Source organism: Microtus oregoni, unplaced genomic scaffold (assembly GCF_018167655.1).
Source record: "Microtus oregoni isolate MIOR12 unplaced genomic scaffold, Mior012 000081F_ref0000091, whole genome shotgun sequence".
Lineage (NCBI taxonomy): Eukaryota > Metazoa > Chordata > Mammalia > Rodentia > Cricetidae > Microtus > Microtus oregoni.
Window position 1 is genome coordinate 5414712 of NW_024544541.1, and position 68076 is coordinate 5482787.

Below are 68076 nucleotides of genomic sequence, written 5' to 3' on the forward strand. Positions count from 1 at the left end.
ATGCCTTTAATCCAAGCACTTAGGAGGCAGAGGCAGGTGGATCTCTGTGAGTTTGAAGCCAGCTTTCCAGAGTTCTAGGACAGCCAGGTTTACAGAGAAACCCTGTCTCTAAAAATATAAATACTCTTCCTATTTTCAACTCATAAATAGAAAGTATGAATCTATACCCAGGCTCCGGGAATGCTCACCTTCCCTGACGCCTATGCTCAGACACCCTGGGGTCTGCTGGCAAACAATGCTGCAGGCTGAGAACTCCTTACTGCAATGACATCAGCATTCTAAAATGCAACCACCGCATCCACACTGGAATTTCCGTGTCAGCATCAGAATTTTGGCTTCTGTGTTGAGACAAGGTCTTCCTATGCAGCCTTGGCTGGCCTCAACTCACTATTTAGGCTGGATAGCTGGCTCAGTGGTGAAGAGACCATGTTGTTCTACTAAAGGGTTTGGGCTCAGTTTCCCAGTACCCACCTGGTGCCTCACACCATCCTTAATTCCAGTTATGAAGCTCTAATGCCTACCTCAGAGCACCGAACACGCATGTGCTGCATATAAACACACACATGCAGGCAAAACACTCACACATAAAATGAATATCTTTTAAAAAAAATTTAATGTGTAGACCAGGCTGGCCTCCAATTCACACAGATCTACCTGGCTCTCTGCCTGAGTGCCGAGATTAAAGGTGTATTCCACCAAGCCTGGGCAACAAGTTTTTGGGTTGTTTGTTTGTTTATTTTTGATATTTGTTTTTTGAGACAGGGTTTCTCTGTAGCATTGGAGACTGTTCTGGATCTAGCTCTTATAGACCAGGTTGGTCTCGAATGCACAGAGATCTGCCTGCCTCTGCCTCCCGAGTGCTTGGATAAAGGCGCATGCCACCACTGTCTGGCTTGTTTTGATTTTTAAGACAGGGTTTTTCTGTGAAACAGTCCTGGTTGTCCTGGAACTCACTCTGTAGACCAGGCTGGCCTCAAACTCAGCCCCTCTCCAACCTTCTAGGAGGGAACCTGCACCAAAAAGCCTGTCTAGTGAGGATCTTAAAACTAAAATGGTAATGGTTGTGAGTCTAAGAAGCCAAAGTTCAAAACAAGCAATCTTTGATTGCTGTAGCAGTTTGGTTGGTTGAGGGCACGCCTTAAGGCTCAGCATAAAGAGGAAATAGCAACTAGGAAGTGGAAGCTAGGGAATCAGAAGTTCAATTCATTCCTCATTTAAATAGGTTCAATGACTCAGCATTTAATCCTAGGACTCTTGAGAATTACAAGTGTTTGGATAATCAAGTCTCCATTGGGCATCTAGATTAATATGGAATGATTCCGGTTCAACGATCCTATGGCCTTGACCTCAGTGACTAGGTAAAATCATGGTCTGCTACCACTAAGTACTTTTTTTTCCTCTTTAGTGTTTTATTATTATTTTTATTTATTTATTTAGGTTCTTCGAGACTGGGTTTCTCTGTAGCTTTGGAGCCTGTCCTGGAACTAGCTCTTGTAGACCAGGATTGCCTCGAACTCAGAGATCCGCCTGGCTCTTCCTCCCAAGTGCTGGGATTAAAGGCGTGCGCCACCACTGCCCACAGGCTTTTCAGTTTTCAAGACAGCGTTTTTCCTGTGACCGCCACAGCTGTCCTGGAACCTGTGTACCAGGCTGGCCTCAAACTCAAAAGATTTGCCTGCCTCTGCCTCCCGAGTTCTGGGATTAAAGGCACGACTGCCACTGCTGGGCTAAAGTGACTTACCAGAGTTGGACAGAAGAGAGAGGTCCGCAGTAGGGCCAAGAAGTGGCTCCGGTCTCCAGGACTGTCTTCTTCGGTTCCTCTGTTGACCTGGCTGGCTGGAAACTCAGTACATGGTCAAGACTAACTTCAAACTCACAGCGACCACCCCACCAGGCTAGTGCACTCCAAGGGCTGCCGAAGTTTCCACAGAACGTTCTACTTCCACTACCCCTAAGGAAGCCCAGACCCCACTACAAACCGCCACCTGATTGGCTGTTTCAGGCTCCACCTACTTCATTGGGATTTTTGATTTTCTCTAGCGTCTACAGGTGACTATGGCAGAACACCTTCTTAACAGTAGCTCACGAGGCTGAGGCAGATGGGTCTCTGCGACTTTGACCCCAGTGTGGTCTAACTAAATATTAACTTCCAGGCTCCAGCCGGGCGGTGGTGGCGCACGCCTTTAATCCCAGCACTTGGGAGGCAGAGGCAGGCGGATCTCTGTGAGTTCGAGACCAGCCTGGTCTACAAGAGGTAGTTCCAGGACAGGCTCCAAAACCACAGAGAAACCCTGTCTCGAAAAACAAAAACAAAACAAAACAAAAAAAAACTTCCAGGCTCCAACCAGGCGGACTTGATGAAACCCTGTCGTTAAAAAAATGGTGGGTTAGGACAGTGCCCATCTTTAATCTCTGGGCTCAGGAAGCAGAGGCAGTAGGATCTCCGTGAGCAAGCGTGTGCCCGTGTGTGTATGCGCGCACACGCACACACAGTGTTTGAATCTGATCGGTATTCCCCAAAGATAAAGAATTAAGATGAAAGCTGGGCAGTGGTGGTGGAGGCAAGCAGATCTCTGTGAGTTCCAGGCCGGCCTGGTCTACAAGAGCTAGTTCCAGGACAGGAACCAAAAAGCTATGGAGAAACCCTGTCTCGAAAATAAAAAAAAAAAAAAAAACACACAACAACAACAACAACAAAGATACTCCACAGTGAGGCAGCCTAAGGAGGACAGCCTGATCCTGTCCACAGAAAACATTAGCAAGGCTTTACCAGTGCCATTGCGGTTTTTCTCTTTATTTGTGTTACTGACACAAGGCTTTGGTATGAGCAATCCAGGTTGGTGTGGGACTTGCTATGTAGACCAGGCTGGCCCTGAGAGGTGAGTTTCAGCCTGTCCAGTGCTGGCTAACAGAGCAGAAACACCACAGCTGGCAACCTAGATTTTAGGAGCCATGCTTTATCACCCCAGGTTTGTTTGTTTTATGTTGTTGTTTTGTTTGTTTGTTTTGGGTTTTACAAGACAGGGTTTCTCTGTAGCTTTGGAAGCCTGTCCTGGAACTAGCTCTTTTTTTGTTTTGTTTTGTTTTGTTTTGTTTTGTTTTGAGACAGGGTTTCTCTGTGGCTTTGGAGCCTGTCCTGGAACTAGCTCTTGTAGACCAGGTTGGCCTCCAACTCACAAAGATCCACCTGCCTCTGCTGGGATTAAAGGCGTGAACCACCACCGCCCAGTCACACCAGTTTTTGTAGAAGCTGGGTGTCAAATTGGAACTCATTCTGTAACCTAGACTGGCCTTGAACTCACTGAGAACCAAGTGTGTCAGCTTCCTGAGTGCCCGGATTAAAGGTTTGCACCACCACCTCCAGGATACATTCCCTTTTAAAAGGTAGGCCTTGTCCACCTCCTATTTCTCTCTCTCTCTCTCTCTCTCTCTTTCTCTCTCTCTCTCTCTCTCTTTCTCTCTCTCTCTCTCTCTCTTTCTCTCTCTCTCTCTCTCCCTCCCTCCCCCCCCTTTCCTTCCTTCCTTCCATTTCCTCCTCTTCCCCATACTCCCCACATTGTATCTCTGGTTCTACATCTTGTCAAGTTGATAGTCAGCATTAACCATTACATCTGTGATATTGAATAAGAAAAGAATGGATGTTGGGTAATTGCCTACATTTGTAGACACTGTCCTGTTCTACCAACAAGTGATAGAAACTGCAGGGGCTGGACTTGTGGACAGTGCAGCAGACTTTATGGAATGTACTAGCAGGAGGTGTTGTCAAGAATCCCAACAGTCTTGATGCTGAGGCAGTAGAATTGAGAGTTAGAGGCAAGTCTAGGCTAGATAGTGAAACCCAATTTCAAAAACAATAAAAAATAAAAAACCAAGACCTTACTACCCAATCTTTAATCCCAGCACTTGGGAGGCAGAGGCCGGTATATCTCTGTAAATTTGAGGCCAGCCTGGTCTAAAAAGTGAGTTCCTTGACAGCCAGGAAAGTTACACAGAGAAACCCTGTCTCAACAAACAAACAACAAAACAAAACCAAAAACAAACAAAACAAAAAAACAAAAATAAATATTTAAAACAAACAAATCAACAAAAAACCAAGACTCAAAAATGCCATGAAAATGGAAGGAATGGAGGGAAGGAGGGAAGAAGGGATTGAAGAAGGAAGGAAGGAAGGAAGGAAGGAGGTGGTGAAAGAAAGGTTGGCTTCTGAAATGTATAATCCAGAGCTATGGACTGAGTGACAGATCGTGAGACAGTGGAGAACTGTTTGGGCCCAGGGTGAGGCAGCCTTGCAAGGTGTGGGTGAAGCTTGGCCTCGGGTGTAACCTACTGGACGGGTTCCACGTCTGCTTCCTTCCGAGGGTCCGGCAGAAATAGTGCCGCATCTGTACTACAAATTGATGCCTTGCCCATTCCCTGGATCAGGCATGTCCAGGAAGCACTGCAAGTGCTGGGCACCCAGGAGCATGCAGTGAACCTTAACTGAGTCTGTTGGCTCTGGAACCGTGTGCTCTTTAACTGGCTACTAAGACTGAGGACCTGGGCTTCATTCCTGGAACCCACATGGTAGAAGGACAGATCCGACTCCTGTAAGGTGTCCTCTAACCTCCACAAACATGTCTGTGAATGAATTTTTATCCCTGGGCTATAGGTAGTTTAGTCTGTAGAGTGCTTCCTACACAAGCATAGGACCTGAGTTCAGATCCCAGGCACCTACGAAAAAGCCAGGCTTGGTGTCTCTTTATCCCTGGACAGGTAGCAATGAGCAGATCCCTGAAGCTTATGACCAATCAGCTTTCCAGTGGGGTCTAGACTCTCTGTCAAAAAAAAAACAAAAAAAAACCAAAAACAAGGGACAGAAGATCAAGGGAAATCACACACCCATGCACATATACACAGACTACACATATATACATACATGCATACACACATGTACACACAGAGAGAGACTACATACACATAAAGACATGCATACACAGACTACACACTACATACACTCACACACATGCACCTATGTACACACATTCACACATATACACACATGTGCACACACAAACTACACGCACACACATATGCACAGACTACACCCACATTCACACATGCACATATGTACACACACACACACACATACTCACTCTATCCTTTAAGTTACAACCTTGCAGTTTGACCCATATAAAAGACAATGAGACGACGTTCATTTAGGGCTTCACATACAGTGAGAGTTCGCTAGCGCAACTTCTTTTTCCTGGCAGAGGTCCACACATTCTCCATCCTCTATACCCAATAACAGGGAAGAGAGCAGATATACAGGCACAGGAGGAATCAGCTTCAATGTTCTCCATGTAATCATCTTTCACCCACAAAGCCAGGCTTCACCAGCCCTAAGAGGGCTCAACTCGGCACTCACCTCCAGCAAGGCCAAGATAAACATTCTAAGCTGTAGGCTTTGCTCGCCACCTGCTGGACATTCAGAGTACAGGGCCTGGGTTTTTACGGGCACCAATATTTTGAGTGGTAGTTTTTGCTTTGTTTGGGGGTTGAGTTTTTAAGCTCAGAGACAGTTTTCTTAGTGTTTTAAAGAAAAACCCAAAGGCAGATAAGCTGTAAAAACCTCAGCAGCTTCCTGGAGAAGAAGAGTGGCAGGGAGAAGAGAGAAACCCATGCCATATGAATTCAGCCACAGGACAACAGGCCTCTGTATGGTGGGAAGAGGGGCTTTAGGAAAAGGTAAGGAAACCTGTGGAAAGCATGCTTAGAACAGAGGTGACATAAGAGAAGTCAGTCTGTGCTGGGTAAACCAGCAAAACAAGCCTACTTGTGAAGCTGCCACGCTGAGACCTGTGACTACCGCTGCAGGACAGATTGTTTTGTTTGTTTCTTTAAGAAGGAATCTTGCCAGGCGTGGTGGTGCACACCTTTAATCCCAGCACCCCAGAGGCAGAGGCAGGTGGAGCTCTGTGAGTTTGAGGCCAGCCTGGTCTATAGAAAGAGTTCCAGGACATATTCCAAAGCTACACAGAGAAACCCTGTCTCAAAAAGAAGAGGAGGAGGAGGAGGAAGAGGAAGGAGGAAGAGGAAGAGGAGGCGGAGGAAAGGGAAGGAAGGAAGGAAGGGGAAGGGAAGGAAAAGGGGGAGAAAGGGAGGGGAGAGGGAGAGAGAGGGAAGGAGGAAGGGAGGGAGGGAGACAGGGAGAGAGGGAGGGAGGGAGGAAGGAAGGAAGGAAGGAAGGAAGGAAGGAAGGAACGCTCGCTTTGCGTAGTCCTGGCTGGCCTGGAACACGCTATGTATACTTGAACTCACAGAGATCCATCTGCCTCAGCCTCCCAAATGCTGAGATTAAAGGCGTGTGCCTCCACATTCAGTTTTTTTGTTGCTGTTGCTGTTGTTTTTGTTGTTGTTTTTTTGAGACAGGGTTTCTCTGTGCAGCCTTGATTGTCCAGGAACTCAGTCTGTAGACCAGGCTGGCCTCAAACTCACAGAGATCCACCTGCCTCCCAAGTGCTGGGATCAAAGGCATACACCACCACAGCCCGACTTCACATCCAGTTTTTAACAATCACTATTAGGAAATGTTTGAACATATTTATTCGGAAAACCAGCCAGGGCCCTTGGGAGGCCAGCCACACCTGCTTAAAGAAGGTTCTCACAGACGGGCCTAACTGGGACCTTCCCAGTAGGTGAGAAGAAAGCCAGCCTGGGTCCTTGGTCCTTGAGTGGTGAGAAGACAGACAGGAGCCCCTCATTTTAAGTAAATAAGAGGGGAGAGAATTGGGAGGGTTAGAAAAGTGGAATGGTTCATATGCCATGGGAAGACACAGAGAGGAAGAAAGGCAGACAGAGAGGATTGGGCAGATGTTGGAAACCAGCTTGCCACCTGGGTCCATGGTGATGGTGGTGAGGAGCAGACAGAGGAGGGAGGTCTGCTTGCCACCCAGGACCACGGTGATGTCCAGATCAGGTGACCACCAAGGGCTGTGTGCAGGTCCTATAGGAACCAGGGTCTGTGTTGAGATCCATGACCTCTGTTGCCGTTGAGTGCCATGGTGACTCCAGTGGGCTGGGCTGCCTCCTGGGACCGAGTTTGGGTTCATGAGCCATGCCACCACTGGGGCCATGGGTGGTTTGAGCTGTCACCTGGGGCCATGGTGAGAGCCAGGCCCAGGATGCTGCTGAGGACCATGTCCATGCCCATGATCCTACAGCTGAGATTTATGTTGATGCCCATGTCCTCATGGTGCCACCAAAGGCCACATGAAGTCTGGGGTCTAGCCCACATCCTGAGGCCTTGTTGGTGTACAGGGGCCATGCTGCCCAGAGCTTTTATAATTTAGGAAAAAAGCAGCAGAAGAGAGAAAGGCACCATACAACAGAGTTCACAGGAAGGGTTTTTTTTTTTTTGCTAAGTATAATGTGTTTTTTATTATTTATTTATTAAAGATTTCTGTCTCCTCCCCATCACTGCCTCCCATTTCCCTCCCCCTCCCCCAATCAACTCCCCCTCTCTCATCAGCCCGAAGAGCAGTCAGGGTTCCCTGCCCTGTGGGAAGTCCAAGGACCTCCCACCTCCTTCCAGGTCTAGTAAGGTGAGCATCCAAACAGCAGGGAGGGGTTTTTATGAAGGAAAAGGGAACATAAAAAGAGGGAAGGGGAGAGAGAGACTGGCCTCTGGAGATAGGAGCAGCATAAGAGAAGAAAGAGACAGAGATGCAGGCAGAGAGAGAGAGAGAGAGAGAGAGAGAGAGAGAGAGAGAGAAACAAACAGAGAAACAGAGAGAAAGAGAAATGAGAAGTAGGCAAGGCCCTTTTAAAAGGGAACGTAGTGAATGTGCGCAGGAGATGCTCTTAGTGGCTGCAGCTGAGGGCGAATCCTGTCAAGCCCCAAGGTCAGGCCAGTATAGATGTATAGATGCCTGGAAAATAACATTCCTCCCTTTCATTTATTATAAAAAGGTGAGGAGATAGAAAGAGATAGCAGGTGAGGTGGGGATGAGGACGCTGTGTTCTCAAGAGTACTTCCTGCGGACCTGGGGAGTGTCATTCATCTTTGAGGGCCTGAGAATGCTGGTCACGTCCTGGAGTAACTGGCTGTTTCACTTCACTGTCCAGGCTCTGTGGAACCATCCATCAGGTGCCACTTGGACCTGGCAAAATGCTGTTCGGGGTGGATCCAAGTCGACTCCCTAGGGCTTAGAGCACCTGATCCTTTTCTATCACCACAGCATTGCCCAGGTATGTTTGATGGTCTTGCAACTCCAGCTCTGTGGCCGACAGCTGGTAGTCCTGCCAGGAGAACCTTTCCTGATCAGGGAACCAATGTTTTGTTTTTTGGTTTTTGTTGTTTTGGTTTGGTTTTGGTTTTTCGAGACAGAGTTTCTCTGTAGCTTTGGAGTCTGTCCTGGAACTAGCTCTGTAGACCAGGCTGGACTCGAACTCACAGAGATCTGCCTGTCTCTGCCTCTTGAGTCCTGGGATTAAAGGTGTGTGCCACCACCGCCTAGCTGCCAATGTTATAATTTAGAAAAGGCAGCAAGAGGGCTGGAGAGATGGCTCAGAGGTTAAGAGCACTGGCTGTTCTTCCAGAGGTCCTGAGTTCAATTCCCAGCAACCACATGGTGGCTGACAACCATCTGTACTGAGATCTGGCGCCCTCCTCTGGCGTGTGGGCATACATTGAGGCAGAATGTTGTATACATAATAAATAAATAAATCTTTTTAAAAAAAAAGGCAGCGAGAGAGAGAGAAAGACACCATACAACAGAGTTCACATGAGGGTTTTTATGAAGGAAAAGGGAACGTAAAAAGAGGGGAGGGAAGGAGAGGGAAGACCTTGAGACAGAAGCAGCAGAAGAGAAGAGAGGCAGAGAGACAGATAGACAGACAGAGAGATGGAGGTAGGCAAGGCCCTTTTAAACGAAAGGGAACATAGTGAATGTTCACAGGAGGTGCTCTTAGTGGCTACAGCTGAGAAGCTGAGAATGTAGCCTGTCAGAGTTCCAAGATCAGGCCAGTACAGATAGCTGAATACTAACAAGAGCCATCCTGATCTGAGTACCAGGAGCTACCTCTGAGAACAGGAAGTCAGCCAGGCTAAGCTGCTGCCTGAGGCCATGTCTGGGTCCCTGGCCCAGCTGCAGCCGGGGTCTGCGTTGAACTCTGCTGCACAGGTTGCCACTGGAGTCCATATAGAAGCCTGGGATCTGAGCTGGAGCCTGTGGCTTGGGTGGAGTCAGTGGGCCACGCCACAGCAGGGGCTACCACCTGGGGCCAGGATGTCCTCTGGACTTAGGGCCATGTCTGGGTTCATGGCTTTGTAGAGGCCAGGGTCCAGATTGACATATGTAGCTCCCTCCGGTTGCCACCGAGCACCATGAAGAAGCTCTGGGTCAAACCAGCCACCTGAGATGGGTTGGTGTCCGAGGACCAGATACATCCATGTCTGAGTGGCCTGCACTGCTACTCAATGACATGGCAATGTCTGGACCCAAGTTGCAGCTAAGGGCCATGTCAGGGTCCATGGCCTCAATGCAGCCAGGATCTGTGCTAATGTCCGTCAAAGACTGCACAGACATCCAAGATCAAGGTCCAAGTTAGTGTCTCAGGGACAAACCACCACTGGGGACAGTGGAGACATCCAGACCCAGCTGCTGATAAGGACCTCGTTGGGGGTCCATTGTCTGACTGCAGCTTGAGGTCTCACCTGAAGTCCGGGTCCTGCATTGCCACTAATGGTCACCTAGAGGCCCAAGGTTGGGGCCACAACTTGAGGTCTTGGTGGTGTGGCTGCCGGACCCATTGCCACCTGAGCGGCCATTCCCTCCATCCAGAGCCAGGATGTCATTTGGGCCTAAGTTGTTGCCAAGGGCCATGTCTGCGTCAGTGGTCTACTGTGGGATTGTGCTCTTGAACACTGGAAAGATTTGTCATTCATGTTGATTGATTCTCCAGTAGCCAGGCAGGAAGTATAGGCAGGGAAGAGGAAAGGCAGAGACACAGTCACAAGCAAGATGCAGAGGAAGCAAGATGAGAATGCCTTACTGAAAAAAGGTAACAAGCCACATGGCAAAAAACATAGATAAAAATTATGGGTTAATTTAAGTTGTAAGAGCTAGTTAATAATAAGCCTGAGGTAATAGGTCAAACAGTTTATAATTAATATAAGCCTCTGTATGTGTCTTTGGGACTAAATAGCCAAAGGACCAGGTGGGATAGAAACTTCCTTCTATAATGGTCCAACCACAAATGGGGTCTGTGTTGACGTCTGTGGCCAGTGTCACCTCAGGAGACCTTCAAATCGTGCAAGATGAAAACAGAGGGATATACTGAGTCAGTCCCACCCTTTCTTGCCCTGGGAAAGCTGGCCTTGCCTCTTGCTGGCCACTATAGCAAGAGAGCTGCCCCCTGCACTCAGGAGAGAGGGCCCTCACCCCTCACAACAGGCGAGAATGAACCTAGCCCAGGGGAAAGCATGATAGGACAAAGGGGTACACTATATGGCACACCGGAGCCCCCAGTGCCATCAGCATAGATGAAAGAGGTGATGGAGAGTCAGGAGAGGAGAAGCAGAGATTTTTCTTGTGTGGTTTTTGTTCTATTCTGATTTATTAGGATTTTGTTGTTGTTGTTGCTTTTGTTTGTTTGCTTGCTTGCTTGCTTTTTTGTTTCCTTCCATGGGGGGATGCAACAGGGATGAGGGAAGATCTGGGGGGCCAGGAGGTGAACAGAATTGGGGTACATGATGTGAAACTCCAGCGATTCAAAAATGAAGTTTAAAAATAAATATTCATGCTGCCGTTTTTTAGGAGTAAGAAAGATATGAATTGCCAAGTGCATTCAATGTGTCCCTGCATCCCTTGGTTCCATCTACATGACCACAAATACATAATAAACAAAAAATAATTTAAAAGGTAATTTTTTTTCCCCCTTTGGTCTTTTGAGACAGTAGTTTTGGTGCCCGTCCAGGAACTTGCTCTGTAGAGCAGGCTGGCCTCGAACTCACACAGACCCACCTGCCTCTGCCTCCCAAGCACTGGAATTTAAAGCATGCTTCACCACCACCCAGCTAAAAGGTAATTTTTAAAATGTATTTTTATATTATTATGTATGAGTGTTTTGCTGACGGGCATGTTAAGTGCACCATGGTCATGCAGTGCCTACTGCAGCCAGATGAGGGCACCAGATCCCTGGGATCAGCAGTTAGAGGTGGCTGTGAGCAGCTAAGTGGATTCTGGAAACTGAACTCTGTAACAGTGTTCTAGTCCTGGAAGATGAGAGCCCTGGAAAGAGCCCAATCATAAGAAGCCCCAGCAGAATACAGCCAGCTTCCGCCAGATCCACAGCAATCTTTGGAGCATGAACCCTGCTATCAAAATCTGTTTTACAGCAGGCCACATCAGCGCTGTTGTGTTCCTGAATAGGAATCAGGGCAGCGCCATGACTTGGACAGGTAGTCCTCTGCCTGCTGGGGCTGCTCCTCTTCCCTAGAAGTGAGAAAAATTGAGACGGAGGCCCGCGGCTCGGTGGTAGAGCTCTTGTCCAGCGCCCGTGAGGCTGTGAGTTGCTCCTCAGCAGCCACACTAGCCCGATGCGCACAATGAGGATTTCCATGAGACCATGGCAGTCCAGTGAATTCATCAAAACGCGGGGAAGGTTCTGTGGGTCCTGCAGCATAACCAGAATGCCAGACCTTCAGGGCAAAGACGGAAGTGCTAAGAGACTAGGCGACTCCAGATGTAGGGCCTGGGTACCTGTCTCAAGGAACAAAGCTCTGAAGTACGACTGTGGGGCTGACATTTGTGCTGGGCCCGCAGCCCGACTGGCAGAGGTATCGCCTAGTATGCAGTGTAAGTCCGGGGTTCAGTCCCCAGAAGAAACTCCACTGTGTGTCTGTCATCCTAGGATGGGGAGGTAGAAACCGAAAGATCAGGATTCAAAGGTCATCTATAGCTACACACTAGGTTTGAGCTCTTTCTGAGATATTGGGGAAGAAAAAACAAAACTAGGGACTGACTGGAGAGATGGCCCAGAACCAAAGAGCACTTGCTCCTCTTGCAGAAGACTTGGGTTCAGTTCTCAGCACCTATGTTGGGTAGCTCACAATCTCTTGCAACTCCAGTCCCGGGGAATCCGCCACCATCTTATGTCTTCTGAAGTGATCACATGTAGATCACAGAGAAACAGGCACACACACATATACATAAATAAAATCAACTAATTTAAAAACCGAAACACTAAAGATGACTTTTGAGGCTGAGACTGTAGCTCAGCTGTAGAACACTTGCCAAGTGTGCACAAGGCCCCAGCTTCCATCCCTCCCCCGCCCCCCCACCACCACCAGAAAGAGCCACATAAAGAAAGCTGTGCCCTGTGCAGTAATCGCTTTTCAAAGTAACCCATCTTTCAACATATACATATTCATGAGACGACACCCGCGAGTTTGTCTGAAAGTTAAATTGCTGTCAAAACAGGGTATTTTCCCCCTGCCACTTAACATTGTGATCTGACTCCCCGTCCCCTGCATGTCCACACAGTCCAAAGGCTTCTGGGTGAGAAATAATCTATTAACTTCCCATCAAGGGCTGGGCTGGGCGCCAGCTCCCTTTCTGACAGGGAAATCTGTGGGGGCAGATTCATGACCTACTTTGATGTGGCCGGAGAAAGAAAGCTCAACCTGGTTGGAAATTCAAATCTGTCTTTCGTCTGGAGAGAGAACATAGATGCTGCCCTGGTGCGGTGGTTCTCGCCCACTTTGTTATCCTGAATAGTTCTCAGCATCTCACTGCCCAGAAAGAAGGAAAAAGAAAGGAAAAAAAGGAGGGAAAAAAGGAAGGAAAAGAAAGACTAAACAAAGAGACTTTGGGGATAGGGATAAGAGCAGTTGCAAGCTCCTGGACTCTATCCCTAGTTCCACAAAATAAAAAATAAAATTAGTTGGGTTTTTATTCTATGGAAAAAAGGGGGAATGAAGGAAGAAAGGAGGAGGCATGAGGGAAGAGGGAGACTAATTACAAAGAAGGGGGATTGGCAGCGGTCTCCATGGGCACCCATGCATATACGTATGGCACACACTCCCATAGACATACACATGTACATGGAAAAAGATTTTTTTTGGGAGGCGGGGGTTTCAAGACAGGGTTTCTCTGTAGCTTTAGAGCCTGTCCTGGAACTCACTCTGCAGACCAGGCTGGCCTCAAAACTCACAGAGATCCACCTGTCTCTGCCTCCTGAGTGCTGGGATTAAAGGCGTGCGCCGCCGCCACCACCACCTGGCTAAAAAAGTAAATCTTAATTATTTTAATTTTATGTGTGTGGGCATTTTTCCTGCATGTATGTATGTACCCATGTGTCCACCGAGGGCTTAAGAGAACACTGAATCCCCTAGAACTGGAGTCACGGACAGTCGTGAGCTGCCATGTGGACCCAGGACCTCTAGAAGAGCAGCCAGTGCTCTTAACCAATGAGCCACCTGTCCAGTCCAATTAAAACAAATCTTCAAAACTTAAAGCCTTGTTTTTTCCCTGTATTCCTTCTGTCAGCAAAGGAAGCATGCATTATCATTCACCCCGGAGAAGCAGGCAGCATAATCTGCGCATCTATCCACCCTGTCGGCTCTGAATCCTTTGAGGTGGCACAGGGAGACTCCAGGGTGACCTTGAGTTCCATCCTCATTTGCCCATCTTCTTCTCCCCGGTGCTGGGGCTATAGGCATAGGCCAGGTTTGAGGGCAGGCTGTTTGTTTGTTTGGTTGGTTGGTTGGTTGGTTAGTTGTGACAGGGGCTTACTGGCTCAGAGCTCTCTATGAAAATAAGACTGGCTTCAATTCACTGGCCTCGGCCTTCTGAGAACTGGGATCAAAGGTGTGTGCCACCACCTCCAGGCAAACAGGGTGGGTTTTTGTTTGCTTGCTTGCTTGCTTTTATTATTTTTGTTGTTGTTATCATTTTATTACTATATTGTATGTGTGTGCATGCACACACACAGTAGGTGTGAAAACAGAGGACCACTTTCCCAGTTATTCTGGAGTCTCCTTCCACCTTGTAGGTCTCAGGGATCAATCTCAGGTCATCAGGCTTTGTGGCTCCAACCTTTACCTACTAAGCATATCTTCCCTGCCAACCTCGCCAGGTTTTCTGCACTGCTGGGGATGGAACACAGGGCCTCATGCATGTTAAGCAAGCATTCTGCCAGCTGAGCTATCTCACTGTCTTAGGTTTTTGTTTGACATGATTCTCACTATCTTAGGTTTTTGTTTGACATGATTTTAACAAGCCTGAGAGCCCAAGACAGTCATGGCAGACAGAATAGGATGGTCTCACTTGCTGGGCATGTGTGGGGGAAACAGAAAGTAAAAGCTAATTCTGAAAAACAATCAAACAAACAAAAAACCATTTCCAAGGTCAGACCCCTCAGAATTCAGTGCTCTATACAGCCACACGTGGGCGCTCTCGCTCTCTCTCGCCCTCTCTCTCCTTAACATTATTATTATTATTATTATTATTATTATTATTATATGTGTTTTTGTGAGTCCTGGTGCCCACAGAGGTCAGAGGAAGATGTCAGTACTGGAACTGGAGTTACAGGCAGCTCTCAGCCACCTGTCATGGGTGCTAGGAACTGAACTTGGATCCTCTGAGAGAGCAATAAACCCTTTAACCTCTGAGCCATTTCTCCAGCCCCCTCACTCCTTAACTTTCTTTGGCTTTCTTCAGATGCCCTTGGAAGTTGAAATCTACACTGTGGCTTCAACAAGGAGCATGATCTAAAAGTTTGGTTTTTGTTCTGGAGACCTCAAACTGAATTCTCCAGGATGTCCACGTGCCCTTGACTGCCTTGAGACTGTCTGGTCAGAGCGATAAGCAAGTTCATTATTCAGGCAGCTCCCCTCCCCCCAGCACCCCGATGCTGTTCTAACTCTTTCAGCAGCTCAGCCATTCTTTTCTGGTATCAACAGCTCTTGCCTCTCTGAGTAGCTTCTGTCTCCTGAATGAATTCTGTTTCGTTCCAGTGCGCTCCCGGTCTATTGAAGCTGCAGCATCCTAGCCGACTGGGAGGAATGTCAGGGATAGATAAATCCCAGCTGCACGTTGCAGGGGACATTGAGTTGCCTCCAGGCCAGATAGAGGGGGCGTCCGGATTGAAAGTCACTTACTGCTCCGGCTTGAGTAGCAACTGATTCTGGAAACAGCAGCTAGCTGCCTTGAGTTTGGCTCTGGGTGGATGGGGAGACAAGCAAAGGTCCTGGGGTGGGTGGGGACATGGAAAGGTTCCTCTCTGTTGTGCCGTGGCCACCTCCCCTGTGACTAGGTCTCCACCTGGTCTTATTTCCTCAGAAGCCCTTCCACACCGGTGACCTTGGAATGCCTGACCACTGTTCCCCTCACTCATGATGTGGGTTTCATCTGCAGCAGAGGGTCAAAGAATCACACTGAATGGTCTGGTTTCTTGGCAGGTGGCCAGCTCCAGGAGGCAGAGCCCAATCACCTTCATCTGAGCAGGCGCTAAAGTGGCTCTGTGGCCAGGGCTTCTGTCTTTGTGCCACAGTGAGCACTGACTGTCACTGTGTTGTAAGGAAACAGGGGTCCAGCAAGGGTAGATTCCCCACATCATCCTTATCGTCATGACAACAGGACGGGGATGTGGATGCACCTGCCGCCGAACAGAATTGCTAAGTCTCCTTCTCCACTGATATCCCCATCCAGGCTTTGAGAGTGAGAGGGCAGAGGTTAAGAAGGAGAGGGGAAAGAAACAAGAAAAGGATGGGTAGGAAGGGGTTCCAATGTCCTCTAGTGCATCTGGGGAGTAGGGGGGCAGGTGAACCCCTGCTTTTCTTCAAGTCCACCCCCAGGCAACTCTGACTAAATGACCAAACATGTGATCCTTTATGGGTTTTCAGTTCAATAGCTCCGGAGTCAGGTGTGTGAACAAGAGGAACAAGCGTTCGAGGTCACCTAGCCTGGGCTCCATAAAACCCTGTCTCAAAACAAACAAAACCCAAAAGACCCAGCAGCTTTCTATTTCCGAACCAGTCGGAGGGAGGGAGGAGCTTGTGTCAGCCTTGGGGAGGGGCATGGCCCTCTCTCCTCTATGGGTACAGAGGGAATTAGCGAAAGAATCCCAGTGGAATTCAAAGGACAGTGGGGGAGAAAAGGAGACCACAAGGGGTTAGCAGGTGGGATTTGCCTGAAGGATGTTGAGCACCCTCTGCAGAGTGGAAGGAAGGCCAGGACTCGCAGGTCCCAGGTATCTTCCACAGTCCTCCATCTGAAATCGTTTTTTAAAGATGTATTTATTATGTATGCAATGATCTGCCTGCATATCTGCCTACAGGCCAGAGGAGGGCTCCAGATCTCCTTACGTGTGTCTGTGAGCCTTGTGGGTTGCTGGGAATTGAACTCAGGACCTCTGGAAGAGCAGCCAGTGCTCTTAACCACTGAGCCATTTCTCCAGTCCTCTCCATCTGAAATTATAATGAAATCTCAGAAAGCCTGCCTCATACCCTGCCATTTGTGGTCCCATTGAATCGTCATAACAGCCCAATGTGGTTAGCGCTGGACTTATCCCCATTCGATAGAAGAGAAGAACAAAGTCTGAGGAGAGTGAGTGACTAGACCTGAGTTGCACAGTGAGAGGAGAGCTAAGGTGCCTACTCACTGTGACAGTCTGAGAGCCTTTGCTTTTGTCACAGTGTGGGTTGTAGGAGAGGATGCTAAGCCCAGAGGACCAGCACAGGCAAACCACAGCATCCGTCCACTTCATCCATCCATCCCCTGTGTTCCATTAGACAGGGCAGCACCACTCTGTCAATCCTCTGTGCCCTCGCCTGGATACAGCCTGGGTACAAATGACACACTCCTGAGGCACGAGGTACAGTTCAGGGTATCTCTGAGGGGGGAAATGGGCCCGTCTTCAAGTCCTCCACACCAGACTCTCCCAAGGAACAAATAAATTCTCTTGGTGACTGACTCTCTACAATTGCCCTGCAAGTACCCGTTGAGAGACAGGTTCCCAGCGAGTACTGTGGGATTGCAGAGGCCTTGGAAGAACTTTATTTACCCACCCATCCACCAACCCATCATCCACCCACCCAACCAATCACCCATCCATCCACCCACCCATCTACCTACCCACCCATCCATCTATCCATCCATCCTCCCATCCACCCACCATCCACCTAACCCATCCATCCATCCATCCATCCATCCTTCCATCCATCCATCCGTCCTCCCATCTATCCATCCATCCTCCCATCTACCCATCCACTCACCCATATATCCATCCATCTATTCATTCACTCAATAGTAGTTTTCCAACAGAGGAAGACCAGATAACCATTCAGGATAATGAAAAAAATTAGCACAGGGAGCCCAGAGCTGAAGCCAGCTCCTGGGAAGGGTTCCTGGAAGGACCTGCAGAGCACTCAGGACTAAGGAGTCCTCCCAGTGTCTGTATAAGGAGGGAGCCAGACTCTGGCATAGCTTCTGACTTGTACTAGTTACTTTTCTCACTTCTGTGGCCTCACAGTTACCTGGCTGATGCCTATTTATTATGAAGCAAAAGTTGAAGTTCATTAAGATAAAGATAATATTCTGATTTTATTTTTATGTATTTATTTATTTCTATGTTAGGATTTCACTCTTGTCCAGGATGACTTGTTGTGGTTGTGTGTTTTGCTGTTGTTTTTGAGACAGGGTCTCTTTTTATTTTGTGTTTTTTTTTTCAAAACAGGGTTTCTTTGTAACTTTGGAGCTTGTCCTGGAATGAGCTCTTGTTGACAAGGCTGGCCTCGAACTCACAAAGATCCGCCTGCCTCTGCCTTCCGAGTGCTGGGATTAAAAGCGTGTGCCACCACTGCAAAGTTTCTTTATTTTTTTTAAATTTTTTTATATTAAACTTTATTTTTATTTTATGTGCATTGGTGTTTTGCCTGGATGTCTGTGTGAGGGTGCCTCTGGAACCGGAGTCAGAGACCATTGCGAGCTGCCGTGTGGGTGCTGGGAGTTGAACCTGGGTCCTCTGGAAGAACAGACAGTGCTCTTATATGCTGAGCCATCTCTCCAGCCCCCGACAGGATTTCTTTATAAAGCCCTGGCTGACCTGGAATTTGCTATGTAGATCAGGCTAGCCTCAAACTCACAGTGACCTCTGCCCCCTGAGTCATTGCTACCACTAAAAGCATATGCCACCACTGGTGCCCTAAAGCCAGAAGAGGGCATCAGTTCCCCTGAAAATGGGGTTACAGGTGGCTGGGCAGCCATATGAATGGTGGGAGTTGAACCCAGGTCTTCTGCAAGAGCAACAAGTGTTCTTAACTGCTGAGCCATCTTCCCAGTCTTGTCCAGGATGGTTTTGAACTGCTAACACTGGTTGAATAGCAGCTCAGACTGACTATTTTGTGTGTGTGTGTGTGTGTGTGTGTGTGTGTGTGTGTCCCCACTCATGTGGAAATTAGAGGTCAAATTTCAGGAGTCAATTCTCTCACTGGGCAGGTTCTAGGGATTGAACTCAGGTTGTCAATTTTCGCGGCAACTGTCTTTACCTGCTGAGCCATCTTGACAGACCCTTTTATATGTATATTTATTTCAGACGTTTTGTTGTTTTCAAGACAGGGCATCACTCTGTAGCTCTTCATTGTCCCACAAGCTGGGATTGCAGGCCTGCCCCCCCCCCCCCAGTGAAGGTTTTATTCCCTGCTGAGCTGTCCCTGGACAGGGCTGCTCCTTATTGGCCTTTCTTTGGATGACAAACAGAGAGGGGAGCACAAGGAACTAGAGGTTAGTGCCATGTTGGACAGATAACAAGGAGCCTTGTCCCTGTCCCCCCTACCCACCCCCCGTGAGCAATCAGTCACTTTAGAAGACATGGGATTAGCTAAGGAATTAACTCTTAAGGGGACCCATCAAAATGACAGGTGGACCTTGGTCTTGGCAGAGTCAATGAGAGAATAAATCCCTGGGAAACAGAATAACCTGAACCCACAGTCTCCTTAGGGAGCAGGTGGTGGACGAGGACAGATGAAGGACATCCCTTCCTACTTCCCTGGGTTTTAAGCTCTTTTTGTGAAGAAAATCTGTCCAAGTAATTAGCTAGAAGTAATTAGGGGTCAGATGGTCATGAACGAAAATCACTCAGCACACAGTCACGATGCCAAGACTGTTTGTGCCAGGCAGACGGGGCTGGCCTGATGTGTCCTAACCGTGTGACCCAGGACCTTGTCCCTAGCGAAGTCTGAAGGCACATCCATAGTCAGCAGTCTGAGCCACAATAGAGATGGGCAGATTCTCAGGACGGGGGCACTCATATATAGCTCCTAACCTCACGGTAGTGCCGCACTCAGAGCTGTGTCCCTTGTCTTCTGCAAGGCGAAGAGGGCTTTTCCTTTAATGTGTGCTGGTCTTCTTGACTATATTCCTAGCAGCGTCTGGGTAGCTTTCAAATCCTTGAAAAGGAAAGGAACATCGTAAGTCATCTGTTCAGTCACGTATCTCCCACTCACCCTCCTATCCACTTAATCCACCCACCTTCCCACCATCTTCCTGTCTACTATCTCCCCTCCTGTCCATTCACTCAGCTAACTAGTCACCATTCCTATACAGCCCACCGGTTTCCCACCTGTCCACACATTCCCCCATAGCCCTCCCATCTACCCATCCATCCACCTGGCCATGTACCTGCACATCTGTTCATCCAGCCATGTGAACCCCACCCATTTTTCTATCCTCCCACCTACTCATCCGTCTGTATGGAACACCTCTCCATTCACCCACCTGTTGGAATAGGCTATTTGTTCGTTCCTGGCTGCTCAGACCCGAAATAATCACAGAGAAACTATATTATTTGCAATACTGTTTGACCAATAGCTTAAGCATATTGTCTAGCTAGCTCTTATATCCTAAACTAACCAATTTCTATTATTTCTGGGCATCAGCATGAGGTCATGGCCTAAGGGCAATGTCCAGTTCATACAGCATAACATGAAGCAGTCCAGGCAAGAACAGTTTCTTGCCCAAATGGCTAACAAACTCCATAAGGAGCCTCTTTGATGCCCATCATCCTCTTGACTGCCAGGAGCAGATGTGTCTCATTGTCAAGAAAAATCCTAAGTTCTTAAAACATTTTAAAAGCCATATTCTGTAGGTCTTTGAAAGATTTGAAGATTATCTATCTAACTGAAATATATCTCTGTATATCTAGAAAATCTAACATGACTACAAGATTGACTATTATAGATGACTAGCTATTAACTTGTATTTCTTAATTATACATTACATTTTTAAATGAGCTGCACAGACATAATACTTTATTCAAGAGCAGAAATATATATATATATATGTATATATATAACAAAATTGATCTTAAATTTGATTCAATAAACCAAGACCCATACCAAATCAAAGTATCCATATCTATAGCATATCCCCCTTTAAATGTAAACAAACATTTATAAACAATTTTTGGGAATCTGGGTGTAGTTCTCTCCAAACTACTTCCTGCTGTTTATGGGGCAAAGCATTTGTAGAGCTCATGGAGACCTCTAGGGCTGGTCTTGTTCTATCAAACCACATTAGTCTGGAAGGAATCCACAGGTTCTCATCCTCTTTGGAAACAAAAGCAGAACTTCTTTTCCAAAGTAACATATCCTTAGACCCAAATTTTGAAGTCAAGATACTTTTCTGGGCTGAGCAGGGCAGGAGAGGCCTCTCTGAGATGGCAATATTGAGGTGAGACCCGGGTGCTAAGAGGGAACAGTGACCTAGGGAAAGAAGAGACAGAGAGGACTCAGGTAGAAACCTCCCATCTACTGCTGGGACAAGCTGGGCTTATGCAAGGAACCTGAGGAGGTGGAGGGCCAAAGGATGTGAGTGACTGTAGAGAGATGGAAGGAGGCTGGGCAAGTCTGAGACCCCAGTTGTACAGAGCTGTCATCTGAGCCAAACTGCTGCCATCTTCAGGAGTTCTTGTTATTTTAAGATTTTTTTTATGATTTATTTAACTTTATTTTATGTGCAGTGGTGTGAAGGGGTCAGATCCCCTGGACAGTTGTGAGCTGCCATGTGGGTGCTGGGAATTGAACCCAGGTCCTCTGGAAGAGCAGTCAGTGCTCTTAACCGCCAAGCCATCTCTCCAGTCCCCACATCAGGAGTTCTTGCAAAAGAAAATCACAGTTGGGCTTAGCTGACTGTTGACGTTTTCTCACAGAAGGAGCTGACAGGGAGGGTCATGGGATCCTCATCTGAGTATACGGCCACCCTCCCAACCAGTTATATGCTGCTCCAATTCTGCTTTTACTGCACGTGCCCTCAAGGTCTTGGGAGAGGTACTAGAGGCTACAGCTGGGGAAGGATGAAGGACAGAATTCCATCTACGCAGCCACGGGGAAACAATCATCCCTGCTGGGTGCAGACTTTCCAGTGTGGCTGCTCTGTGGTCACCCATGCTCCCACCAGTAAGCACCCACCCATTACTGTAAAGAAGCCTAGTGAACTCTTTGATTGACCTGGGTGAACTTTGGAGGAATTGAACTTCCCTCCTCAGTTCGTCGTTGGGTAGGTGTTGTTTCCTTATGGCCTAGGGGAGGGAATCTTCCCTCAGGGAAGCACCGCAGTTTAAGGATCAGCAGGATGTGCCCTAGACACCAAAGTGGAGAAGACTATTACAATATTATTCCTGAATGCAGCAAAGCCCCTTCCTGTTTGCTCTCCCCAGTTAAAGGGCTCACCCATGTCTGTGACGTACACACAAGAATTCAAGCAACGCCTAATGGCATGCAGCGATCAACTTCAGTTTGCCTCTATGGTCCACTCAGCAGAAGCCCACCTGCTTCAAGGGTCAGAGCCCACCAAGGTTGCCTTGGAAACCAGATAGATGACTTATGTACCTACTTAACGCACCTACCCAGCCACTGTGAGAAGTCATGCCTCTGCCTAAGACCATAGAGCTGGAAAGCAGAGGGGTGACTGAGAGTCTCACCAAGGTTCCTGAGCATAGAGAAGGATAGTGAGAGAGGCTAGAAGGAAAGGAAGGGGGAAGGGAGGCTATAGTAACAGAACAGGGAAAACAGGATTCAGCTTGAAGCCAGCCAATCAGAAGCATTCTAGGAGGTGGTGGTTAGCTTCGTGTGTACAGCTGACTGGGCTACAAGGCGCTCGGAAATTTGCTTAGTCCTAAAGACTTAGGACTAAGTGTATCTATTGCAGCTGTTTCCGGCCCAAATCAACACTTGAACGGAGTGTTTGAGTAGCATGATGTATCACCCAATCCATTCAGGGCCCAAGTAATTCACAAAAGCAGCAGCAAAAGAGAAATCCACTCTGACTGCTGAACTGGGCCTTCTACCGCCCCAGCCTTGAGTTGCCACATCAATTCTCCTGTCTCCAGCCTGCCAACTACAGAAGTACGTGGTACTTCTTGTCACCCATTATGGGAGCCACTTCATCTCTTGATACAGGTCTCTTGTACACCGTGTTTCTCAGGAGATCCCCATGCATACAACCTCTAGCCACTCTGGGATGCCTCCTATGAGTTACTGTCTGTCCTGGGACTTCCTTTATTCCCTTCTTGGAGTTTGCTACTGCTTTTCAGTGATAGTTGTGTTTCCTTTCTAATGTGATGTGCACATGTGGTCCAGTACAAACCAGAACCTGGCACTCAGCACTCAGGATGATCATGGAAACAAAGGGACTTTCTTTCTTTCTTTCTTTCCTTCCTTCCTTCCTTCCTTCCTTCTTTCCCTCCCTTCCTTCCTTCCTTCCTTCTTTCCCTCCTTTCCTTTCTTTCTTTCTTTCTTTCTTTCTTTCTTTCTTTCTTTCTTTCTTTTGTATGTGGTGAGCTAACGTGAACTGTGTAATGTAGGAGCCCCTGGAAGCCCAAAGGGGGCATTGGATCTTCTAGGACTAGAATTACAGGTGATTGTGAGGTGTCATGTAGGTTCTGGGAACCAAACCAGGGTCCTCTGCAGGAGAAACAAATGATCTCAACTGCCAAGCCATCTCTCCAGCCCCCGACTTTTTGTCTTTTTGAGACAGGATCTCATGAAGTCCAGACTGGCTGTAAACTCCTGACCCTCCTTGCCTCTGCCTCCCAAATGCTGGGATTATACCACCACATCTGGCTCCTAAGATGGACATTATAAACGATGAATTCGTGGTTCCTTAAAATATCCGGGCCATTTCTCGTGAGCTTCTTCTGGTCCCGGTCTCGGCCCCAGCCACACTCAGTGTTGCCAGCGCAAGTCATTTTGCATTAGCCCGCGTGGACTCATGATGTGGTTGCTTCTGTCTCTGAAGCAAAGTGCTGCCTCCCTCACCCCAGAAAACACTGTCTGTCACAGCCCGTCTTCCCAGGAAATGTCACGCACACCCCGAGGCCACTAATGCCACCGATGGAAGTTGTTCAGAGGCCAAGTCCCCGTGGTAGGTTTTTGTTCATTTGTTTTGCTTTTGAGACAGGGTCTCACTTGCACTACGTAGCCCAGCCTAGCCTCAAACTTGAGGTAATCCTCCTGCTTCCACCTCCTGAGTGCTGGCCAGGCTGAGAGGCATGTGTTATCATGCCAACATTTTTTTAAAGACAGGGTTTCACTATGTAGTGCGTGCCCCCTGGCTGGCCTGGAATACTCTCTTTGGGGTGCACGGAGCCCTATCTACTTCCTTAGACTTGGAGTTTTGCCTGTTTCTGCCTCTTGAGATTAGAGGCGTGTGGCCTCACATCTATTTTGTTGTTGTTTTATTTTGTTTAAGGAACACTTTGTTGGTCCAAGGCAACCTGCTTATTGACCTCCTGGTTTCTGGGAGAGTTCCCCAAAATTTCTTCAGCGGACAGGTCTAAGACCATACCAACACAGAAAATGACTCAGCTATTGGCTAAGGTGGGACTCTGGAAGAGAACAAACACCTTGACAGTACTACAGAAGAAAGAAGGAAACAACAAAGCGGCCATCACAACTTGACACAGTGATTGTCTGTCCTCTGCAAGGTGTTACCTCTTAGGATAATGATTGGAGTCCAGGCGATACCAACACACATTTTCCCAACCTATTTACCAACAGACAACAAACACCCTTTGACAGAGTTCAAGCTTTTATTTCTTGCTAACATTTCATCTAAATCTGGTGTCTTAGTCTCCTTGAGCTGTTGTTATCAAAAAAAAAAATCACAGGCACGAGGGTCTATAAATAACTAACATTTATTTCTCACAGTTCTGGAGGCTAGAGGTTGGAGGCCAGGGTGCCAATAGGGTTGAGTTCCTGGGAGAGACCACTTCCTGGTTCACAGATGGCTGTCCTCTCATCGGGTCCTCACCTGGAAGAAGGAGCAGGGAGGTCTTCAGAGTTTGTGTTATAAGGACACTGACTGCACTCAGTATGAATGAAGGAGCAGGGAGGTCTTCAGAGTTTGTGTTATAAGGACACTAACTGCACTCAGTATGAATCCATCCTCATGACCCTGTCATATCCAAGGGTCCTCTTCAAAACACCCTGAAGGAGTGGATCCCGAAAACACCCCCAGCCACTTCTTGTGAACCTCTGCCTCTGGTATCTTAGCCCAGCTCAGTGTTGCTGGCTCAAGTCATCTTGTGTCATCACGCTGTACGTATTGGGTGTCAACGCAGCAATGGAGGGGAGACACAGGCATTGTCTATTGTGCGTACGTTTGCTTATTCTTGGTCTAACCTCCCAAAGCTGCCGGGTCCTTTTATAGAGGAAAAGAATTCCTGCTCCCATGGAGAATGAGCTGAGCTTGAATCTCCACCGAGAGCTCCGCTGTCTTTTAGGAGGAAGATGATTCATGGTCCAGAGTGCAGCTCGTAATAAGAATGGTCCAAACGCCTCTGAGGTCAGAAGCTGTAAGCTCTCACTTCAGCTTGGGGAAGTTGTAAAGCTGTAAGCCATGAAGCCTGACTTGATTATCTTCACACACATGAATGCCCCAGCCTGGGAGGTGGGCTCGCTCAGGAATGAATCTCTCCATCCTTCCTGCATCTCTACTCTGCTGATTCTATGCTCTGGGATCGGCTGTCCCAGCAGGTGCATCTAGGCAAGCACCCACCCTTTCACTGCCTGGAGTGATGCGATGCTTCTGTCTTCAGCATCTCGGTCTCCCTTGGAGAGGTACCACTAGCTTGGGTGTGGGGAAGCAAAGGGCAGGAAGAGGTGGCTCAGTCATCCTCGTCGTCATCCTCATCCTCCGTGTCCTTGTTAGGGGTGCACCTCTGGAAACACTGCACCACAGTGGCCAGGAAGAAGCTGGAGATGATGGCGGCGATGGACACGGCCACACCCGAGAAGATGATGATGAATAGGTCTGTGAGGGACAGGCTGAACTTACACTCGCTAAAACTGGCTTCTGACAGCTCGCGCAGGGCCACCCTCCGGTCCTCCATGGGCAGTGAGCACTGGATGGCATCGAGGCCTGAGGAGAGACAGAATGAGGGAGAAGGGTTAGGCTGCAGCCCCCAACTGTAGTACCTCCCAGGAAATCTCATAGTGTAGTAAAAGGGGAGCGGGCTGCTTTTCGTCCTGCCCGGCTCTCAGCCGCCTGGCTAGCCTTACCTGAAATAATTACACGGAAACTGTATTCGTTTAAACACTGCCTGGCCCATTATATCTAGCCTCTTCTTGGCTAACTCTCACATCTTGCTTTAACCCATATCTAATAATCTGTGTATCACCGCTGGGTCGTGGCTAACTGGCAAGATTTTAACCCACATCCATCTCAGGCTGGAGCTTTATGGCATCTGCCTGTCTCTGCTTTCTTCCTCCCACCATTCTGTTCTGTCTTCTCTGCCTACCTATGTTCTGACCTATCAGGCCAAGCAGTTTTCTTTATTAATTAACCAATGAAAGCAACAGATAGATAGAAGGCCCTCCTCCATCATCGTAGCACTTCCTTTGGTAACTTAACTTCACAGGTTCACACCTAGGGTCAAGAGCGCAGGCATTCAGCTCTGGAGACTTCCTCTTATCTGTGGATAGGTTTGGAAGGTGTGCTTTTTCTGGGGAGAAAATGGGAGACATCATTTTGACAGGAAACTGAGCGACCATCAATCCTTGCTTACTTTTGGTGTCTTCACATTCTCGGGAAAGCCTCTCTCGTTCTCTGTTTCAGTGTTTCCAAGCGGCAGAGCTCACCCTCAGCCCTTTCCCAACATCGTCTGAGAGTCAGCTGCCTTCCAGCTTTGTTAGTTAGCCCTCTTGGGTCCAGAAAAGAGCAACCTCACTCATTGTCCAGTGCCCCAAACCAGCCTTGGGGTTCTTACCAGTGACCCCCTCTTCTCCAGCTCAGAACAGAAAATGGAGAAAGAATATTTGAGCTTCCTCTCTCCCTCAGTCTGGGCCCATCCTTTACACATCCACAGCCACCCCACCCATTCATTCCTCCATGGGAACAGTTGCCTAGCAACTATACTGCATTCTCTCTCCTCTCCCTAAATCAATGTAGCTGCTTGGGAGCCTCAAGGATTTAGATGACCCAGAACTCTTTGTTGTTTGTTTGTTTGCTTTGCTTTGCTTTTTTAGGCAAGGTTTCACTGCATAGCCCCTGATGGCCTAGAACTCACTTTGTAGACCAGGTTGTCTTCAGTCTCACAGAGATCCACCTGCCTCTGCTTCCTAAATGCTGAGATTAAAGGCACATGTATAATATAATTGCTGACACATAAATTATATAAATTAATGGAATTGACTTGCCATTCCTATATACACATATACTATACAATGATTCTGTCTACCCCACTGCTTCAATTCACAGGGTGTGTGTGTGTGTGTGTGTGTGTGTGTGTGTGTGTGTGTGTGTGTGTTTACATGTGATGCCCTTGGAGGCCGAGGCATTGGATCATCTACAACTGCTAGACACAGGTGCTGGGACCAGAACTCAGGTCCTCTGAGAGAGTAAGCAGTGTGTGCTTGGAACTGCTGAGGCATCTCTCCAGCTCCTAGTTAGCTAGCTTTTGAGACAGAGGTTCATTATGTACTTGAGACTGATCTGGAACTCATTATTTAAGGTCCCCAAGTGCTGGAAGTATAGGAATGAGCCACCTTGTCCATCTTCACAATGGAATTTTTTACTCTTTTCTTTCTTTTACCCTCCCTCCTTTCCTACCTCTCTGCCTTTTCTTCCCTTTCTCTCTCTCTCTCTCTCTCTCTCTCTCTCTCTCTCTCTCTCTCTCCTGCTGAGGATAGAAGCCAGGCCTTGCTCATCCCGGGCAAGCACAGTACCTTTGAGCTATATCCCAAGCCCTTGACTGTTTCTTAAGCTAAAAATTCAGGGCTGGGATGTAGCTCAGTAGGCAGAGTGGTTTGGTTTACTTTCTATTCCGGTATGGCATGGTGCATGCCTATAACACTAAACCAGCTACGCCAGCATTGGCCACGTGGAATCTCGTCTGAAAACCAAAGCAAAATAAAACATGGGCTGAAGAGATAGCTCAGTGGTTAAGGGTACTTGCTACTCTTCCGGAGGAAGAGTTAGGTTCCTAGCATGTGTGTCAGATTACTCCCAGGTCCCATAATTCCAGCTCCAGGGTAACTGATGCCCACTTCTGGCCTTTTCACACGCATGTGCGCATGCACACACACACATACACACACACACACACACACACACACACACACACACCTGAAATTTAAAAATTAAGCATACTTAAAAAAAAAACTTCTCCCTACTTATTCTGAGCATTTGAAATGCATTTGGGCCAAATTAGGAAAGCTTTAAGATGTCCATAGCAGGGCTCCCTTGCAGACATCTATTTTTCAGGGCTAAAAATCAGTCAGCCTGCCTCCTCTTGATAGCTACTCACTAGCCAAAGATACCCTGAAAACCAGGAAGAAAGAGTCCTGCCTGAGGCCTGAGCACGGGCTCTAACAACCAGAGGACGTGCAGCTCTCAAGCTCACAGCAGGTCACAGTTCAGCTAGTCAGAGGCCCAGCCATACACACCCATCACGCACGCACCTCTGAGCCCATTCTTCCCGGGCTGCAGCTCCCCGAGTCAGTTCTGATCTCCACACAGCTCTTTGTGCCTGGAGATTAGCCTTGGCATTTTTACAAAGCAACGGTTTTAGAAAATGTCATTTCACATTTCTCTGTGGCTGCAAGAAAAGGACTTGTTTGGGAAAACACCACCTAACCCACCAGGCTTGGAGGCTGGGCCTGCGCTCAGCTGTGATAAGACACCTTGACTTAATGGCTTTCCCAAGTTCACAGAGGGCAGACAAACAAGAGGAGCTGGACAAAACCGGTCGGCTGGATGGATAGAGCCAGGCAGAAGAGGGTGAAGATCTGTCCCTAGAGCCATCTGCTGAAGTACCCGTGACTGGTGCAGGGCTCTGATGTTGGGGTCTGTGACTTCAGGGTTCCCCTTCCTTTTTAACAGTATTCTGCCATAAACCGGTTTCTCAACCTGGCACTGTTTTGCTTGGATTTGATTGCTCTTGTTTGTTTGATAGTTTTATATATGTATAGAACACATTTAGTTGTTTTCACACATATCCTTTCCCATCGCTTCCCCCACCACCTCCAGATCCTTTCTTCTCAGCAAGTGCCCCACCTATTACCATGTCTTCTTTTTGGTGTGTGGACCACTCTGTTAATTAGGGCTGTGGTGGATTGATTGATTGACTGACTGACTGATGGACTGATTGATTTAAAGTCATGAGGTGTGTGTGTGCGTGCATGCGCCTGCTCCTGTGTGCGTGGAGAGAGAGAGAGAGAGAGAGAGAGAGAGAGAGAGAGAGAGAGAGAGATCAGATCTCCTGGAGCTGGAGTCACAGACAGTTGTGAATTGTCTGATGTGAGGGCTGGGAATTGAACTCTGGCCCCTTGGAAGAGCAATACACTCTCTTACCCAGTGAACTGTCTTTCAGGCATCTTGGGTTTTGTTTTTGAGACAGTCTCACGTAGCCCAGACGAGCCTTGAACAGCCAAGAATGACGTTAAACTTCCAATTCACCTGCTTCCACCTCAGGAAGTGCTAAGATTACAGGCACGCCCCACCATGCCTGGTTTATCTGGTACTGAGGATTGAACCCAGAACTTGCTGCATGCTAGACAAGGACTCTAGCAACTGAGCTGCATCCTAACCCCCAACCCCAGGACTATTGACATGCGGGACGGGACTCTTGTCCTTGGCTTGAGCCGTGTGCACTTCAGGCTAACATCCCATCCTATTTATAGGAGAGGAGATGCCAGCAGCACCCCAGCCAGGGGGGCAATTCAAAGTGTCCCCAGGAGCCAGGTGTGTTTACATTGTCAGCACTTGGGAAGCGAAGTCATGAGGATTAGAAGTTTAATGCAATCTCAGCTGTACACTAAGGATTATTTGAAATCCTGTCTGAAGCAAGTAAATAATCAGAAAAGTACCTCATCTAAGTGTCTTTGCAACCATTTGAAAATAGTAATTATAAATAATGTCTTTGATTTCTTCTTTTAGATTTTTATTTGTTTTTATTTTATGTGTTTTTCCTGCATGTATATCTGTACACCATGCCATGCCTTTGGAGGTCATAAGAGGGCATCAAATCTCCTGGAACTGGAGCGATGGATGGGTGGTTGTGAGCTAACACATGGGTGCTGGGAACTAGACCCAGGTCCTCTGCCAGGACAGTCAGTACTCTTAACCTCTAAATCATCTCTCCAGCGTCACCTCGTATGATTTCTGAAACACTAACCCGGAACATCTTGTAGAGAAAAGGGTTTATTTGGCTTCCAGGTTATAGTCCATCATGGGAGGAGTCAGGACAGGAACTCAAGGCAGGAGCATAAAGGCAGGAACGAAAGCAGAGGCCATGGAGGAGCGCTGCTTACTGGCTTGCTTCCCATGGCTTCCTCGGCCTGTTTTCTCATACAGCCTAGGACCACCTGTTTAGGGCTGGCACTGTCTACAGTAGACTGGGCCCCAAACATTCATCAGCCAAGAAAATACCCTAAAGTCATGCCCACAGGCTAATCTGATAGAGGCATTTTCTCTTTCTTTCTTTCTTTTCTTTTTTCTTTTTTGGTTTTTTGAGACAGGGTTTTTTTGTAACTTTGGAGCCTGTCTTGGAACTAGCTCTGTAGACCAGGCTGGCCTCGAACTTACAGAATTCTGCCTGCCTCTGCCTGCTCAGTGACTGGAGGCATTTCCTAATGAGATTTTTTTTTTCCCCAGCTGACTCTAGCTTGACAGACACTTAACCAAGACAGACACTTAACCAAGACTTTAGACGAGCCACTCTCCCCTGAGAGCCCACACGTGGGTATATCCGACTCCCCGTGACTCTTTGAGCACATGCTCTCAGGTGTGTCTGTCTGTCCTTCTGAGCTGCCTTCTCTTCTAACCCCCACACCTGAACCTATATTAAAATATCTTTGGGGGGCTGGAGAGATGACTCAGAGGTTAAGAGCACTGGCTGCTCCTCCAGAGGTCCTGAGTTCAATTCCCAGTCAACCACATGGTGGCTCACAACCACCTGTATCTGGCACCCTCCTCTGGCGTGTGGGCATACATCGAGGCAGAATGTTGTATACATAATAAATAAATAAATCTTAAAAAAAAATATATCTTTAATAAAATCTCCAAATCAACCTCATAAACTGGCCAGTCCTAAATTCTTTCCTGAGTTGACTCAAAAATCCTGACTTTGCCTGACTGGGGACCCCTAAAAGTCTGGGAGAAGTTCTTCTAGTATCTGAAAGTGACAATGGGGGAACTGTGTCTCCTGCGCCCCAACTGACAATTCCACAGGGCATGGACCTGCATCATTTCCTCATAGCTGCCCCAGTAACTACCCACAAACAGGGGCACCCAGACTAATTGCAGTTGATTGTGGTGGCTCACACCTGTAATCCCAGGGTACTTAGGAAACTGAGGCAGGAGAATCAAAAGTTAGAAGCTAGCCTGAGCTACATGGAGAGATCACGTCTCAAAACAACATAAAAAAAAAAAGGCTGGGGGTATAGCTTAGAAGCCGAACTCTTATTGCCTGGCACGCACAAGGCCTGTGTTCAATTCCCAGGGCCACACGCATAACAAATTAAAAAAGGTTCACTCTGGGGCAGAGGTGAACACTGAGCATCATGACACATGCATGAAATCACCACACTCTGGAGGCTGAGGTGAGGCAGGAAAGGTCAAGACTGAGGCTAGCCTGAGCTGCAAGATATAAGAACTTGTCTACACACAGAGAGGGAGCGGGTATGCTCTCACAGCTATGGAGGTCAGAATCAGGGCTACCTCTGAAGACCCTAGGAGAGAGGCTGCCTGTCCTTGGCTCGTCGCTTCCTACTCTAACCTGTCTTCCCGGGATCTTCTGCTCTGCGTCGCTGTCTTTCAGATATCTCTTGGCCTCTCTCCCACAAGGATAATTGTCTCTGTGCCAGGACAACACTTAAACTCAATAGTTCAAAAGAAAGTGGAGCCCACTTAGTCCAGCCGCCCCTCCTGCTGCCCCTACCAGTGGGGTTCGACTCTCCAAACCCCCAGAGCCATCTTCCCCTCACTATGGTTTGTTTGAGGTTTTGGTTATTTTTGAGACAGGGTCTCACTACGTAGCCAACGTTGGCTTCCCAGGCAATCCTCCTACCTCTACCTCCATGGCATTTGTCCACCACATCCAGTTTACGGTGCCAGCGGTGGAACCCAGGGCTTCCTGCATGCCATGCAAGCACGCTGGCAGCTGAGCTGCATCCCTGTCCTGAGCCCGCTTCTTCAGCGCTAAGGATCGGCTGGCATCCTTCCGATAATAACCTTCCCTTTGCTCAGTCAGGGCTGGTTTCTCTTGCTTATGCTCACTAGTCCCGGGATGGGTTATGGGAAATGGAATTCAAGGATGAGTTAGCCCCTGTTCTGACAGCTACTACCTCACAACCCCTTATTATCTATGGCTGCCCAGATGTCCTGCAAAACTGCCAGCTCGGAGGCCCATGCAGGCGGGAGGGCCATAGGAAAGGTGCCCGTGCAGATCACCTCTCCTGGGGTGACTTCCCAGTGGGCAGCTTATGTGACCTCCTGACCTCTGCCTTGTAGTGGCTCTTCCTCTGCTCATTCACCCACCAGGCAGCTCAATCTTGTTCTCGCCTATCTTCTCTCTAGGGATAGCTGTGGTACTCCTGCGAGTGGCCGGGGTCCTCCTCCCACCCACACCCCAGGCTCCACCCCCTTGAATGATGACTTCTCCCCACAGCTGATACCTGAGTGGCGAGGGTGACAAACTGCCATCCTCGAAATAGACAGTGACACAGCAGATGGTGGATTGAGATTAATCTCTCAAGCCTGGCCCGGCCCCTTGCCAAAGACCAGGCTGGGCTGAGATCTCTCAGGGGGCCTTTCTCCAGCTCTGGCCTCCTGAGAGCTTCTCAATCCAATTGGCTACAGGCTCTCCTAAGCACTTCTGTTGTTAAAGATAGGTTTCTGCTTTCCTGATTCCGCTTATTAGGCAAAACCAACATACACATTGAGACGCCAGCAATAAATGAGCAGAAGGCAGAGGCAAGAACTCACAAATCCGATTTGCACAATGGTTTAGCTGTTCCTAGGTCCTCTTCTAGGTGTAAGCGCACACAGATCTGTCTGGAAGAAATATCCTCAGCGTCGTGTTTGGTGACCATATTGGGAAAGTCTTTCCATTCACCAAATACAACATGCCACTTCTGGGCATTTGTCTCACTGTCTCCCAGGCTGGTTTCAAACTCCTGGCCTCAAGAGATCCTCCGACTTCAGCCTCCTGAATCTTGGGACTATAGACTAAAATACACTTTGGAAGTTAGAGAATGGTTAAATGAGCTTGCCATGCAAGTACACCGAGCTGGGTTCGAATTTCCAGGGTCTATATATATTTTTTTTTCAAAAGGTAGGTGAAACTGTTCATGCACCTGTAATCCCAACATCAACATTTTTTTGAGGCAGGCACAGCCACATGCATACCTGTAAGATCAGTGCTATACGAGACAGAGACAGGCGAATGGCTAGGGTTTGCTGGCTGCCAGGCTAGCCCTAGGCTCTGTGAGAGACCCTGTCTAAAGGAAATAGGTGGAGCATGACATCAGATGTACTCTGGCCTCTGAATGTACTTTTTAGCAAGGGTGCGTGCACTGCGAGTGTATAACACGCGCTCACATACATCACATGGAGAGACACAAAAATACACACTCAATGGCTGCAGGCTATTTATGGTAGAGGAGTCATGATCTTCTTCTCTTCTCAGATGATTCTAGGATTGTTCTTTTTTTCTCCTATTAAAATTTCATTACACTTTATTTTTGTGTTTGGCGTGGAGGGTGCTTAAAACAACACACTTGTGCAGGTCAGAGGACAAGAACAGGAGTCCGTTTCTCCTTTCACCATTTCCCACATAGCAAACTCAGGTCACCAGGCCCGGCAGCAATTGTCCTTACCAGCTGAGCCATCTCTCCAGCTCTGGCTACTCACCTATGCAGCATCATCAACCTGACAGGTTGTAGAAAAGAATGTCACCGAGAGATTTGGTATTACTCTGGTCACCAGTTGAGCTGCATGCTGTATTGACCTGTGTGACACAGCTCTTGTCCATCTTCTGGAAGTGTCAGAGGCCTTAGGGACAAGGCTAAAGGGGGCACACCCTGTGCTGGAAAAAACCCCACCTGCGCTTTACCCTGCCTGCCTCATAGAACTTAGGAAAGAAAGAAAGGAAGAAAGAAAGAAAGAAAGAAAGAAAGAGAAAGGGAGAGAGGAAGGAGGGAAGGAGGGAAGGAAGGAAGGAAGGAAGGAAAAAACAAAACACCTCAAAAACAAACAAACAACAAATAAAATGCTCAGGAAATAGGGAAACAGCAGTTTGGGGCCTTCCACATCTCCAGCCAGGCTTTCAGCAGCTGTGTCTTCTCAAGCATCACAATAGTGGAAGGTCAGATGTGTGAGAAGATACCTTTTTCGTTGCCTGCACTTCCCTCCTTCCCCTGCCCTCACTTATATTATAGATGAAGGGTCCAGGGAAATCAGACAACTTGCCTAAGGTCACTGTGATGATGGCTAATCTTGAGGGCGGACAGTGCAGTTAAAGAATTGGCTCCATCAGACTGGTCACGTGTGGGCGTGTGTGTAGGGGCATTTTCTTGATTGCTACTGGTGAAAGAGGACCCAGCCACTCTGCTCAGTACTGTCCCTGGACTGGTGGGCCTGGAAACCAGCCAGTAAGTAGTATTCCTCCGTGGTTTCTGCATCAAGTCCTGGCATGCTTGGGTTACTACTCTGAATTCCTTCAACGATGGGCTGTGGCCTGTGAGATGAGTTCCAGCTCTCATTTCCCCCTGCCTTTGACCTTCTCCCCAAGTTGGCTTCATAGTATTTATCACGGCAATAGAAAGCTAAATAGGGCAGTCACCCAGACTCTGGCCTGGATCCAGAGTGTTTAGTGTCTTTCCAGACACCTATTCTCTGTCACCCTGAACATCTGGAGAAGGTGTATGTGCTGTGGCCTCAGCTGGAGTTATTCCGGGCCACAGAGGAATGCTGCCTAAGGAGGCCTGCAAGGAGCTCTGTGGGGCTCATTCTTGCTCTGGGGTGCCAAGGAGCACGGGCTCCAATTTCCCATAGTGCTAACTTTGTTTTCTACTGCCACTTTCATTAAATATCCACTATCGCACGGGGGACAGTTCCCAATTATCCTTACTGTCTCGGCCGGCAGACACTCCGTCTGATTAAATAATAAGCTGATTTCGTGGCGAGAAGGATGTAGGGCAACTTCGGGTCAAGGGCTCACACTGGAGCATCCTGGCATCGAGTAGCCAGCGCTCCTATATCTCTCAAACAGAAACTGTACCCGTGAAATGCCCACTGCCCAGCCCCTGGCCACCCCCATTCTCCTCCCTCTTCTGTGAATTTCACCACCTTGTTCCTCCACAAATATGGAGCTAATTGTATAGGACTTGTCTTAGTTAGGGTTCCTATTGCTGTGATGAAACACCATGACCAAAAGCAGCTAGGGGAGGAAAGGGTTTATTTTATTCACGGTTCCGTATAACAGTTCATCATCAAAAGCACTGTGGGCAGGAACTCAAGCAGGGCAGGAAACTGGAAGCAGGAGCCAATGCAGAAGCCATGGAGGGGTGCTGCTTACTGGCTCACTCTCCGTGGCTTGCTCAGCCTTTCTTATAGTGCCCAGGTCCACCAGCCCAGAGATGGCCCCACCCACAATGGGCGGGGCCCAGGGCCCTCCCACCTTGTTCCACTGATAAGAAAATGCCTTAGAGCCCGGCCCTTGATCTTATGGAGGCATTTCCTCAACCGAGGCTCCCTCCTTTCAGATATCTCTAGCTTGTGTCAAATGGACATAAAAACACCCAGCACAGGACTCACTGTTTTGTGACTAATTTATTTCCTTTTTTGTTTGTTTGGTCGCTTTGGTTTTTTAACATAATGGTCTGTTTTCTTTCACTTTTTTTTTTTTTTTCTGAGATAGGGTTTCTCTGTGGCTTTGGAGCCTGTCCCAGAATTAGCTCTTGTAGACCAGGCTGGGCTGGGATTAAAGGTGTACACCATAATGCCATCTTAAAAAAAAAATATTAGCATAGAACTTTGATAGTAAAAGGATTTCAGCCTGGTGGTGGTAGCACACACCTTTAATCCCAACACTCAGGAGGCAGAGGCAGCTGGATCTCTGGGAGTTCGAGGCCAGCCTGGTCTGCAAAGTGAGTTCCAGGATAGCTAGGACTGTTATACAGAGAAACCATGTAAATATATATATATATATATATATATATATATATATATATATATATATTGGTTGTTTAACTTATATTTTATGTGTATGAGTTTTTGCCTACACGTATGCTAAGTGAGTCATGAGTGTGTAATGTACTTGGGGGCCAGAAGAAGACATTGGAGCTACTGGAATCACAGATGCTTGTGAGCCACCATGTGGGTGCTGGGAACTAGACTCAGGTCCTCTGCAGGAGCAGCCAGAGCTTTAGCTGCTGAGCCATCTCTCAGACCTCTGGGGATTTTTGTTTGTTTGCTTGTTTGCTTGTTTGCTTTGGGGGCGGGGGTTGTCTTTAAGTTTTATCTTCGTTATGTAATGTGTATCCACTCCCCCACCCCTGGCTGCTAAGTGAAGCTTATTACTTTTATAATCAGGAGAAGAAAACTGCTTTTATTTTATTTTTAGAAGAAGAGTCACCTTGGCGCTGTCTAAGAGGAAGCATCCTGTGACTTTCAGGCAAGCTTTGGCTCTTTCTCCATCTGGGTGACAGTAATCTCCATTCACTTGCCCTAGGCGAGACTGCTTGACGTCAGAAAATCGAAGGAGTTTCTGGGGCTCAGGATGAGCTCCCCCACTGGTCCTGAGTTGAGCCAGGTAGCAAACTGGGTTAAGTGATATGGTACAGGGGCTGACTAAACACCCTGTCTGCCATAGCACCCTCTCACGGAAGGATTCTGCCCACAGAAGTGCCCACTGGAGTTCCCAGCCAGCAAGAGCCAGGACATTCCAGGCCTTTCTGCTGGGTTCTCTCTAGTAGGCTTTCCCGGTGGAGACCAGGGCTAGGCAGAGTCAAGGCACTTCTGCCTAGCTCTGCCACAGCTACCCTCCTCCCAGCCCACACCCTACTTCTCCTAGTGTCAAGGTCATATGACAATTAGACTCAAGCATCCCCCTGTCTGGTACTGAGGGTTGTGACCTTTGAGGACACAGGACCATGGCTAGAAAGAGAAGGTCCAAGAAGAGGCCTAGCTAAATCAGCCTCTGTAATGAGATCCATTGGCTCCTTTCCCAACATCTGCTCTCTCAGGCCTGATGTAGACTGTGCCACCTGCTCCGTGCACCTCCAAACCCAGGCATACAGTCCTGCATCTGCCAGCTTCTATCTCTCAATCCAGCGGCCATCCTTCCACCATGGCTCCAGGACCAAGGCGAGGGAGCACATATGAACAGGCCTTCTGTGATGGCATCTCAGGCTGCTGTGCACACGTCCACATAGGGCGTGCCCAACCTCATGAAAATATTTGCATAGCCAGGCATAGTGGTATACGAAGAGGCATAGACATGTGGATCTCTGCGAATTCAAGGCCAGCCTGGTCTACACAGCAAGTTCCAAGCTAGCCAGAGTTACATGGGGAGACTTTGTTGCAAAACCAACCAACCAAACAAACAAACAAACAAACAAATAAATAGAATGGAAAAGAAACATTTTTGAATACACACCTTTTTTTAAAAATATTTATTTGTTTGTTTATTATATATACAGTATTCTTTCTGCAGTCCAGAAGAGGGCACCAAGCCTCACTACAGATGGTTGTGAGCCACCATGTGGTTGCTGGGAATTGAACTCAGGACCTTTGAAAGAGCAGGCAATGCTCTTAACCACTGAGTCATCTTTCCAGCCCCTACACCTTTTTTTTTTTTTTTTTTTTTTTTTAACCCACAGACTTTCATTTGGAAATGGCTCTCCAGGTCTAACACTGATACACTTGATTGCAGAAGAAATTTCTTAGGCCTAGAGACAGTAAGCGATTTAGGTCACATCGCTATACTGAAGAGTTTTTATGTCAACTTGACACACACTAAAGTCATCAGAGAGGAGGGAACCTCAATTAAGAAAATGCCTCTGCATCTTGGAGCCCACTCTTTTTGGAGGGATATTTTGCTCAGCCTAGGCAATGGGGGGAGGGGCTTGGTCTTGCCTGGAAGGGAAGTGTCAGACTTTGTTGACTCCCCATGGGAAGCCTTACCCTTTCTGAGGAGTGGATGGAGAGGTGAGGTAGGGGGGAAGGTGGAGAAGAGGGAGGAGGAAAGGGAGTGGGAACAGGGATAGCTATGTAAAATGAGAAAAGATTGTATTTAAAAAATTCTTAGTAAAAGAAAGGAAAAAGAAGAGGACAATGCCTTCATAAGAGCAGACTGTGGGTTGGCACCTTGGCTAAGGGTCACCTTGAACTACCACTGCTCCAAGGCAGTCTTCAGGAGTCAGCACCAGGGCTGAGGACATCAAGACTAAAATCAAGAACTACGAAACTGTCCTCTTTGACAGCCACTTCCCAAACCAGAACCAGACCAGGCACTGCTGGCTGAACTATCTGGACTTCCACCACTGCGAGAAGGCAATGACCGCGGGGGGGGGGGGGGGGGGGGGTAGAGAATTAAGTCGGTACGATAAATAACCAGGCTAGCTCAAGAATAACAGTTATACTTTAATGGTTAAAGAGGGCAAACTCACATTATAAGAGTGGGAGGTCCGACTTACAATTGGCCTGTCCAGCAGGCACCACAGAGAGAGAGAGCAAGCACCTGGATCTCCCAGTTTTTCTTCCTGGGGTCCAGATCACCACGCCCCAATTAGCTGTGATTGGTTAACAGAGTTCCCCATGAGGGGGGGGGGGGGTGATGTCTCCTTATGTGAGTGGTACCAGCATGTATACAAGTCCCTCTGCCCCGTACTGTGGGTCTCAGCTTGGGATGATGGCAGAGCAGAAGGCACATTTTCTGGGAAGATCTGGCCTGGCTCCACCCTCCTCTCTTCTGTTCACTGTCCTCTCCTCATTCAGTAAAGGGAGGGGGCCTGGGTATATGATGGTCCCTACCCTGAGACCCTGAATCACGATGCAATGCCTAATAAAAATTCACTGAAAAATTTAAAAAAAAAAAAAGGTCAGACTGTCAGTAAACCTGAAGGGCATTATGTGGAATCATTACAGGGGGTGCCATCCATGGGCTGGTCCTTGGTTCTATAAGAAAGCAGGCTGAGCAAGCCCTGGGGAAGAAGCCAGTTAGCAGCACCTTCGACAGGCTCTGCACTGGCTTCTGCCTTCAGGTTCCTGCCCTGACTTCCTTTGATGATAAGCAGGGATGTGGAAATGTAAACCAGATCATTCCTCCCTAAATTGCTTCTGGCCATGGTGTTTCAACAGAGCAATAGTAACTTAAGACAGCCACCCAGCTGCAAACTACAGAGCCAGGGAGCCAAGGCTTCCCCGAAGCAGTTATTAGGCTTCTGTGCATAGGGAAGCCTTTCAAAGGGGGCTCATACAGAACAGATCATGACCTTCTCCCCTGGCACTTATTCAAGAAGCCTGGGGACCTAGGGATCCGCAGGAAGTTCCCAGGTGGCTCGCTCTCAGATTAGGCTCTCTACTTGCCAGGCCTATGAGAAGGAAGCTCCGACGCAAGGTCACATTTGTGACAAAGGTGTCATTACCAGATGTTTCCTGGCCTCACTACCCTGGCTGGCCACCTAAGTGATTTCCAAAGTCTCTCTGGCTTCCTGGTCTGGGGTACTTTCTATTTAAAGAAATATGAGACCTGTGCCCCCGCCTCCCACTGTCCCTCCCTACCTGTGAGCCAGGTATCTCGTGGGGAACCACCAGAACAGGTACAGAATCTAGGACTAGACAGAAGAAGCAGCCTGGTGTCACCCAGGAATTGGGGACTGAACGGGGAAAGACAGTGTCCCTTTCCCATGTCTCTCAGGATGGGGCATGCGGTGGGGTACCCCAGAGTGCCAGCTTGTCACTAACTATTCAGCCCCATGCCGGACAATCCATCCTGGTAACTGCTTTGTTTCTTGGTGGGAAAGTTGTTGGGGAGGTGTCCATCGGACACAGATGTTAAGTGAAAAGAGACTTAGAAACGACAAAGAGGTTTATAACTGTAGGCAGCACGGTCGGGATGCCAGAGAGCTGGGCATGGAGATGAATGCTGGGGATCCTAGAACTCAAGGGGCTCACGCAGGAGAATCATGAGTTCCAGGCCAGCCTAGGCTGCACAGCAAGACCCTCCTGCAAACACAAGCAAATCAAAGGGAGCACGGGAGATGGCAAGGTGGCTTCGTGCGTAAAGGCACGTGTCGCTGTGCTTGATAACCTGAGTTTTACCCCCGTGTCCCACACAGTGGAAGGAGACAGCAAACTCTGAAAAGTGGTCCATTGACCTCCACATTCACACTTTAATACACATATGTCACCACTCCTGACTAAATAAATAAAATTAAATGAAAACACAAATATAGGATGCCCAATTAGGTCTGGATTTCATATAAAGGACAAATAACATTCCATATAAATACTAAATGTGTCATATTTCATTAAATAGGTATAGCATACTTGGTCTTCATATCTTTAGGAATAACATAGTTATATTAAGAAGTGATTTATCATTGATTTGAAATTCAACACTAATTGGGCATCCTAGAATTTCCGCTTGGCTTGTCATTTGCTAGTTTGTTTTGCTTTCTGTTACCCGGCCACGGTGCTGCTGGCATCCCTTGCCCTCTCCCTTCAGCAGGGCAGGTTCTTCTCTGACCTTAGGCCCAGTGAAAGAGCCTGGCCTGTCCCTGTCTCCCCTCCCCACTCCTCTCCTGGGAACTTGCTTTGAGGCTCGAAAACTCCCCATCCCTGTGTGGCAACCAGGGGAGGTTCACTGGCAGACAACACATTTTTACTACAGTCTGAGGCAGTCAAGGTCACAAGGAGAAAACTCGGCCCTGGTCCTGTTGGAGGAGGGGGCAGAGGTACAGGGAGCAATACTAGAGGACGCCCTCTGCTCAGGTCTGGGGGTTCCCTCTCTGGGAAGAGGCAACGTTTGTTCTTAGAAGGCGTGACGCTTGTACCCTAGTGCAGCCTGATTTTCATTGGAGAAAGTTGGTGGTCAGGATGGCTAAGAAACTGGGAGTCAGGAGGAAGCATCTTCCAGCCTTGTTTTCGTGTGAGTGTGGCCATTCTGCACACATGCCTCCGCTGCAGTGAGGCAGTCTAGACAACACCACCATTTAAAAAGTCACCGTTCTAGCAGGGCGGTGGTGGCGCACGCCTTTAATCCCAGCACTCGGGAGGCGGAGGCAGGCGGATCTCTGTGAGTTCGAGTCCAGCCTGGTCTACAAGAGCTAGTTCCAGGACAGGAACCAAAAGCTACGGAGAAACCCTGTCTCGAAAATCAAAAAAAAAAGTTACCGTTCTGAGCCTACCAGGGTACTTCATCATTATTTACAGATGAGATAAGTGTGTTACAAAGATTGGGGGTGTCACTCAGTGACACACACACACACACACACACACACACACACAAACTTCAGTGCCCCACCTAGGTCAGTGCCCCACCTAGGCCTTGGAGATTTGACCTTGGCCTTCATGATAAATGTAGACTGAGAAGGAGGTGGGGGTGGAGACCAGAGGGAAACCACATAACAGTACAGGCAGCTTTTCTTATTTAATTACTTATTATTTATTGTGTGTGTATGTGTAGTGTACATGTGTATCCAGGTACACACATGTACATGTGAAGTGTGCAGATGGATGGAGGCCAGAGGTCATGTGTTTTCCTCAAGTGCTCTCCATCTCTTTTTAAGTATCCTTCGAAAATTTTGTTTCTATTTTTAATTATGTTTCTACAGGTCTGCAATGGAGAGGCTATGCGTGCAGTATGAGCGTAGTACCAACAAGAAGAGGTTGTTGGATCTCCTGGAGGCGGAATCAGCCTGGGTGCTGGGACCTGAACTCTGATCCTCTAGAAGATATAAGAGCAGTAAGTTCTCTTAACCATTGAGCCATCTCTCTAGCCTCCTCCACCATCTTTTTCTTTTCCTTTTTGAGAGTATCTCCCACTGAGCCTGGAGGTTCCTGATACAGCTTGATTGGCTGCTCAATGAGCTCCTGGCATCCATTTGTCTCTGCCCGTCCGACCGTAGACACACACTATCATGCCTGGTTTTCACACGTAGGCCCGGGGATAGGAGCTCAGGTCCTCAGGCTTGTGTGGCAGCACTTTATAAACCGAGCCATGTCTAGTCCCCATATCAACATACTTATATTTAATTAAGACCAGGAGGAGTCTGCACGAGGCCAGAGCAAAGAAATGATCAATGGTTAATAGGATAGAAATGGTAAGCTCCTCTTATTTGATAGCTATATATCACGTACATGAATTAAATTATCACATGATGTGCCCCATTAAGGTACACAATTACCATGTGCCATTTAAAGTTTGAAGAGCTGTGAAGTATGATAAAGGAGGGAGTGGATATTAACCCCTCTTAAGCATCCACAACACACTGGGTATCATTGTGCCCTCCCAGCAGGTAGGAGGACAATGTCCATATCTTGATTTCAGAAGCAGGGAAACTGAGGCTGGGGGAGGTCAGGGACTCATCCAAAATCGTAAACCTGAGTCCAGATCAGAGCTTGAGTCTTGCACTCGCCAGGTCCCTCATCCCCTTGCTTCTGGTTCACTTTGGGGACACTGTTCTGGCCACATTCTGTAGGCAGCTGCCCTGAGAGACTGGAGCTGCCCTTGGCTCTGGGCCCAGGAGGTGTCTTCCAGCTGGCACCCTCCTCTCCTGGCTGGATGAGACTGGTCTTTCTCTGCCCCCTGCCCTATCCCCAGAACCCTTACACGGTCTTCAATGCCTGTCCATTCTTTCCAGCCTTCTGTATCCACCTGCTGCCCATTTTCTCCCACGGATGATGGATGTTGGAAGAGATACAGCTCCCCTTGCTCTGGGGCTACACCCTCATTACTGTGTTTTGGTTTTGACAACACATGAAGAAGGGAAAACCTTAAGTGACTTACCTCCCCAGGGTCCCCAAGACCTTAAAGCAAAACCCACAACTTCAGACTCTGACCCAAGGCACTGTGGAGGTCTCAGAGGTCAACCCAAGTAGTCAAGGGACAACGGAGCCAAAGCACAGAAGCATTTAAAGCCCACTCAAGGCCCCAGCTACCCAAGGCAACCCTGGAAACAGAACCCAAGCTCCTGCCCCCAACTGGAAGACAATGAGAGCCCCATAGTAAACACACACTCAGATAACTGAGAAGCTGTCCACCAAGAGGGGAACAACCACAGAAAAGTGACCCTCTCCCCAGAGAAGGCTTTGACAGGACATTCCTGTCATTCAGACTATCCTGGCAGATCTAGGGAGCCAGGCAGGAGAAGGGCATCACTCAAACCTGGGGGACTCTGCAGCTTGCAGGCTAGATCTTTTATGAACTGTTCACAGAGGAGAGGTATTAGGGAGATAAAGTGTCCTCTTATCACAGGAGTAACCGCAGGGCCTCAGGGTGTGTGCTTATGACCCGGTGGGGTGGACAAGTAGACACGGGAGTCCCATACACCAAGGAACAGTGTTTCTGAGTTCTCAACTTTAGTCCGAAGACTAAAGGGAAGCTCACAGCTAGGCCACCTTTTGTAACGTGTGCTCAGGACTGCAGACAATTTCACCAAAATTTAGAGGCTCTCCGGAGGTTGGTTCTGGACTGAGAGGTCAATTTGGGCCAGTGCTCACAGGCTCATGAGTAGAAGGGTGAACTCTACCCAAGGCATGGCTATCACCTGCCATCAGTCCTGGCGTGCACTCCGACAAATGCTGGGGTCCCTGACATCTCAACTCTGCCTTAACCTCCTTCATGCTGTGTTCCTAGAGCCCTGGTGTTCCCATCAGCCATTTGGGTGTAAGTGAGAAAGCAGGAGGGGCAGCAGGAAAGCAGGGGAGGTACCCACCCAAAAGATTTCTGTCCCACAATTCCACATCTAGGCTGCCTTTGTCCTAGCCAGAAATTTTCTTTCCCAGAGATGCTCTGAAGAGTCAAGGGGATCCGGGACCAAAGGACCAGGTTAGAATCTATGCAGCTAGACCACGTTCAGGACTGACCAGCTCCTCTCCATCTCTGGGTTCTGGGAATGGTATGGCGTCCCACACAGCATGGGGTTTTCCCATTAGGAGGGACCCGTACGTGGCTCACACCCACCTGTCCTAGGACCCAAAGAGGATGTGGACCACAATGATGAAGAAAAGGCGGAACCTGAATCTGGGTAGGAGGTGAAGAAGAAAGGTAGACACTTGGGAGAGTTCCAGATGGGTTCTTTGACATTTTCTATGTCAACATATCCGGGAGACGTTCAGGCCTCTGATATTGTGAAGTTACACCTATAGCGATTCTCATTCAGGGCACTTGTTACTGAGTCCCCAAAAGCGAGGTCACGAACATCCGGAGCATGCTGAACTCTCCCATCTCCTTCCCTACACCACCCAGCCCTGGCTTCCAGCCACCCTCTGGCTCACCTTTGGGCAGTTTGGATGCGTTCTCTTGAATCCAAGAGAAGAGGTGGGCGAAGTCACAGTCGCATAACCAGGGATTCCCATCCAGGCGCACAGTGCGCAGCGCCGGCAGTGCATCCAGAGCCGCCACGTTGAGGCTGCGCAGGTTATTGTCGTTGAGTTCCAGCACCTGCAGCGACTCCAGGCTCTCGAAGGCGGCCTCGTGCACACCGGCCAGGTGGTTGTTGGCCAGGCTCAGCTTGACCAGTCGTCCCGCCGAGCGGAAGGCGCCGGCGCCCAGCTGAGTGAGGTTGTTGTAGCTCAGGTCCAGGAAGGCCAGCTTCGCCGAGCCGCTGAACGTGCCCTCCTCCAGCGAGCGCAGGGAGTTGTTCCTGAAATCCAGATAGACCAGGTCTCCGTGGAAGATAAAGAAGTCCTCGGGGATCTGCTGGATTCGGTTGCCGGCCACAAGCAGTTTGCGCACGTCCAGGGGGAAGGGATCGGGCACGCTGGGCAGCCCGCGATCACGGCAGTCCACGGTGTGGGGGTCGGTGCAGGCACAGCCCGTGGGGCACGCGCGTCCCGGCCCAAGCAGCATCAAGAGGCTACCGAGCCCCAGCGCCGCAGTGGCGCCGGTGGGGCGGCAGGGGACAGAGCAGAGACTCATGGCCCCCGGGGGCTCCGGAGGACTCGGTTCGTGGGGCGAAGCAGGCGTAGCGGGGCACTGGCTGCGGGGCGCCGGGAGCCCTAGGGCAGCGGCGCGGGGCGGGGAGAATGCTCCCGGGCGCGCGGGGGCGATGAGAGTGTGGCGGGGACAGAGCGACCTGGGGTGTCCGGGCAGCGGGGAGGGAGGAGGCAGAGGAGAGGCGCTGGGCGCCGAATTCACCCGCACAGGAAATTGACCCTCTGGAACATTCCAAGGCATAGGTGGTGATCACGGAGGGAGCCCAGCGAGACCCCCACTCGGGCGGGGAAGTAGAACCTGTCGCACGGACCTGGCCAGCGGTGTTCAAGACTAAGTTCGGTGACGGATCCCTGGAGCGATTTTCATAGGGCGTGTCTGGGGCATGCGCCCGCAGCGCCACCCTAGTCTCTGCCAAAGGGGCCCCTGTCACTCTAGCTCCAAGTCCGGGACAATACCCTCAGGCTGTCAAGTCCCCGTCTGGGGTTGCGAATCTGAGGTACGGGCTAGGCTCCAGGACGGCTGGGCTTCCTTCCTTCCACCCACCTGCCTTTGGCCCACCTCCTTCTGGAGAAGGGTGTGAGCCTGGCGAGTAGCTGCCAGTTCTGCTGTGACTGGAAAGATGACCCGGGCCAGTCAGCGTTTTCCATGCTGGTCCTGAGCTTGAGGATGGAACTGATTATCCTCCCAGGGTGGATCTACTGGGGCTCTGAGCAAGGCTCAAGCAAGAGGCATTAGGGCAGTTTGGAAGGGAGTTGGGAGGGGGATGACCTGGGGCCAGAGCCTCCTAGGCCCCCTGAACTCCTGTGGAACTATCTGTGAAATGGGGAGGGTAGCTGAGAAAGGTCAGAAGCAGAGTTCGGGAGTTACCAACTCTTTCCGTTCCCCATCATTTTGATACCCGAGAAAAGTGATCTGGACAGAGAGATGCCAAGGCTTCGAGCTGCACAAAGGTGAGGTTGGTCTTAGACCGTGGTAGAATTCCTACCTTGCCATTCCTCAAGTCACCCTCCCCACCCCGGCTTTGACTCTTTTCCTTTGGAAAGCCCCCACGGAGCTACAAGGGAATTGCCCCGCAGGTGGCTATTTTAATCCTAATGCTCTGTGACTGAAAAGCTCAGCCCCTGGCCCAAAAATAACTCAGGGAACAGCTGTCCACTACATGCCCCCCATGGCCTCTGCCCCAGCCCTAGCTCTGCAGGGGATTGGTGGAGCCAGTTATTCCGAAGCACCAGAGCTAAGTCTGGATATATTTTTCCCAGTTTGGAAGGGAGTTGGATGACCTCTTTTTCCAGTTTGGAATCCAGTTGGTCCCTCTGAGCCAGGGATCAGGCAATCAAGTCTTTGGGATGGAGCCAAGGGCCCAAGAGGATAATGCTTGCTTGAGTCCCAGGAGGGGCTGAGTATTGGATCCCCTCAGTAGCTCCTCCCCCTGCACAAACCCATGCCACCAAGCCAGACCTACAGTCTTGTATCCCCACTCTCTCCGGAGGTCCCAGAATGCCCTTACAATCCCCTGGTTCAGGGGGCTCTGCCTCTTTTGGGGTGGGAAAGATCTGGGTAGATGAAGGTGCCTTTAGCCACACTGGTGGTGTGCTGTTGAAGATGCGAGCAGGCGGCCAGAGTAAGCGCATGCCACTACCGGCTAGTCTGCAAGAGCCCCCTGAAAAGAGAGATGCTGCCCCCTTCAGCACCAGAGTCTGTTTCGACTGTTCTCACCAGGGCTGAGCAATACCGCGGTTCCTGTTGGAGCTCTGAGCTTTTTTGTCTCAGGACACCTGGTTGACTGGGAAGTCATTTTGCCCTCCCTTGTAAATGAGGGTCTAGGTGTGCACAGGTGTCTTCCTGCCATCTCTCCCCACCCCCCACCCCCGTCTGATCCTGGGTCTACCACTGACCACAGAGTTATAGGGCAGGTTCCTTTGTCTTTCTGAAACCTTGCCAAACCTTTTCTGTTAAAATTTAGCCTGGTGAGAAGTGGGCTCTTATCTAGAAAAAGGACACCAAGGGTAAATAAACATAGCACTCACTCACGGGTGACTTCGATCAACAAAAACAGTACTTTCTACCTAATACATGTACAGTATTTAGCCAATACATGCCCACAAAACAGGCCAGGCTTGATAGCGAGATAATGCAAGGGGGTTTCCGGAAACAAAACAGCTGAGAAAGGCCTCTCCATAGCTGTGGCTCCCGTGTCCTGAAATGAAGAAGAAATGCTTCCTCTACCCTTGCGCAGACAGCACGAGGACATGAGGGGAATTATTTGCACGCAACGTGACTTGGAAAATGTTGCAGAAGTCATGCATGGAAAAGTGGCCACAAATCTCCCTGTCGGGAACTCCTTGCTTCCTGCTTTGACTGTCTCCCAAAGTCCCTGGGATCCGAATCTAAATGATGTTTTTGTTTTTGTTTTTGAATTAATATCAGCACGGCATGGCTGAGGACCAGGAGGCCCCCCAGCTCCAGGACTCTCGTTCCTTAGGGAAAGGAAAGCTTTGCCACCCCTACTATTTCTCCCCCTTACAAGAAACACAAAGCCGTGACCTCAGCAAGGTCGTTCCGTGAGTCAGAGATACGAGCTGGAAATAGAATACGGGCACTGTGGGTCCACACCTGTGCCACTCACCCATGCTCGCTGCGCCCACTTGGGACGAAACCTCTTAGGGAGAGGTCAAAGTGCAGGTAGGTCAAAGGCCTGGAGAAGCTTCCAGAGCATCTGCCTGCCAGAAATGCTCCTGTGTTTATTCTCAAAGGCAACATGTCCTGATTCCTATTCAAGAGACTCTAGATGGGGTATAAAATATCCAACGTATCCCGATGGATGTTTTTTTAAAAACCTGAAGTTCAGGTCGTTGAGATGGCTCAGTGGGTAAAGGTGTTTCCGATGAAATGAGTTCGATCCCTGGAACATGCATGGTGGAAGGAGAGAGACAACTGCTACAAGTTATCCTCCGACCTCCACAGGTGTAATGTGGCCCGGCTGTGCCCTCACACTTACCTGTACTCATACACACTGGCACACAAAACGTCGAAAGAATGGTTGCATCCCCTGGAACTAGAGTTACAGATGGTTGTGAGCCATCATGTGGGTGCTAGGGATCGAACGTAGGTCCTCCAGAAGAGCAGCCAGTGCTCTTAACTCCCAACTCATCTCTCCAGCTCCAAATAAATATAAATTTTAAGGTCCTATTCTGCCTGCCCATCCTCCCTTTCTCCACTTCGAAAATCCTCAGGACTCCCCATGCTTTCCGATCTTCATTCAGAGATCTTCCTGTCTGGTCCTTTTCCCATCCTTGTCAATTATCCAGGAGACGAGGCCTCAGAGGGCTGTATACATGGAAGTCCCCTGGAAAGGCCCTAAGTAGGGCCAGGGTCCTGAGAGCAAAACCAATCCAGCAGCCAGGCTTTCCCCTTTTGTTGCCACACTGATGTCTTAATTAGCCAAAGTCCCAGGCCTTGACTCCTAAGCAAGATGATGCCAATATGTCAAAGGCTATGTTGGAATCATAAAAAATGTGGCCGGCATTTGGTGATGTCATCTGGATTAGTGGTGTGAATTGCTTTTTAATCAGTGCCTGGCTGCCTGGGCAGGAGGCATGAGGACATCCCCTTGTCCCCCAGGGATGAGAACATACTCTAACCCTTTCCCTGAAGCAGCTGGATGCGGAACATACTCTACTCTGTGTCTGTGTCCCCTACTAAAGGGCTAATCTCAGCTCCCCACTCTTCTGCACCACCACCACCAGGGGGTGCTATGTCACACACACAACACACACACACACACACACACACACACACACACATGCCACTTTTCCAGCTCTGGCTGGCTTGTGAAGTCGGTGTGCAGTATTCCTCCACTTTGCTCAGTACCTTGGTTATTCTGACTATGAGCAAGTTAGCGAGACTCAGGACATGGGGGCAGTCCATTGGCCTGGCACAAGGAGATGTGTGTTCTTCACTTGGGGCTAGTGCCCCTAATGCCAGCCAACCATCCATCTAATGTGTGGCCTTAGGCAGGGCTGGAGAAGAATGGAGTTATGGGCATCCTATCTGTTCCAGGGAAAAGCAAGAGTCCCAGGCATCCTCGTCCCATAGGCAAGATATAGTCCAGCAAGCCCTGGTGCTACCTATCCCCACTTCCTCTCCATCCATCTTCATCTTCTATCCACCTGCAAGATCCTTACCCAAGCCATGTAACGCTCCAATTGCCATCTGTCGTCTACTCCTGCCCAACTCCCAACTCATGCTTCCAGTACGCAAGGAAGCCAAAGTGGCCAATGAAAATATGTATCCGATTATGTCACCCTCTGCTCAGATGCTACTGATGGGATCCTGTGTGTGACTGTAAGATTCCTAAGATCATCTCAGGCGCCTACCTCCAGGCGTTCCTTGAGTGAGGGTGAAGTCTGTGGCTTACTTCCTCAAAACACATTAAGGCAACGGTGAAAGATGTCGCATCTGAGATTGGGTGACAAAGAGCTGCTCCCTTCCACGTTGCCAGCAGACTGTCACCTTCTTGGCTTGCACGGTTTGATGGAGCAAGCTGCCTGCATAGAGTGGCCCACATGGCAAGGACTGGAGGGTGACCTCAGAACAAGAGCCCATGAGGAATGGAGCCTGGCCAACATCCACAGGAACTTTAAGTGAAGCCTTCCCAGTTGAACTTGAAGCTGTCCGCGGGCCAACCCAAAACAGTTTCTCACCCAGAGAAACTGACATAAAACCACGTTTAGGTTTGAGCAATTAAATGGGAATGGGGGTGAAATTTGTCGTACAGCAGTAACTAATGAGTACAGTCACTTGGGATAAAACCTACCGTGCCTAGCTCTATGTGTCTTTTCCACAAGGCTTGTGACCCTTTCTTTGCCTATAGGTCACAATCTCTGGTCTTGTTCTTTTTTCTTTTTATTGATTTCTACTGCAAAGTCATTGTTCTAGTTATATCCTCTGTATAGACACCCACCCACCCCCACGCACACACCAGGTTCTGGCTTGATTGGTGCCATTCTACCCTTTGAGTTTTCTCAGTCCAAATATCATCTCCTCTGAGGCCTGCCTCAACTTCCCAGCTTCCCCATCACCCTAAACTTCTCCTGTCTTCTTGTCAAGATGCTCAGTATCACCAGACGAGGCCTCACTTGCCTATTTCTTTACTTGCTCACTCTATTGTCCCTCATTAAAATGGAAATGGGACACTGTATTAGTCAGGGTTCTCTAGAGGAACAGAACCACTGGAACGGATGTGTGTTACAAAGGGGATTTATTGGGCTGCCTTAGGTAACACAGCCTGGATAGTCCAATAGTGGCTGTCTGCTCACGGGAAAGACTGCGATCGTGGTAGCTGATGGCCAACTTTGGTGGCTGGATGCCTTAGCAGCCCCAGGCTGGTGCTGAAAGTCTGGAGGATTCCTGGAGAGCCACTGGCATCAGTCCAGGTCAGAAAGCCAAAGAAGCCGGATTCTGATGGCCACGGAGGGTGGTGGTGGCAGCCACAAGGGTACAGACTCACTCACCAACTAGCAAGAAGCCAAGTCAAGTGCCAAGCATTGCTTTCTCCTGGGACATTTTTATATCTTGGCCACTAGAAAGGGCTGCCCACTCTTGGGGCGGGGCTCCTCATTTCAGTTAACCCTTCTGGAAATGTCCTCAAGAACACACCCAGAAAGGGGGTGACTCCAAATCCCATCAGTTAACTATTGCTATTAACCATCACGGGTGCTTTGTTCTAGTTCCCAGAATCCACCTCAGCATGCAGTAGGCTCTCAAGGAATGTTTAAATAATGAACTAATTGTCATCTGCAAATGATGCTTCTCAGTCAGGGTTCACAGTTACTTCCCTAGTGTCCCATGTGGAGACAGATGCTCACTTGTCCTTCCCTGGTAGAACAAGAGCCTTGTCCCTCCAAGACAGCCTCAGCTCTGGTCCTATGAGAGGTCAGGTGTGTGTGGGAATCACAGAACACTCCAGTTGTACCCTTGCAGCACCCTTGGAATGCAGGGTCCCTCCAAACATTAGTTATAATCCCTCTTTAGCCTATCAAAAGCAGGCAGCACCCCACTGCTTTATTCTACTCCCCCACCCCCACCCCCAAGCCTTCATCAAACCCTCCTCCCTAGTTGTCTCCCACTGAGATCCACACTTATTGAAGGGAACTTGACTTTCCAAATTTACCCAGACCCCTTTGGTTCTCCTTCTCGGGCGAATAAGTGTTGTATTAGGAGTGGAAATCAAAGATGGAGTTGGCACAACCCCATCCTACAGGGGTCCCAGGCTTCAGAAGGAGCCACAAAAGCTAACAGAATTTTTGCTGGAACTCAGGACTTTCACATTCATCTGCAAAACTCAAGTCCAGAGGCTGGAGGGATGGCTCAGCAGTTAAGAACTTTGACTACTCTAGCACAGGACCCAGGTTCAATTCCCAGCACCCACATGGTGGCTCACAATCCCCTCTAACTCTGGTTCCAGGAAATCCAATACCCACGCATGACTCCACAGACACTAAATGCACACGGTGCATAGGTACACATGCAGGCAAAACACCACACACATCAAACAAAATAAATCAAGTCCGCACTGGTTTACCAGGCATAGCGAAATAGGAATGGTAAGCATGGATTAAGTTGGAGCGCAAAGCTTTGACTGTCGTACCTGTTTGTCTGCATTCAAAGCCAGCATTTCTCTGCATCTGTGCTCCCTGTGTATAAATATACTTTCACCCATGCATGCCTCCATCGGGTTGAGACACGGTCTCCTACTGAAGCTGAAGCTCATCATTTGGCTAGACTAGCTAACCACTAAGACCCTGGGATCCTCCTCTCTCCATGTCTCCCTCTATGTCCCAGTGCTGGGGTTACAGGGATGCTCGCCATATCTGGTTTGATGTAAGTGCCTTAAACACAAATTTGGGTACCGGTGTTTGCAGAGCAAGCGCTTTCCACTGAGCCATTTTTTCAGTCCCAAAGTCAGCATTTCTGGGCAGCTTCCATTCTACAAGAAAGGTCACACCTCCAGACCCTAGTAGATTCATCTGTAAAGGAGGGACCCACGCTGGTCACTGGAGGGGCTGCTCAGTGAAGAGGGTCTCACAAAGGCAGAAACATCTCCAGCCATTTGGTGCTGGGTGAAGAGGGGCATCATGCAGGTGGGAACATTTCTAGCCATTCCCACAATTTCAGTGAACTCAGTTTCTTACCTGCTTGAGGGTTCAGAGCAAGGCGCTGAAGCAGGATTCCTAGGGAAAATAAAGAGGCAGACATAGCCCCATTTCTCAGTGACTCAGTCTCCTGGAAGGGACAAAGCCCAGGCAACAGCAGAGGACAAACCACACAGACTCGCTGTTTACCTTAATTGAGGAACAAGCACCTGAGGCCCAAAAATGTCACCGGCATTTTCAGGAGCCAGGGGTGCCAGGGAAAGGTACGTCTTGACACCGTTGACCGTATTTCCCAATTGGAACGCACCGTTGTGTGGCTTCATGCTTCTGTGCCCTGGCCCACAGCAACCCTTCTGCCAGTCCACCTGGCAGGCTCCTGCCTATCCTTGAGACACAGTGCGTTCCGGTGTGACTTTGACCTTCCCAGGTACAGCCAGCCCTTTCCTCCCTCTATCTCCTGCCAGGCCTGCCCCATGTGTGGTGTTTCTAGGTGATACATTCGTCTCCTGTTCTGGGTGGTTGCAGAGCTCTGGAGAAGAAAAGAGGTCCCTGTGAGCAAGGACAGCGAGAAACGATTTCTTTTTCTGTGAACAAAAGCAACGACAGTGTCCTCTCTGTCCTTACGTCCTGGAACCCTGCGGAGAGCTGATCCCAGAGCCCGTGCTCTCTGCATTTTTGTCAAATGAATGAACGGGTGCTTGCTTGTAGGGACAAATGAGCCTGCTGTCCAGAATAATAATTGGACAGAGGACTCGAAGACTGAATTACTTTGGAAAGCTCCTACTGCCCGGACTGCTGCGCGGCCTTGTGCTAACCCTCCTTCCTCACTGCCTCCCGTCACCTTGTGTAATACTGTCCAGTAGGGGCTGAGGAAATGTTCCAGTGGGTAAAGTGCCTGCCCATGCAAGCAGGAAGACCTGAGTTCGAATCCTTAGCACCCACTTCAAAGTCAGGCATGGTGGCAGGTGCTTGTAACTGTAATGGAGGTGAAGAGACAGACAGGCCCTTGGAGTTCATTGGCCTAGCCAATTGGTGAGCTTCAGGTTCAGTGAGAGACCCTGCCTCAAAAAAATAAGGCGATATGGGGCTGGAGAGATGGCTCAGGGGTTAAGAGCCCTGACTGCTCTTCCTAGAGGACCTGGGTTCAAGTCCTAGCACCCACATGGCAGCTGACAAGTGTCTGTAACTCCAAAATCTGACATCCTCACACGGACATACATGTAGCAAAACACCAATGCAAATAAAATAAAAATAAATTACATTTTAGAAAATAAGGTGGTAAAAACACAGAGGAAGGCACTTGCTGCTGACCTCTGGCTTCCATACATGCTTGCAACACACATATGAAGGTACGCACAGACACATATTTGAGATGCACATTAACATACAATAATTAGTTATAATTTTTTTCATTTTCTTTCTTCTTTTTTTTTTTTTTTTTTTTTTGGTTTTTCAAGACAGGGTTTGTCTCTGTAGACTAGGCCGTCCTCGAACTCACAGAGATCCACCAGATTCTGCCTCTTGAGTGTTGGGATTAAAAGCATGTGCCATCCTGTCTGGCTGAAAGTTTCAAATATTGGCTCTTGAGAGCTTGTATGTAGGCTGTAGCTGGGGAGCATGGCTACCTATACGCCAGCAAGCCACCTTTACTGAGGAGGGCTGGTCTCTCCCATGGAGCACTCAGCTTTGGGGCGGGGAGGGGGGGGAGTGGACTTGCATGGAGCCCTGATGCTCACCTAGTCACCCAGATCAGCCAAGCCAATCCTGGAGTTTAAAAGACCACTCTCACATCCCAAGGGATTTTTTAAAACTTGCAGTTCATGTATTTATCTGGCATGAACGTGTGTATGTGCCAGCACGTGGACACACTGTCAGAAGAAAGTCTGGGGCAGTCGGTCCTCTCCTTCTACCACTGGATCCCAAAGACTGAAACTCAAGTCTTCCGGAACTCAGGTCTTCAGGCACCTTCCCCCGCGGAGCCCTCTTGCCGGCACTCATACTGAAGTTCACGGTCTTGGACCTGCCACTCCTTTCTCGCGGCTGAGCAGTTTTGAAGTTGCCACCACCGACCGCTCTCCCCAGAGACCCACGCTCAGACACACGCGCATCCACGTGCATGCCTCTCCCCACCAGGTGTGCCTTTCAGAGAGGACAGATTAGAAACCTGACAGGACGGAGTGGCACGGAACAAAGCCACCAGACTTCTTTCTAGTAAACGCGGAGGTGGTACCCACAGACTTACTTTAGGTGAATCTGCATGTGATTTGCATACATTTGCATGTTTCCCCCACAGCCATCCCACTGCGTTTACAGAACAGAAAATTATCCAGCAAAGGACACCTTCACCGAAGCTTTGATTCATATGACACCCTCTCTGCATCCGTGAAGACCCCAGAGGGTGCAGAAAACACAATGCTTCCTTGGTAAAAATAGTCATCGTGCAACTAGAGAGATGGTTCAGCCATTAAGAGCACTGGCTGCTCCTCCGGAGGACCCAGGTTCAATACCCAGCACCCACATGATGCTCACAAGTAGCTGTAACTTCAATTCCAGGGGTTCTGATGCCCTCTTCTGACCTCTGCTGGCACTGCACACACAAGGTAAACATACATGCAGGCAAAACACCCATACACATAAAATAAAGATGCAACTTAAAGAAAACAGTCATCGTGATCAGGAAATCATCCATCGCTTAACGAAGCACTTTTTAAGCGTTAGGTGTGGCTCTGAGTTTTAAATATATAATACTTGAAGTGCAGCCATCTCAAAACAGCTCAATTGTTCTCCCCACTTTACAGGTGAAGAAACTGAGAGCCTTGTGGTCAAGGCTGCACAGCTTGTCATGTTGTCCAAATAAAGGAATCCCGACTCCATTCATTGGCACAGTGGGTATTACTGTCTGAGCACAGGCCAGGGATCATCTATTCCCTCAGGGGCTGGGTACGCCGCAGTGGATAAAGAAGACAGAGCCAGGATTGTCACTGAGCACTGGACTGCTATAACAAAGAGAGCCCAGGTTGATTAGAGAAGTCAGGAACGGAGGCTGGGGAGATGTCTTATTCAGTGATGATAAGGTTTGATTGCCAAACACGTGTTTAAAAAGGATAACAAGCCTCGGCTGGGCATGGGGGTGTGCGTGCGCATGATTTTAATCTCCGACCCCAGAAGGCAAAGGCAAGTCGATCTCTGAGTTTGAAGCCAGCATGGTCTGCATATTGAGTTGCAGGCCAGCCAGGGCTACCTACACAGAGGGACCCTGGCTCATGTGAGGGAGGGGAAGTCAAACATAGTGGTAACACTTTTAGTCTCCGTGATGGGGAGTAGAGATGGGGCGGGGGGGGGGGGTGTCTGAAGCTTTCTGGCCTGCTGGAAAACTCCTGAAGAAAGCCAGCTGAGCTTGTTCTCTGATCTCAGTCTCAGTCTCAGTCTCTGTCTCTGTCTCTGTTTCTCTCTCTCTCTCTCTCTCTCTCTCTCTCTTTCTGTGTGTGTGTGTGTGTGTGTGTGTCTGTCTGTCTGTCTGTCTCTCTTTCTCTCACACACATACAGAGCCAGAGAAACAGCAAACTCAGAAACTGATTGCTCTTAAGAGGTTCCTGAATGTAAGTTCCAGACTTGGGCAACCTCGCCTCTTCCACACAGGCACACAGAACACCCAGGAGCACCCCACCTCATCTCTGCGAAGCCCTCAGATGCTGTCTCCACCTGCTGGATGAGGCTGGGCCGCACCTCCTGATAAAACGGGGAGAAGAGACGAGAGCTGAAGAGGTCACACCCAGGGCACCAAAGCCCAGTAGTCTGCCATCTCTACCCTTTTACTAAGTGTCCTGTGGCCATATCTAACGTTAAGGGAACTCGGGGGAAAGGATCATGCCGAGGGTCTGACAAGGGAGGCATCGTGGATTTGGGTGGGCAGATGACAGAGATGACAGGTTTGAGGTGAGTGGATAATGTTCAAGGAGTGGCGTCCAGGGCGAACCACACAGTGAGGAAAAGGAACAGGGAAGGACTGGAGATGACACGGGGTCAAATTTGTAGACAAAGTCCTCAGCTCTTGTCACTGTCCTTACGTGACCTGGTCACATTCATATATACTGTGAAGATGCCCAAGGCTTAAGAGAGTGTCTGCACTTCCTGAACTCAGTGAGGTCACCTTACATCCAGCCAAGCAGCAGGTGATCTGTCCAAACAAGGCTTTCCTGGCCCTGACGGAGCCTCTACAGCCTTTTAGTGATAGATTGTATATCCATCCTTTTGTTCTTTCTCTTTTGTTTTGCTTTAGTTTATTATTTTATCTTATTTTTGACTCAGGGTCTCACTATGTAGCTCTGATTGGCCTGGAACTCATCGTCTAACCAGGCTGGCCCCCAACTAACTGGAAGAGATCCACCTGCCTCTGCCTCTGAGTACTAGGCCTAAAGGCATGTTCCACCAAGTTCGGTTTTTGTTTTTATTTTTAAAATACTTTAAGGTACCTAGTTAAATCATTATCATCTTATTTTCAATTTTTCTTGAGATTTATTCTTTGTTTTTGTTTTGTTTTGTTGTTGGTGGTGGTGGTTTATCTTTGAGACAGGGGTTCTCTGTGTAACACCCCTTGCTATCCCAGAACTATTTTGTAAACCAGGCTGACCTCGAACTTACTGAGATCTGCCTGCCTCTGCCTCCCAAATGCTGGGATTAAAGGCATGCACCACCACCACCCAGTGAGATCTATTCATTTTTATTTTATGTGTATGCATGTTTTGCCTGCAGGTATATCTGTGGAACACATTCATGCAATGTTCACAGAGGCCAGAAGAGGGCAGTGGATATCCTGGAAATGGAGCAGAGTAAAGTTCTAAGATGCCATGAGGTGCTGTGAATCAAACGTGAGTCCTCCAGGCCCTGTCATTTCCTTTTGTTGAGAAAAGGATTTAAGAGCTGAAAATATCTGGTCTAATTAGAAGACAGAATTTAGCCAGGCAGTGGTGGCACACGCCGTTAAACCCAGCACTTGGGAGGCAGAGGCAGGCAGATCATCCAGTTCAAGGCCAGCTTGGTCTACCAAGAAAAAAAAAGATACAATTTACTGAGCTTCTGTGGGGTGGGAACCAGGGGAAAGGCAGCTTCGGGCTGGAGCAATGGCTCAATGGTAAGAAGAGACGGGAGCAATTGAAGGGGCTGCAGCATGGCGTCAAAGCCCATCCTGCCATTTCTCTCTTCTCCCCAAGTTCTCTGTGGCCATATCTACTTCTCAGTGGAGCTGGGCAGCCCCAGTGGTTCAGCTACTGGTGACAGGGTCCCCTTGGCTGTACCTATGGCAAATGGCGTCATATCAGGATCACGGGCAACAGGGAGCGATGACAGTAGAGCCAGAGGGGGTCAGGAATCAGGTTTGTTCTTTTACAGCAATTTATTATTGGGAGAGCTCTTTCTCTCCATGGCACTCGTCCCTATAAATCCACAGAAGTGAAATGTGGGGAGGGGGGTGGGGAGCCTGGGCCATTTCTCGTTAACCTGATTTGATAGGTTACTGAAACACTCAGGTAGATTTGTGTCATGTTGCTGGGCCTCTTAGCATAGCTCTGTCGGGAACAGATTCTCCATTTGTGCTTCTGCACAACCTTCAGATCGTGGTCATGGGGTCGCAGCTGAAAGCGTTTGCTATTTGAGGAGACTCAAGTGTGGTTCCATCACTCACATCAGGTGGGTTCTTCTGGCTTCCTTGGGTACGTGTGTGTGTGTGTGTGTGTGTGTGTGTGTGTGTGTGTGTACTGTTCCCATCTTAGTTCCTCCTCCTGCCTGCTCGGCTCCTCACCATCCTTCTCCAAAGGCTTGGTGTTCTGGCCTCACAGAGTTGCGTGTTTGCTCCCATGTCCATCCCCAGCCCCAAGCCATGAGCCCAGTAAGGTACACTACACATGCTCAGTGAAGACCCTTGTCTTCGAATCAGAGAACTCATGATCAGAAGCCAGGAATACAGGCAGGGAGTCGTTATAGTGTCAAACTCCAGAAATAGCCTCCTGTAGCTTAAAATTCATTAAAATATATTCAATTTTTCACTAACACTTGAATAGCATTAGACCCAAGTAACGGGTCCCCATCACCCATCCCTGTAGGCTCCCCGCATCTGCTAGTGGTTCCAGGTCCCACCTCCGACACTCTCCAAAACATCAGCTCTCTCACCTTCTCTGTCCTTCCCTGACCTGTTCCCTGGCTTCTCATTGTCCCAGTTTGATCTCTCCCAAGGCCAGAATTCAGGCTACAAAGCGCAGAGCTCTCCTTCAAAGGCGAAAGAGACAGCTCAGCTGGGCTGGTGAAGACTTAATCATACTTGAGCCTCCAGGCTGTGGTCGTGAAAGGGCACTTTTTCTCTCTGGGTCCAGTTCCAGAAGATTCCTAAGTCAGACACATGCAACAGCAGCCAGGGTCATGGCCACAGCTGGACACACCTGCCAAGAGCAGCTGTTTGGGTTCTTGGGACTTTTCCTGCTACATGGAGAGGCTGTCTGTAACCTTTCAATCTACTTCTCCAAAAGAAAGAAGAGCAACTTGGAAAAACTGAGTTTGTCCCACGCAGGCCCTCTTCTCTATTCCATAAGAGCTTGTTGTTTTTCAGTTACAGCCTCACTGTGTAGCCCTGGCTACTCTAGAATTCACTATGTGGACCAGGCTGAACTGAACTCACAGGGATCTGCCTGCCTCTGCCTCCTGAATGCCCAGCATCTAACAAGCCAGGTATTCCTGCAAATGCCTGTGACCTCAGCTCTGAAGGAGATGGAGACATCCAGGAAAGATTCTGCCTCAGAAAGAATAGGTGATTGGCCAGTGAGATGACTCAGTGGTTAAAGGCACATGCCTCCAACCCGGACTATCTGTATTTGATCTCCAGAACCCACATGGTAGAAGGCAAGAGCCCATTCCCACAACTTGTCCTCTGACCCCCACGCTCATGCCACAGAGCATGCAAATACACACATTAAATAAATAAACCTTTTTAAAAATCCAGGCCCAGTGAGATGGTGCAGCGAGTAAAGGTACTCGTTACTACGATTGGAAACCTAACTCTGATACCTGGAACCCACATGGTAGGAGAGAACCAACCAACCCCAGTGAGTTGTGCTCGGACCTCCACACGTACGCATGGCACACGTACCCGTGACTACATACACACATTCACAATAAATAAGTGAATATGAAAACAATTCTTCTGGTTCTTGAGAGAGGATTTCTCTGTGCAGACCCGGCTGTACTGGAACTCACTCTGTAGACCAGGCTGGCCTTGAACTCACAGAGCTCCGCTGTGGAATCATGCTTCTGTACACTGTAAGCTGCGTTGCTCTCATTGCTAATAAAAAGCTGATAGACCGATAGCTAGGCAGGAAAGGTTAGGTGGGAGGATCAGACTAAGAGAATACTGGGAAGAAGGAGGATGACTCTGAGGAGAGACGTGGAGAGACGCCATGAGCGAGCAGAATGGGAAATATGGACATGAGGTAAGTGAGCCTCAGACAGCACATAGCTTAATAGACAGGGTCAAGTTAAGTTATAAGAGCTAGCTAAAAATAAGCCTAAGCTATTGGCCTAGCATTTATAATTAATATTAAGTCTCTGGGTTATTTGGAGGAGCAGCTAGCAGGACAGAAAAATCCGCCCACAGAGATCTTCCTGCTTCTGCCTCCCAAGTGTTGGGATTAAAGGTGTGCGCCACCACCACCACCACCATGACAAACTATTCTAAGGGGAATTTGCTTTGTGGGATCAGGAGAGGACACTACACTAATGTTTTTATGACATTCCAGTCAGATTGCTTACCTCGGAGATGAAGAACTGCTCTGAGAAATGACTGGTGGACTATTTTGGGGATCGAGTTATTTTACTTTGAATTAATAGCAACCTGTTCTGACCGAGAAACAGCGGTTATTTTGTTTATTCATTTAAACCTCCAACATCTGGGCTCCCAGACTGATCTCTGAGAGGCAAGGAGATCTAAGAAGGACTCCATGGCGGGCTGGGCCTCTGAGCAGGGAAAATGAGTCCATTTCCACTGGCAGATGGAAATAAGCGGGACCTACTTTTCCCACGAGCTGCCAGCTCCTCTTGCCTCTTAATACTGCAGCACCCTGATTCCGTTCCTATGTTGATTTATGGCTGTTCTAGTGACATTGTCATATTAGGGCGGCATTTTGGAAGCATGTCACCCACTAGGTTGAACCCTGGTCAGAACCAGCAATGGGCTGATAAGTGTTTCTTGACGTTTTAGGGGGAGGTGGGGACTATGATATGTACATATACATAAATAAGATTTGGCTTTTCTGATAAGGTATATAACATGGTTTGAATATAACTGTAACTTTCATAATGTTCCTTATTGTACATTCTGAATATTCTGAACTATCCCTCAAAGAATGCATTTATTTTATTTTTTGCTGAAGTCATGACCTGGGACCAACCTACAGCTGCTATTCAGCCTTGTCTTAACAAAACCAGTACTCAAGTACCATCCATATGGCAAATTTTTAATTTTTATTTATTTTAAATTTTATTTTATATGTATGAGTTTTTCTGTTTGTTTGACTGCTTTGTTTTTGGGTTTTTGAGACAGGGATTCTCCGTGTAACAGCTCTGGCTGTCCTGGGACTTACTCTTTAGACCAGGTGGGCCTCGAACTTACAGAGATCCTCCTATCTCTGCCTCCCAAGTGCTTGGATCAAAGGCGTGCACCACCACCACTTGACTGTACGGGTGTTCTGCCTACATTTATATCTATGGGCCGTTTGCATGCCACAGAAACCAGAAAGGGTGTCAGATCCCTTGGAAACAGTGCCAGATAGTGCTGGGCCAACAGATGGACCAACACACGTCAACTCTTGACGCTAGCTAGTGTACTGTGTTACTCTAACAGAATACCTGAGACTGGGTAATTTATGAAGAACAGAGGTTTGAATTCGGGCTGTGGTGGCACACACCTTTAATCCCAGCACTCAGGAGGCAGAGGCAGAGGCAGGCGGATCTCTGTGAGTTTGAGGTCAGCCTGGTCTACAGATATAATTCCAGGACAGCTAAGGCTGTTGCACAGAGAAACCCTGTCTCAAAAAACCAAGATAAGGGCTGGAGAGATGGCTCAGAGGTTAAGAGCTTCGCCTGCTCTTCCAAAGGTCCTGAGTTCAATTCCCAGCAACCACATGGTGACTCACAACCATCTGTAGTGGGGTCTGGTGCCCTCTTGTGGCCTGCAGGCATACATATAGACAGAATATTGTATACATAATAAATAAATAAATAAATATTAAAAAAAACAAGATAAAAAAAAAAGGTGGAGAGGTTTTTTTTCCCTTACTCTGCTGAAGGCTGGGAAACCCATAGTTGAAAGACCCGCATCTGGTGAGCGCCTTTTTGTCACAGCATCTCATGAGGAAACAGGAACCCCAGATTTATAGCCAGGGGATCAGAAGTACAAGTGGCCTGAGAGTCACACCTGGCGTTTGAGACTAAGTCCTTCACCTGTGGGATTTGACTCCACTCCCAGGTAAAGTCACGGAATTAGGCACCCAGCTGGTGGTGGGAAAAAAAAAGACAAGGGCTAGAGAAAAGGGCTCATTACAATCCTGCCCCTTGTTAACTTCCAATTCAGAGTAAAAATCAAGCGAGTGGAGAAGTGGGGGAAGGAACAAGAGTTCACCCTCTGCCTGTGATGCTAATTCAAGGATGGCCCAGGAGGCACCTCCACTTCTGCTTCCTCTTCTCCATAGACCTCCCAGTCACGTGACTTGGGCAAAAGCAGCCTCCTAAGGGTACGAAGGGGACAGGGTATTCCTCAAAGAGGCACTAATGAGACTGGCTTCGGTCCGTGTTGCTACAGTAAGGCTCACAAAGCAGTGTTAACTCAGAAAACAATAGGAATCGTAATTCCCAATGATAACCGGGTGATGATTTTAGCAGCATGCCACTGTCTGGCGGTGACACATCACGGAGAGAAGCAAACAGAAACGTTGCCATGGTTTGCGTGTCCCCGATAAAATATCCTGACAAATTGCAAATTAGAAGAGAAGGGGTTGCTTATAACTTACAGTTCTGGGGGTACAGTCTGTCTGTGTGCAGAAATCAAAGCAAGAACTTCAAACAGCTAGTCACGTCACTTCCACAGGAGAGGGAGAGGGAGAGAGAGAGGGGGAGAGAGAGAGAGAGAGAGAGAGAGAGAGAGAGAGAGAGAGAGAGATGAGTGTACAGCCACTGCTGTGGTCAGCTCAGTTTCTCTAATCTTACAGAGTTGAGGACTCCCTGTCTAGAGAATGATGGTGCCCACAGTAGGCTGGGTTTTTCCACATCAATTGACTTAAAAATCTGCCAGTCATACCCACAGGCCAACCTAATGTAGATAGTCCCTCACTGAGAGTGAGTTCCCAGGTGGTTATAACTTGTGTCAAGTTGACAATTCTAGCGAATCATCACTGTGTGTAAGCAAGGAAACAAGAGACTTAAACCGGAGGCGAGCATTCATCACCCTTTAAGAATGGAGCCCCCGGCGACCTAATTACCTACCAACAGGTCTCGTCTTCAAGTTCCTACCAATCCAGCACTGCCACACTGGACACCCAGCTTCCAGCCCAAGAACCCGTGGGGGTAACAAACTCTATCCAAACGTTGGCAAGAAGACCGAGCTAAACCAAGCTTTGCTCTCTCCCTAAACTCAGACCACCCTTGTTCTCTGTCCCAGCAAGATGAGGCGCTGCTGGGTTTGAATGAAGGAAACAGAGATGGCAGAAGGGAAAGTGAATGAGCGCAGAAAAACCAAAGACCATTCAAAGAAAGAAATCGATGCAGCCAGTGAGCTAATTGTGTGTGTGCGAGAACCAAGCATTTATTGAGTTCTGCATGCACGTAAGCCTTAACCAACCCTGGATCAGATACATGGTATTGGGGTGAGAAGTCACCAGAAGATGCAAGCCATAGGCATGAGTCCATGGTTCTCAGCACCACTAGCCTCTGATTTGTCTAGGGTAGTTTGTCATGGAATATAGTGGTATGGTATTTGTGTTTTAAGAAATAAAGCTTGCCCGAAGATTAAAGTGCAAAGCAGCCACACTGGTCAGCCACACAAGCCAGGCAGTGGCGGCACACACCTTTAACCCCAGCAGCCACACTAGTTAACCACAGAGGTCAGACGGTGGTGGTACATGCCTTTACTCCCAACACTAGAGAGGAATATAAGACACGAGGAGACAGGTCTCAGCTCAGTCCCAATCTAAGGATTCATAGAGGCAGGATCACCCATTTCAGTCTGGTAAGAGCCAGGGGTTCGTTGCTTTTCTGATCTCCAGCTTGAACCCCTATATCTGTCTCTAGGTTTTTACTATTTGTGCTACAGTGGAATGTTCCCAGTTCTCTGAATATTTGATTTGAATTGGGGGGAGGGCAGTATGTGTCCAACAGTGTGGGTGCCCACGGAGGTCAAAGACAGCAGATTTCCCCAAGGCCAGAGTTACTGCCTGATCTATCTATGGATGCTAGAACCCAAACTTGGGTTTTCTGCAAGAGTACCATGTGCTTTTAATTACTACGGCATCTCTCCAGCCCTGTGCAACTATACTTAATCAGCACTGTGCTTAAAGTGGAAACACTCAGCTAGGACATGTGAGGCAGCTCGGAGAGGCTGAATTTGGACGTGCCTGCTTCTGAGAGGAAGTCAGCTGTCTCATCGTCAGGAGTGAATGACCTCCAAAGAAGGTGGATTTTTGTCACGGGAAAGAATGGAAAGAGGTCAGGTGTAGGGGATGTCCAATCCAAACGGATGAATAATTTCACTCCCACTTTTCAGGGAATCTTATGGTGGTTGGCTGTCATATTGCTAGAATCTAGAATCATGTATAAGGCAAGTCTCTGGCTAGGCATGCCCCTGGGGGACAGGCCTGTGCAGGCTTTTCTGGATTCGGTTCCTTGAGTTATGAAAGACCCACCCTAAAGGGGGCTGTACCATGCCATGGACTGGGGCCTTGGACTGTTTAAATAGGAACAGTGAGCTGAGCACCCGCACATTCCTTGATCTGTTTTCCTTGATTCTGCTGCCTGCCAGACCTTCCCCATGCCCTGATGGACCGTGCACCCTCAAACTGTGAGCCAAGGTGATCCCTTCCTTCCTGAAGCTGCTTTTGTCAGGCATTTGATGACAACTACAGGAAAAGTGATGACTTTGCCCAGTATGCCAAAAGGCATAGCATGAGTGTACACACATATACATACATGCATACACATGCACACACACATGCGTACATATGCACAAACATGCACACACGCACACATACACACATGTACACATGCATACACACACACACACACAGGTCCTCTCTCCAGCTTACTCACAGCCCCGCTGTGTGCTGAAAGCCTTCATTTCCCTCTGCTGATTAGTTATTCAGGAGTTGTCCATGGGTGACACGCACCTTAGAATCGTGGTGACTTTCAATCCCCTGGAGTGTGGAAATTGGGCAGGGAGGCCTCTGTGCAGAATGGCAATGTGCACTGGGAGCAGGTGGGGAGAAAGGCTTCATGGTTGCCTTGAAACAAGACCTGGTCTCTGAGAGAGCAGTGCAGCAGACAGGACCCAGAAAGGAGTTTAAAGTGACTCTTTCCAAGAGACATCAGGCTAAGACAGGCTGGGAAAGGAATGAGTGAACAGAGGGGAGATGAGGGGACTTTTCCTCTCTGCTGGGATGAGATGAGTTCCTGAGAACTAGGTTGGAAATTGGAATTTTTATAGTTCAAATCATTTTCCCCGTTATTTCCCTTGCCCGCCCTCCCAAATGGCTCCTCAGAACATTCTCCAGCTCTTGAATATAATAAAATTACAGCCAAAGCCTCAGCAAACCTTTAAACATTATTGCTTTTATAACGGAAACTGACCATTTTCTTATATTAAAGAAAATCACATGTGGAAAAACATGAAATAACATAGCTGAGGTTGCTTCTCTATGTGGTACCATAGTTTCAGTGTTAATGGCTGTTGACTGAGCGGCTCCTAAGTTTGGGGCAGCAGAGGAGAATTTCAGCACAGCGCCCAACTTCACTGTGAACGCAATCCTGAGAGCTAACTATTACCTCCAGCTTAAAGTGCGGTGATCACATTTGGGTGGGAGGTAAGGAACTTACCAACACTCCTGGTGAGCTAGAACTGGCAAACTGAGAATCTAGACCCAGGTAAGAGTGGCTCAAAGACTGTTCTAGTCTCCTTTCACTTGAGGTATTCTATTAACTGAGCTACATCCTCAGCTCTGCCAATACCACTAGGCTTCCAACACCTCTACGCTCAGGGGCTAAATCAGACCCGAACTATAGCACTGGGGGACGAGGTGCGTAGCTCAAACAACCTCTAGGACTTGAGGCTTCTTCTAGTAAATGGGAGCGAGCCTGCCCCTCACTTCAGTGGTATTGTTGAGTCCACAGAAGGCTCACACACACCCCACACCTGAAGTCAGGGTCTCACATCAACTCACAGCAGATGCCCTTTTCTTGCAGTTCCCCCAGGAGCCTCAGGCTGAGTGTGTGGCTCAGCAAACAGCTGATAAAGTAGTCTTAAATTAGTTAGATAAGAGACCTTGCCCCTAAAAGGATACAGCCCTAGCTAGCCCCGGTACATCTCGGGGGAAGTCAGCAATCAACGGCCACACTAATAATAACCCTTCCCCTTTTCTTTTTGAGACTGGGCTTCACTATATATCCCAGGATAGCCTTGTGTTATAGTTAGTTAACCTTAACTGTCAAGTTGACACAACCTACAATTCCCTGGGAGAGAGTCTCAATAAGAGATTTGTCTACACGGAGTTGGCCTGTGAGCATGTCAGTAGGGGACAGCCTTAGTGAAGTTACTTGATGTGGGAATACCCGGCCCACAGTGGGTGGCAGCATTCTCTAGGTAGAGAGCCCTGGCCTGTACAAGAGTGGAGAAATAAGTAGACCCCAACAAGCCACAGTGGGTGGCATCTTTCCCTAGGTAGAGAGCCCTGGCCTGTACAAGAGTGGAGAAATAAGCTGACCCCAACAAGCCAGCACGCATTCATGCATTGTTTCCTCTTCTCTCAACTGTGGATATGATGTCACTAGCTGTTGGAAGCTCCTGCCTTGACTCCCCCACACTGATGGACTGCCGTACCCTGGAATTGTGAGCTAATAAACCCTTTCTCTCCTTAGTTGCTTTCTGTCTGAGGAGCTTACCACAGCAACAGAAATGACATTCAGACAGCTTGAATCCTAGACCCTCCTCTAGGACCTCCTGAGTGCTGGGACTAGAGATGTGTAACCATTTTTAATTGACCACGAGGCAACATGGTTTGAGCTCTGTCTCAGACGTAGCCTTAAGCTGTTGTTGTTGCTGTTTTTCCACAAAAAAAGAAGTCTCAACTCATTGGAAGTCTCAACTCATTAGCAAAACACAAATTCTGGTGTGCTCTTTAGAGCCCCTCTGAGGACCATGCTGACCTGGAGGTAAACTGCAAATCCTGAGGAATAAACAAGCTCCCCATCCCCTGCAGCGGGCAGGGCCCCCCAGCCTGGACCACCCTCCCTTGCTCTACTCCCTGGACTCCAAGGGGAGACAAAACAGTTGTTTCCTCCCCAGCTTCAGGGCTTCGGAGGATCAACTGCTGACGTCAGAGATGAATTTCTCCTGCTGGTTGTGGTCTAGAATTTCACAGCCTTCGGTGCCAGGAAGGCCTGAGCCCTGTAATGGGACACAGGTGGAGTGGTCCTGCCATGAGCCAGCTGTCCTGCTTGGATTACTCACAACTGCTGGGCTGAAGGGAAAAGCCAGGCATGTCTACAGTTCCAGAGACTGGGAGAGTGAGCGGAGAAGGTCACTCGAGCCCAGCAGTTCCCTGCCCACCTGGGCAGAACAGCAAAGACATGGCTCAGAAATAAACCAAGAAAGACTGGGAAAGAGGGAGAGAGAGAAAGGAAGGAAGAGAGCAAGAGAGGAAGAGGAATGAAGGGAGGAAAAAGGAAAGCAGAGAGCGAGAGAAGAAATCAGGTATTTTAGTTCAAATTTAAAACCCCAGCACTTAGAAATCTGAAAGAGGGGGGTTGCCATGAGTCTGAGTACAGCCTGGGCGAAATAGTGAGTTTCAGAGCTACACGCACACGCACATGCACGCACACACACACAGAGAGAGAGAGAGAGAGAGAGAGAGAGAGAGAGAGAGAGGACTCAGCCAGCCATGATAAGCTTAATAGGAGTAGACCACCCGAAGGAAGTTCTTTTTTTTTTTTTTTTTGGTTTTTCGAGACAGGGTTTCTCTGTGGCTTTGGAGCCTGTCCTGGAACTAGCTCTGTAGACCAGGCTGGTCTCAACTCACATAGATCCGCCTGCCTCTGCCTCCCGAGTCCTGGGATTAAAGGCGTGCGCCACCACCGCCCGGCCCGAAGGAAGTTCTTTACTTCCAACCATTATCACCTGCCAGAGTAGTACTCAGACATCGATAAGTTTAATGGAGGCCTGAGTCTCAGTAGTTTACCCTGAAGCAATACCTGGTTGCGGGGAGGACCACAAATTTAGATTACCCAAGCACCATCTAAAGGAAATGCCTAACATTCTAACCATTGTAGATAGGATCACCTGCAGCACACACTCTTGAGGACACCCCTAGACAAATGTCAGCCAATCAGGGGTCCTGAACCTTAGAAATCCCTCACCCCCACCTTTACTACTATAAAAACCCAACTCTAACTGAGCTCGGAGACTCTTCGATTATTCCAATACGTTGGGCATGCAGAGAGACCGAGTTTGCAAACATAAAATAAAGGATCTTTGCTTTTACATACGGGACTCGGTCTCCTTGTTGGTTTTGGGGGGCCTTTGCAGATCTGGCCATAACAACACGCACACACATAGACCTTTCTCAAAAGAAATTAGTAGGATATTCCCCTAGTATAACCCTGCTGCCCTGGGTTCAATCCCCAGCACTGTATGAAACAGGCATTATGACACACACTTGTATAACCCTGCTGCCCTAGGTTCGATCCCCAGCACTGTATGAAACAGGCATTATGACACACACTTGTATAACCCTGCTGCCCTGGGTTCGATCCCCAGCACTGTATGAAACAGGCATTATGACACACACTTGTATAACCCTGCTGCCCTGGGTTCGATCCCCAGCACTGTATGAAACAGACATTATGGCACACACTTGTAACTCTAGCTCTCAGGAGGTGGAGCCGAGAGGATCAGAGGTTCAAAGTCATTGTTAACTTCATGGGGAGTTCCAGGATAGTCTGGGCTACATGAGAGCTTATTTGAAGAAAAAAAATC

General features: G+C 48.6%; 2 protein-coding genes across 2 annotated transcripts; one reads left to right on the top strand and one right to left on the bottom strand.

Moving 5' to 3' along the window:
• Window positions 1-24103: 24103 nt before the first annotated feature.
• Window positions 24104-47276, bottom strand: LOC121441771 (leucine-rich repeat-containing protein 38-like). The gene is given in 4 exon segments (XM_041643051.1): window positions 24104-25400; window positions 43986-44913; window positions 44915-45054; window positions 47273-47276. Coding segments are annotated over 4 exon segments (1326 nt in total). The 3' UTR covers window positions 24104-25146.
• Window positions 37684-38483, top strand: LOC121441749 (cytochrome c oxidase subunit 6B1-like). Its single transcript, XM_041643031.1, has 3 exons — window positions 37684-37691; window positions 37889-38047; window positions 38309-38483. Exons 1-3 carry the CDS (start codon window positions 37684-37686, stop codon window positions 38481-38483), a joined length of 342 nt encoding a protein of 113 aa, XP_041498965.1.
• Window positions 47277-68076: the final 20800 nt, after the last annotated feature.

What these genes read in the sequence shown, in the direction of transcription:
- LOC121441749 (XM_041643031.1), top strand. An exon ending in TGCGAGAAGGCAATGACCGC is followed by an intron (nt 38,048 to 38,308) that starts GGGGGGGGGGGG and finishes CCCCATGAGGGG; the next exon opens with GGGGGGGGGTGATGTCTCCT.